The sequence below is a fragment of the Strix aluco genome, chromosome 3 (assembly GCF_031877795.1).
Source record: "Strix aluco isolate bStrAlu1 chromosome 3, bStrAlu1.hap1, whole genome shotgun sequence".
Taxonomy (NCBI): Eukaryota; Metazoa; Chordata; class Aves; order Strigiformes; family Strigidae; genus Strix; species Strix aluco.
The window spans coordinates 62,776,696-62,848,784 of record NC_133933.1 but is presented as its reverse complement, the minus strand read 5'-3'; the positions used below and the strand labels follow the sequence as shown (position 1 = coordinate 62,848,784).

Genomic DNA, 72,089 nt, shown 5'->3' with positions numbered 1-72,089 from the left:
CATCTATTGTAAATTTTAAGATAAACTACATGCCATGGACATGACTTTTTTACTTCTCGTATTATGCATTTTTCAGGTCCTTTAAGATGCTTTTAGAATGTGTATATATTAGCTCCAGTTATAATAACTACACATACTTTTTAGCTAATGCTTTGATCACATTACTTACAATTCCATTTTTTTACCATCAACAAAATGAACAACATTTATACACCTTTACTGCCCTTTGCACATTCTCATTTCTTTCTGAACAGAGAATAACAACAAACATGGATATTGATAATCAAAAGCCATTACAGGCAAGATGTATACCTCATTTCTGGAATCACATTACACCACTATAAGTTAATTTCACATTTTCCCTAGAAAGAAAAACCAACATTAGCCTGGTCCACACAATTGATTCAGTGTCACTCTGTAACAAAATCACAGACATCTTTCTGCAGACTGTATCTGTTTCTGTTCATTCAGGTAGTTAATCCATAGCAGGTCAAGACTGTGTCTTGCTAAGAACATATGAAATGTCCTAACTGTGTGGTAAAGTGGCTCCTCTGTGAGCACAGAGGTCCACGTTTGGCAGGGAGGAGTGTGGTGCAATGGCAGGAAGGGAGACTGGGGCATGGCTTGCAAATTTGTGACTGTGAGGTCCCCCAGCTTTTACAATGCCAGTCAATGAGTGCCTAGGAACAGCAGAACAAAGGTCGCCAATTTGGTTATCTGTGGGGAGGGAGACCTGCTATTCTGCCCTTTTCCTCAGAGAGCGCAGCAGTGCCCACCTTGCTGTTTGGGGAGAAGGGAACTGACTGCAAAAGCTCTGCCTGGAGCACCACTGACACGGCATTGATTTGCACTGACCGTAGCACAGACTATCCTGCTCACAGGGTTGTGCATGTAGCAGTTGTGAACTAATGTTCGGGCTGACTTTGTCTTGTTCGGGCACCTACTTGACAGGATCACTTGGGAGATGGTCCTGAAGGGTATAGCGGTCCAGGAAGGCTGGGCACTCTTTAAGAAGGAAGTGTTAATGGCACAGGAGCAGGCGGTCCCCAGGTGCTGTAAGAGAAGCCGGTGATAGAGAAGATCACCCTGGCTAAACAGGGAGCTTTGGTTGCAACTCAAGGAGAAAAGGAGAGTTTACCACTTTTGGAAGAAGGGGCTTGTCACTCACAATGATTACAAAGACGCTGCGAGGCTATGGAGGGCGGGAATCAGGAGGTCTAAAGCCCAGCTGGAAATTAATCTGGCTTCAGCAATCAAGGACAACAAGAAATGTTTCTATAAGTATGTGAGCAGCAAAAGAAAGACCAGGGAGAGCCTCCATCCCCTGCTAGACGCAGGAGGAAATGTGGTAACAAGTGATGAGGAAAAGGCTGAGGTGCTTAATGCCTTCTTTGCCTCAGTCTTTAATAACAGGACTAGTTGTGATGAGGGAATCCAGCCTCCTCAGCCAGAAGACAGAGACTGGGAGAATGACCCCCCCACGATCCAGAAGGAGATAGTCAGTGACCTACTGCATCACATAGACATACACAAGTGTATGGGACTGGATGGGATACACCCGAGGGTGCTGAAGGAGCTGGCTGGGGGGATCGCCAAGCCACTTTCCATCATTTACCAGCAGTCCTGGCTGACCGAGGAGGTCCCGACAGATTGGAAATTGGCCAGTGTGACCCCCATCTATAAGAAGGGTCGATAGCATGATCCGGGAAATTACAGGCCTGTCAGCTTGACTCCGGTGCCCGGGAAGCTGATGGAGCAGCTCATCCTGAGTCCATCGTACAACACGTGTGGGACAACCAGATGATCAGGCCCAGTCAGCATGGGTTTATGAAAGTCAGGTCCTGCATGACAAACCTGATCTCCTTCTACAACAGGGCGACCTGCTTATTGGATGAGGGAAAGGCTGTGGATGTTGTCTACCTTGACTTTAGTAAGGCCTTTGACACCATTTCCCACAGCATTCTCCTGGTGAAACTGGCTGCTCGTGGCTTGGATGGGCACACGCTTTGCTGGGTAAAAAACTGGCTGGATGGCTGGGCCCAAAGAGTTGTGGTGAATGGAGTTAAATCCGGTTGGCGGCCGGTCACGAGTGGTGTCCCCCAGGGCTCAGTTTTGGGGCCACTCCTGTTTAACATCTTTATTGATGACCTAGACAAGGGGATCGAGTGCACCCTCAGTAAGTTTGCAGATGACACCAAGTTGGGTGGGAGTGTTGATCGGCTCAAGGGTAGGGAGGCTCTGCAGAGAGATCTGGACAGGCTGGAGCGATGGGCTAAGGCCAACGGTAGGAGTTTCAATAAGGCCAAATGCCGAGTGCTGCACTTGGGCCACAACAACCCCCAGCAGCGCTACAGGCTTGGGGAGGAGTGGCTGGAGAGCTGCCAGTCAGAGAGGGACCTGGGGGTGTTGATTGACAGCCGGCTGAACATGAGCCAGCAGTGTGCCCAGGTGGCCAAGAAGGCCAATGGTATGCTGGCTTGTATCAGAAATAGCATGGCCAGCAGGGACAGGGAAGGGATCTTACCCCTGTACTGGGCACTGGTGAGGTCGCACCTCGATTACTGTGTTCAGTTTTGGGCCCCTCACTACAAAAAGGACATTGAATTACTCGAGCGTGTCCAGAGAAGGGCAACGAAGCTCGTGAAGGGTCTGGAGCACATGTTGTATGAGGAGTGGCTGAGGGAACAGGGGCTGTTTAGTTTGGAGAAGAGGAGGCTGAGGGGAGACCTCATCGCCCTCTACAGCTACCTGAAAGGAGGTTGCAGAGAGCTGGGGATGAGTCTCTTTAACCAAGTAACAAGCGATAGAACAAGAGTTAATGGCTTCAAGTTGCGCCGGGGAAGGTTTAGACTGGATATTAGGAAGCATTTCTTTACAGAACGGGTTGTTAGGCGTTGGAATAGGCTGCCCAGGGAGGTGGTGGAGTCCCCATCCCTGGAGGTGTTTAAGAGCAGGGTCGACTTAGTGCTGAGGGATATGGTGTAGTTTGGAACTGTTAATGTTGGGTTGATGGTTGGACTGGATGATCTTCAAGGTCTTTTCCAACCTAGACAATTCTGTGATTCTGTGATTCTGTAATTCTAATCCTTTCAGCTGGCTTTCCCGTCTCTTCTCACTACAGATGTTCCAACTTAACTATACCAACATTTATATTACATCAGTGAGACTTTTTTATTTATACAGAGCCCAGTTTTCTCCACTTGGCCCCAGATGTGTTTGTTCCCATTTCATGAAGGCAGCGCCTAAGTAATCTGTAAGCCAGCACTGTAACTTCCCTGCTCTTTGGCATGTGTTTAAAAGTCACACTACACAGATTTAATGCTGGTGGATGGTAAAGAGATTAAATTTTCAAGTGCCAACTCATCACATCAGGTTGACACAACTCCCACTGTGTTGCTGAATTTACTTGAGTCCCTTATTATGGGTGTGGGGAGAGATGGCTGAGGGGAGTTTAAGAAAAATGGTTTCTTTACCAAGACAGCAAATAAGGAAATACTTGTTTTAAAGTGTAAACTCTCTATTCTGAAAGGTTTGGCATTGTGCCTTGTGTGCTGTCTGCCCTGTCTGAAAATTACATAACTATGAGTGTAAACTATGTATGTGTGTGTATTTGTGGTTTTATTATAAGCAACTCAGAGTGATGCCTGGGAGAGCTGAACACCAGTGGAATCTGTCGGGTGGAAATAATGTTTATGCACTTTCTTGTTGATGACTTAGTAAGCCACAGAAGTACCAGGAGCTCATTAATGTGGCATTCTCAGACTGTGGTTCATGAAGACGGGGAGAATGACGTGCATTTCTGTATACATGCTCCCTTCCCAAAATAACGGCTCATGGGATGGGACCAGCCTTGTAACAGCTCAATTCACCATATTTTGGGGACCACTAGAGGGATTCAACTGGTTTTTCTACTAGAAGCTTAAGGGATAAAAACCCCAACAACCTTACTCTCCATCCTCTGCCTCCCTCTGCTAACAGCTTACTGTTGGGCTGGGGAGAGATGATTAAAATGATGGAGCTCCTCTGGTCCCCATTGGGAATACTGTGCTTAGCCAGAGGACATGATGTAGGGCTTTGACTGAGGAAAGTTGCCTGTCAAGTCTGGGTTCATAACTTGCAGATATCGAAGACAAGTGTGCTAATAGATGCTCCAGCTCCTGCTATATGGTCTGCAGTATTCGTAAACAATGAAATATAATGTATGTATATCCTGATCCTTCATTACTCGTGAAAAAACATTAGAGGAAGCATCAGGGGCCCAGTTCTGCTTTCCAACATGTACGCACCATAACCCCCATTAATCTGAGATGGAGTCACGTGGGTGTATCCTGAGGGGGTGATTGCATCCTACATCAGCTACAAGTGACCGAAAAAGGGAAAATAATCGGCCTGATACTGGTCATTTGGACAATGTGTATTTGATGTGTCAGAGTTGTTCCAACCTTCCAGTTACCAGATGTCCGTAAAAATTCATAGCAGGCTATTAAATTTAGCAGATCCCGTCTTAATTAGATTAGCTTCTACTCAGCATGACAGCAGAGTATTTCACTGATGGAGGATTTATAAAGATTTCTGGTGGGAATTCTTTATGGAAGATGTAGTCTTTTATCCAGTGGGATTTACAAATGTAGAGGGGGGAGGGAGGAGAGGAAGCCCTCATAAGGACACACAAACATTGTCATGGCATGTTAAAACATAAATGGGAGCTTTTATTTTATGGATGTTCCCTTTTTATTTCTCTTTTGCAATACGGATAGGCGGTGTGAGCATTTTTTGTGTCCTTGCATTATCAGGCCCAGCTAACATAATGGCATATGGGTGGTGGAAAACTACAAGCAAATTCTTGTTGTCAAATTCCCTCCTAAAACTAGCACCAAAGGAGTACTCAATGTTCAGTTGCCTGTCAGGTCATGAGTTATTTTTTCACCTACAGGAAACAGACCTGTACAGTTTGTCTTGGGCTGGTTTTATGTGCTACAATCCAGCATCTATCCATCCATTGCCCTTCTTTCTTTAAGGTCACTGCAAAAAAAAAAACAACCCAACAACAAACCCACTTTCTTATTAATTCTGCCTCTGCCCCAATGCCAACGATTTTCTGGTTTTCTCTGCACAGGTTTTTATGGAAGATATATACTGTTAATGGTGACACTGGTGTCAGTAACAGAACGTGAGCAGCAGCAATGCCTGCTCTCTATTCCCAGTGTGTAGATAACTTCATAAAGAAAAAAAGGTGGGTGGAGGGGAGATCTGGATAATTTTTCTTGTCATTTGATTCACCATTGAAAAGGTCATTCCTTGTAAGAAGAGACAGTCTTCCCTCTGAGATATCTGGGGGAGGAGCAGAAATGGCAGAGCCAAAATGGGGGGCACTCCTTGCCACTGTGTGGCTTTTGTGAGGTGGCAGAGCAGCCCTTCTGAGCACAAGGGCGTGCAACGTCCAGAGTATGCATGCTGGCGGCTGATAAAAACAAAAAGGGACCATCCTTTGCTCACGCCGCGGGCTGATAGCATTCACATCATACACCGTTTGTTACTAGGCAACTGATTAAATATACGTGCCGGTCCTTCAAGCAGTGCTTGCAATTAATTAACCAAACCATTTTCATTTTGACTGTCTTCCGCCCTCCCCTCCCCACCACCAACCACCTTCCTAAATGCTGACATCTGACACAAGTGCGAGTGATTTGATGGTCCTCCTGACCTATGGTGTAATAAAATAAAGAATGGACTCTTTGCATAGTGGATGTGGTCTACACCCGGGCAGTGGACACCTCTGAGCATCCCTGCTGGGTCTAGATAGCAGCTGGCACACACAACAGACATTTTGCTTTGCTTTGCCAGGGCCAGTGTAAACTGAACTGTGAAAACTGCAGGGCAAAGTCCAAAAGTTCTCCTGGCAAATCTATTTGATGTGCAGTTGTATTGAAGGATGGAGGATGGGTCTTCTTTCTTGGTTTTAAAACTGTGATTCCTCACCCCTGAAGCACTCATTCTCAAATTTAAAACCACTATGAAGCACATTTGCATGGGTATATATATAGATACATATATATTGTGGTAAATATAAATATTTATATATCTACTAATATAAATGTGAGTGGTGTTAATGTCCAGGTAGGTGTCACTAACTCTAAGTGCACATTCCTCTGTGCTAGCTGTTACACAGAGACCCCAAACCAGGCAGTCCCTGCCCTGCTCAGCTCATAGTCTAAATAGCAATGACAGGCAAAGCGGAAGAAGGGATCTAGACATCGAGGTTGTTCAAGGTCATACAGGGGGTCAGTAGCAGGGCTGGGAAGAGAAAATGGCATTTGTTTTGAGATCAGATGTTATAATAAAAAAACGCAGTGAGTCATCTCACCCCAAATCCTCCCTCTAATTTTGTAATACAGTTGTCATATTAAACTTGTATGAAATAGACTGGAATTACACATGGAAAATGGGTAACTACAAGGATCCTGGAAGATCTGACTGTTCCTATTACACTTGATCAAATGCAACTGTCAGCTGCTTTGGCAGAGATCACCTTTGATGATTAAAAGGAGAGGACTACATTACAAGAGGGTTTGAGCACGAAACCACTTGCTGCAATCTACAATTAAACAGGAGAGGCTATTGTTCTGTTTCTGACTGGGAACAGAGTTACAAATTTATTGGAGTTCACAGGCTTGCTGCAGAGCTTGTCTTTAACAAAATTGTAGCCCCCTTCTGTATCAGAGCTTCCTACCCTGCTCAAAACCTCGAGTGCATTAAAGAAGCAATTTAGGGTTTATTTGAAAGGGGAAAAATAGAATGTCAAGTTGGGTTTCTTTCTTCCTTCCTCCCACTGGCTTTCTGCTGGGGAGGGAGGGATTTGAATCAGCAGATTCTCAATGGCACTGTCGCCTATCGGAGCTGGTATAGAATCACTAGAAATGGGTAAGAAGCAAATAATGAAGCACAGAGTGACTGACAATTTGAGGGTTTTTTTTTAACACGCTGGCCAGCAGCTGATTTGGTGTGAACCGTCTGCGGAGCCACGCTGCTTTACGCTGCCTGTGCCTTTGAGTCAGAACTGGAACGGTGCCTCTGAAAAAAATGCTCTTTGGGTTTGTGACTCTTTTGAATGAGCGGAGGCCATTTTCCACTCCTAATGGGACTAGTATACCTTGGCCTGCTTTGGTTTGACTATGGCCTGTCATTTTTTGGCCTGTAGTCTGGTCTGAATAAAGAAGGGTTTGTGGCTTTTTACCAACCTTGTGTGAGCTGGGCAAATCTGCACCGTGGCAAAAGTAGCCCCCCAGCTGCCATCCTGCCTGCCACATGTGCTCACGGCCCGAGGTGGTGACAACCACGCTGCAGCTAGAGGAGCAGGCACAGGTTGCCCCTTATGAGATATCAGATTAAGTCCCTCTTCTCCGAAGGTGGCTGTCTGCTTTCAGCAGTCCCATTAGAGCCATGCACTCCTCCTCTTTAACTTTCACTGTGGCTTTGCTGACCTTTGAATGAGAAAAACATTAGTAAAGAGCAATTTTATGCCCTCATAAAGAGTTATGTGTTACTAGGCAGTAATGGAAGCACAAACCAACCCGGCGAAAAGATCTCAGCCTCCTGTCGTTGCTTTCTTTAATGGTGCTGCTGCATCATTAATCTACCTTGTGCTTGTTGATGGCTTGAAATCCCACCCAGCAGATGTGAAGATTGTTCACAGTGCCAGTACAGGTACTGCTCCTCAGCCCTGCTAATCCACAGGGTGGAGGGAGAAAGTCAGAGAACACCTGTATTTCTTGCAAGTTTCTGCATGCTGCTCCTTTCCTCTTATCCCTGTAATGATTTATATTTAATTGACTTGTAATTATACCTACTTTTTTTTTCCCTCTAGTTCATCTTGGTTGTTCCATACCCATATATGGTCTGTCACTAGCCTCGATTTTTTTTCCACCACAATGAGGCAATAAATCCAGTGGGGCTGGACAGGAAACCCAGCTTGCCAAGGAGAGACAGGATGAATATATCCTAGAGACAGCCAGAGGTTTGATTGCGTATTGTCCATACAGTGTATTTCAAGGAGTGCCCAGGGCAAGCCTGGAAAAACTTTCATGTCTGCAACAATATTTCTTTCTGGAAAAACAGATTTTTAAAAAAGCCCACTGTGTATTTTTCGCTCTTTTTATGTGTGCGGAATCCATGATATATAGAAGACGACTCGTTTCAAAATTTCAGCTAGGGCCTGTTTTTTAGAGGCAGAAGATAATCACATAGAAATGTCTCCTTTAGAAAATGTGTGTTTGCTGTCACTGCTCTCTTCAGCTGACTCAACGGGGATGTGTGCTTATTCCTCAAGTTGGAGATGACTTCTATGGTCTTACTGCTCCAAACACCTTCATTAAAAACACTGAGAAAGTTTTATTAATACTTTCTTGGACTACCAAGCATGTCTAGGCTCATTCATGTTTATGCTTCACTGCGAACACTGGTGAACTTGCTGATCACACATTCCACCCAGCCTGTAAATGCAGCAGAAATCCTAAGACACTGGGATATTGTATCAAAACTCAGATTAATTCAATAAAATGGTGATAGATAGTACACTAATGACACAGTGACTACTCTGCATGGTCTGTATGAAAATGCACATTCCAGATCCTTTTTTAAGGGATCATTTCTGTAAGGCTTCTGGGGTATTTGTGGTACAGGAAATCCACTCCAGGCCTTGGAAAAATATTACCTTGCAGTAAGAACATGATGCTGTTCAGGCACAACACTATCTTTCTCTGCATGCAATGACACTGGACTGCATCCTAGCACACTGGTGCAAAATCCCCATGCTTGAGAAAGAACTTCTTGTTTCAAACATTAAGGTGAGGTTACCTTTACTGCTGCTAGTGTAAGTGCAGGGAAAACAGAAGCAGAATCTTTGGTGCCCTATTACAGCTGCTTACATTAATGACCACGTCTTTCAAATTAAGCCACTTACTGACACAGGCTAATTTGTGAACATTGGGAAAAGAACTGGATTTTTGGTTGTCAGTATGTGGGCAAATAAAATTCCCAGATACACACAAGCCTGTGAGAACAGCATCACTTAACTGTGCTCTCTTGCACACATACACAGCCATGCTCCTTAAGGGTTTGCCAATCCAGTGTAATGTTGAATTATACAGGCTAACTCTACAAGAATTAGACTGGAATTAGTCTAACAGCAGTAGCAGGATACATTAGCTCACATGGCTGAGTTAGCCTGTCTGGCTACCACTATGATTAGATGGCTTCTGATACCAAAGCTAAGTCATGAGAGCTATCTTGGGTCTTTCAACGTGATATGGTGGACTGTAGCCCTCTCCTCCCCCAGCCCTACACAGCACAGTGCACTTTGCAGACATAGGCTATACATACTTGCATTCAAAATCTGGATTCTTAATGTAATGAACTGGCCCAGCTTCACTGTGGAAGTCAGTGGCATAGCTACGTTGATTTACACTGACAGACTCCCGGCCAAGATGTTTCAGTCTGTCATCTGTATTTACCATGCTCTACCAATCTGGGGGGCTAGTCATATTCTTATACCTTTTAATGATGATTCTGCTGCAGTCATCTCTTTTTGCTTGTTGCAGTTAAGGCCAGCAGGCACTATTATGGTCTTCTAGCTTGGTCTTGCAATGATTTTAGCTTTAAGGAATAATTTTGAGTAGGACTGCAAAAGCAGCAGCAGCTTCCTTCCGCTGCCAGCCGTCAAGGCTCAATCCCTCACTCTGCTTCCCCCATGTTTCAACCTGCAGAGTGTTATGCTAATTTTGCTTGCAGCTTCAAGTCAGCTGAATTTCCGGCTGGCTTCAACTTAAGCTGTTTTCATTTCAAATAAGGTAAATTACCCGCTTCAGTCCAGGGCTCAGTTTCCAAGCTTCCGTTCTGCCGGTTTTCAGGCTTCACTTCCAGCAGCTCTGCATAATCCCTGTGGAAGGCATGTCCTCCGCTCCTTCTGTGCCAGGGACACGCTGCTCTGCTTGGCTGCTCCTGGGGCTGGAATCCTCCTCTTCCTCCTCCGTCTTCTCTTTGGACTTTTGGTCTGAAATCAACAGAAGTTATTTTTCACCTTTATTGAAGAGACTTCTGCTAAAACCAGTTTGCCAATCCCTAGACCCTCCTCCCTGTTTTTCTCCAGACTTTGTAGAACCTCTCACTGCAGAAATGGAAAATGTGCCTGTGACAGTTGTCTTTACTAATGGCTAGCAACAATTACGCAGTACACCTGATGGGGCTGAGAGGTCCCTAGTAGGCCAATGGTTGCCAGCTTGCCCTTCCTGAGGCTTAGGTGGCTTGTGAAAAATTCAGTAGTAACAAGGCTGTGATGGTGTGAAGGTAATCTTAATCCTAGACTGGGATTAAGAAAAACCAGGAGAATCTGTGGAGGAAACCTCAGTGGTTTGCTATGGGACCCAACTGCACATGCAGACTCCTCTAGCCATGGAGAGAGAGGACCATGAGGCGGTCAAGAGCTCTGAGACCTCCAGCCACCACAACTCACTGCAGTGCATTGCCTGTGTGTGTCTCACCAACCACTCCCTTCCTAATACATCAGAGGTCAACCATCTCTGCCATTGTGCCTAAGAAAACTGAGACAGTCTCTCTCTGAAGGGATTACATCCAAAATAATGATCCAGATAGGTGAAGGAAAGAAGGAGAAAATAAAGTACCGAGAGGTGGGTTGACTTACTTGTGGTCACACAGCAGATCAAAGTTGGGATATTAGTCTCCCTCACTACACTGATCCCACTAAGTGCCATGGCCCTATGGAGCAGGTTAGCACATGCTCCAGCTTCAGAAACACCAGGAAGCCAAATATAAACCAAGAAATAACTACCTACAAGAAAACTGCATGAGGCATCATATTATAGCATAAAGGAATAGCATTTCTTTTCTTGCCTCGTAGAAAGCTGACATTTTCGGTGCTGTGCGTTGGCATTTCCTGTGATATTGCCACAGGCACAGGACTCAGATGGATTGCTCAGGAGCACATTAAATACTGCTTCATAGATATAACTTTGGACAGGAATCTGTTCTATGCATGTGGGATGGATAGGCAAAGTGTTGTCCGATACAGAGATTGTTAGAATCAGCAAAATATTACTGAGGTGCCCTGCAGAAATATCTACTCAATATAGGTAACCCAACCCTCATTTCTCTATGATTTACTCAAAAGTATGCATTTTGGTGGTGTTTTACTCCCATTTTACAAGACTTACATTTGGCTTGGTTCGCCTTTCGTATGTGCAGCTCTTAAGTTTAGGAACAAAAGATAACTGCTACTCTGGTGGGATGACCCTGTCCAGCAACCAGGCTCCCACACAGTTGCTTACTCACCTTTGCCCCCACAGTAGGATGGGGGACAGAAGAGGAAAAACAAAAGCAAGAAAACTTGTTTAATTGCTGAAGGAAAGAGAAAAGGAAAACCACAAGCAAGCAATCACTATCTCCCACAAGCCGAACAGCCAGTCTCCGAGCGCTGGCCACCTTGGAAGCCAAAAAATTTCTTCTTCTTTTCTACCCCTGTTTTCATTGCTGAGCATGACACTATATGGCATGCAATATCCCTTTGGCCAATTCAGGTCAGCTGTCATGACTGTGTCCCCTCCAATCTCTGGTTCACCTCTTACCTATTCACTGCAGGAAGTGGGGACAGAGTAGGAAAAAAAGAAAGCTTTGATGCTGTGCCCACACTGTTCAGCAATAGCCAAAATGGTGTGTTATCATCAACACTGTTTCAGACACATATCCAAAGCACAGCACCATGGCTGCTATGAAGAAAGTTAACTCCATCCCAGTCAGAACCAGTACAGGTACCTTGTTTAAGTACCCTGCTTCAGAGGAGGTTGTGTCTCTGAATCAACAGAGGGGATTATATAGGGAATGCAGGATTCATAGGCACCTCCAGAGGATGGTCCCTTGGATGTATGTTTGACACTCTTCTTTCAGTAGAGAGGCATGTCAATAGCTAGCTTTTAGATAGCTGAAGTGAATTGTGATGGCTGTCATTCTTCAGTTACCAACCCCAAGTCTTTCTCCTGTTCTCTCTGTATTGGCTGTTATGCTATACCTATCAATGTGGTTGTTATCTATCCCATAACAGGTTTACCTTTAAATACAGTAACCAAAGATAATTTGAAATCTCCCCTTTTCATAATTCTCCCAGAGATTAGTAACGTATATTTTGACCTAGTAGTGTATATTTTACTGAGTAAGCCTTGACTGTGGATGCTTCCTGGCCATGGACCTACTTTCTCAGATGCAGAGCGCAGCTTCTCTGCCTACTGTTCAAAATGACCAAAAACCTGAGACTGAGCAAAAGCTCTAGCCTGTGATAACTGTCAGCCCCAAATAAATATTGATTTTAAGTGTCAATTCTTAGTAAAGATAGATGTCAAAGCCCAACAAACCCAATTATAGTGCAATAAAATATATTTCATAACTCTAGTTTAAATGTGTGCCAAAGCTTTTATAGTGTAGCATGGAAAGACAGAGAATCCTCCTGGCCTTCTCGGTACAATATATCTAGAAAGATATTTATTAAATTTACCTGATATATATTGCATCAATATAGCCAAGCATGTTGTATTTCTGCCATACTTTACTTCTCTCTTCACTCTTCTGGCTGTTTTTAATGAACTTTTAAGTGCTGCTTTCTTCAGTTTAGCTTCGAAATGGCTGTCCCTATATGTGTGTGAGTCTGTGCCTTTCTGTCTTCACTGTAGCCAGTAACCTTTGAACTAACTGGTCATTTTTAACCTGTTTGGAAGCAAAAATGTCTCAAATACCCTAACTTCCCAGAAGTTTAATCAAACCAGACAGCTATTAGTGGCCCGCTGACAGGAAACACTGTAGTATGAACTCATCTCTTCTAGATAACAGAGAATCCACATGCAGGAGAGCTGCCCTGGATACCTTTGGCTCAGAAAAGACTCTGCTGGAGCTCACGGCTTTCCAGCCCCTGGAGAACCTGAGCATGAGGGGCCGAGCCAGAAGAAACCCAGCCTTGCCGGGTCCTTCAGCAGCCTGTTTCCTTGTTTCTCGTTTGTGCAAGGTGGGCTGAACCTGAACGTAATGGCCAAGGCAAAAATAGATCATGCTGTCTGCTAATATATCAGAGGATTATAGTCTTTTCTTTATTGTTTTTTTAAACTCTTTTTCACAAAGATTGATGCTTTCTTCCTCAACCACCACTGTGTGGTCAGGAGCCAGTTTCCTTGAGTTGTCTGTACTGGTTCCTGATGTTTTTTGGGACGTTTAAAAGAAATTCAAAACCTACCCATGTGCATAAGTAGTTTGTTGTGTTCTTGACACAGCATTCTTCTCTTGTGTGTGTTTAATTTCATCCACTATCTCAGTTTTGTTCATCTTTTCATCCCCTGCAATTTCTCATGCTTCTCCATCTGACCCACCTACCTAATTTTGCATGACACAAACTTTGTCACCTTTGCTCTTCACCATGGTCTTCAAATCATTAACAAATATCCCAACCACATATCTTATTTTCAATCCCTGGGGCACCCTACCTGTAACTCCTTTCCTTGCTGAGATGGACCATTTGTTCCTTCTCTTTGTTCTGCTCTCTCAACTGTGGGTGGTTTTTTTTTTCATCCCTATCCATGCAGGACTTTAACCTTGTGGTTACTAAGTTTCCTTTATAGCCTCTTCTCAGGAACTTTGTCAAAAGCCTTTTGAAAGTCTAAATAAAATATAGCCATTGGTTGTCCTTTATCCACTGTTTTGTTAATTCTTTTAAAGGCCTTTAACAAGTTCGAGGTTTCTTCTAAGACAGAGATCATGCTGGTTTGTCCCTATCATATCACCCTCATCTACTGCTCCTGTTTTATACCAGTCTTTAATAATTTCCCTGTACCAGGAGTGTGTTGCTTAAGAACAGAAAGCAGAGGGAGATACTTGTCTGCGAAGACTTTCCCTAACAGCCTTCTAGCTGGTTGGTTTATGTAGCCTTTAAGCCCTGAGGTAAGGAAACAGGAAAACAGATTAATAGACATAGCAATCTCCCCCAAGATACTTTTAGATAAACACAGCCTTGGGCATTTAGAAAGTCGGATTTATTACACCTTAAAAGAGGTTTCTGAAAACCACGGCTGTTTTATTTTAAAGTATGCAGCCAAAGGCATGCACTTCTTTAATCTTTGCCACTCTTCCCTGATAGACAACCAAAAGCACAGGTCCCAGGGTTTAGAAACAGTTGTGTATAAACTGGAAACAATCTCAGCAAGCTTTTACAACAATGAAGATCTCTTTGGGGGCACTGAAGTAGATTTGAACTGAAGCCAAAACACATTTCCAGTGCACAAGCTGTACAGAAACAGACACAAATGCACAATTGATATTGGTAGGGTAATATAATTGCCAACATTTTCCTGGAAAAATGAGAATGCAGACAGTGATGTTGAAGGTAGGTGGTTTTTTATGCTCAAAATAGCACTGAAGAGCAAACCCAGGCCTCAATGTTTGGCTCACGCTGGAGATCTGGGATCCCAGCTGTGACCCCTGTTGCCTGCAAAGCAGCATTACCAGTGTGCTTGGTTCTCCCCACCGGTTGTCTGCATCCCAAGGTCCCAACACCTGCTCTGTACTGTTGGTGGGTGTACTGTGTGTGCCCAGATCAGGTATCTCAGTGGTAAGTATTTACTTTTGGTGGCTGCTGAAATTTTTAATTCATTTTACCTGAGCTAAAAATCTTTGAAAACATGTTCATCTCTTTTTTTTTTTTTTTTTTCCCCACAAAGCCAGGAACGTGTATTTGTTGATTTGCTCCTGACATGGGAAAGAAAGACTTGTATTCCTTAGCCACTCTCATCTTGGTAATTTTTCTTTGTCCCTGAGTCATCCCATTCACTCCCTCCACCCAGTTCCCAGCAAACAGGTAAGTACTCTAATCTGAACTTCTCTGACTCCTCAAAAGGCTCCTTTCTCTTAGAGTTTGTGGTCTATGGTGTTTTTTACATATTGATGTACCAATGTAAGGGGGTTACTTTGTTACTTGGGAAAAGAAACAGGACTAAGCTCAGGTCTCAATGTTGCCATGTGGGTGCTTTTTTTTTTTTTTTTTTAAATATTGCAATATCCTTGAGAGTGGTCTCAGTTCTGCAAGGAACTGCTGATCCATCTGGACATGATGAGGGCTGCTGAAGAACTATAAAACCAGCACTGTTCATAGTCAGAATTGCTAAAATGAGCACATAGTTCTTGGACTGCAATGTATAGGACTTCCTTTTTGTAAGCTGGTTCCTGCCTCAGATACACCCACCCACACACATAAAGGGTACCCACACATGCAGAAACAAGCTGCTGATATTGTGTCTTAGGGACTGGGGCTAGCACTTTATTTTGTCTTCCCTTTCAGTGTGTCTACACAAGCCTCCCTGGGTAGTCCTTGTCCCCAGCATTTGGATTTGTCTTTTTCTGTGCTGCCTGAAGCAGTTTGCTCACGCTTAGGTGATTTACTAAAGGCTGCATAACTGCTTGGAAATATGCAAGGCTGTTTTTGGCAGTGCTGGTGTAGATATTTCAGTGCCCTGCCTCAGATTGATAGTGTTACTCAGGGAAGAGAAGGCAGCTCTGGAAAATGTTTGAGTTCAAAAGGAAGAAGAATCTCTTTAATCACTCAGGCTCTCAGGAAACCCAAGACCCAGTGGGACAGTCTTCTCATAGTCGAGACTGTCCCAGAAAATCAGTGGCATTTGAAAGCAAGATCACAGCCAAGGAAGGCGCTGCAGTGCCGGAGAGGGTCCCAGCCAGTGAGTGAAACGGCTACTGCCTCTGCTGCAGCCAAAAATTGGCAGGGAGACTTGGGGTTCAGTATTTCAGAAAGAACCACGTATTTAGCAATGCCACCTTTTCTGTTTGAAATATCTGGGAGTGTTTGGATCAGCTAATCATCTTGTAAAGCCAGTTGTGGCTCAAGGATCTATTTCAAGTCTCCTCAGATTATATTCAGGGCCTGATCCTGAAATTTCTTGCTTGTTTTCTTCTCTCTCTCCTCCTCTTTAAATATACATATCCTGACTGACTCCTATGAGATTAATTCTAACAGAGCAACTGCTGGATTAGACCTTAATCCCTTTTCCATCCATTTAAATCATCCTGAATGGTGAGGGATTGCGGTGTGTTCCAATGCTGGCCTAAGACTCATTTTATTCTGGCATCTTTTTGTTGTTTTGCATCTGTTTTGTGTCTTTTTTTTTTTTTTTCTCCTTTGGCAAATTCTCCAGCTTCAATTGCATTTGTAACTTGCAATCTTACCAATATGGTCTGGCAATGATATCTGTCTTGGGGGGATCACTTTTCCCCCCTTTTGCTCTGCAACAGACAGTTGATTCTTATGAAACATCCCTCTCCCATCCACTTGGCTTTGCTCTGCAGTTTTGTGGGGTGTGAACTTTGAAAGAATCATCTCAGATTATTCACATTTATAACTGTTTTCTTTTTTTCAGCGGTGCCCCACCACACCAGTCACTAACTCACTTGTACAACAAAAAGACAGTGCTTCCCAAAAAGCAGAGGGTGGGCTGCGATCTAAGAAGAAAACTACACAGAAAACTCTTTGATATGGGAGTTTTTCTCAAGAGAAGTGGAGGTCACCTCCCGGCCACAAAAAGCGCCGGGTACCAGCCCTTAATCTGGGAAACACCCTTAGCAGAGCGCACCGCCCCGCACAACCAAGCCACTGTGGCGGTGGGGAGGTGCACACACCGACCCACGGCCCGTGCACAGAACAGCCCAGCAGCCCGCTTTCGGCCCACAAGGTCGCGCAGGGCCGTACACCCGGCACCGAGGGCCGCTGTTTGGGCCTGGGGTGGCGCGGGAGGTGGGCGGGCCGGGAAGGGCCGATGGGGGCGAGGCTCCGGGGGCCCGGACGGCGGGAAGGCTCCCCCGGCCGCGGCGGGGGCGGGGCAGCGGTGCCGCGGGGCGGGGAGGGAGCCTCGCCGGTGGCTGTGGGCGCTAACCGGGGCGAAAGGCCCGAGGAACCGGGCGGGGGCGGCGGCGTGGCCCGCTGGGCGTGGTCGGGCCGGGCCGGGCCGCACCGCCCGCCCGCCCGAACGCGGGGTCGTGACGCCCTCTGGTGGGGACGGCGCGCGGCGCGGCGCGGCCCGGCCCTGCGCGGCCCGGCCCGGCCTGGTGGGGCCCGGCCCGGCGGTGGCCGGGGTGCAGGCGAGGTGCGGTGCCGGTCCCCGGCTGGCGGCCGGTGTGGGAAGGGCGCGGTGCAGGCGCAGCTCGAAGCGTTTGTGCTGGTATGGGCAGGGGGAGGGGAGGGGTTCGTGGGTACGGGTAGAGGTTTGGGGCGGCTCGGGGTTCGTGTGTATGGGTCCGCGTCCGGGGGGGGTGTGCCACCGCCTCGCAACCCAGAGATCGTCTCTGCCTGCTGCATTACGGGGCAGAAGTAAATACAGCCCATGCTGTGTTTTAGCCCTGTGGATAAACCAGTGCCCCATCTCTGTGAGCCACCACAGCCTCTTGGGACCCTTTGGGGTGAGGGATGAGGACTGATGTAATTTAGGAGCAAATGACTTGGCCATCCAGGTTCCCAGCTGGTGTCAAGTGGCCCGTGGCTGCACTCAGCAAGAGCACAAGCCCCAGCAGGGCATTCTCCGGGGGTAAGGGATGAGGGCGTGACCTCGGGTCCCCACGGGTCCCCCATGACCCAGCTGGACCAGGCACCAGAAGTCTTATCACAGCATGTTGCTTCATGCACCGCCTCGGGAGGGTCTGCCCAGAGCTTCTCATGCATCCAGACTGGAGTGCAACGTGGCGTGAGAGCAGGATAGGTGCCACCAATATCCCAGAACCCCTGTTAGCAGACAATTTAGTGTCTAAAACTCCCAGATTATACCCGTTGGAGGAGATACCTTCATTTTCTCTGTCCTTTTCTCACACATGCCCTGCCTAAATTTGCTGTGCTTTTGTTTTGTTGTGTCCTGAAGAAGTCTAGTAAAAGCTGAAAGAGTTGAAATGCAGGTTGTTGACCTCAACATTTTAGCTAGTTCAGGTCTGCTTCTTGTGTATTACTGAGTTAGGTTTGGTCATGCTTAAACACAGTTTTGCATTAACTGTGTCAGCAAGAACCACCTATATGCCACTGTTTGGGATAAATACAGCGGATTTCTTTTTTCGGGGCCATAGAAGAGAAATGTCGTTTTGGCCCTTCCAGCCACATGCAGGAGGTGGTAGTTGTGAATTTCAGAGCAGAAAGCCTTTCTAGCTTTCTGAGCTCCTGAAGTAGGGAGGGTGCTCTTTGCTATCTGGCGTCAAACATGTTTTGAAAGTGTTGTTTGCTCATTGTCATTGGTGCCAGCCCAGATCTCTGTTTGCCAGAGCTGGTGGTTTGGCATCACTGATCTAGAGTGAGATCAAACAAGGGGGAATACGGAGCCAGAGCCTCAGTTTATTTACCCTAGTGTGAGTGAATGGAGAGATGCCAGTGTTAAATGTAGGTAAGCAAATACATAATCTGTCACTTGGACTCATTTTGACACTTAGTAAGAATAACTTACAATGCATCCTGTTGGGCTACACTAAAAAAGCAAAGACTTGTGCATCTACTTTATCCATACATTTCTAACTAAAGAGGAGGTTTGTAATCCATTAGCAAAGTAAAACGTGAATGTTGCCTAACTCCATATTCCTGTCACCCAGCATAACTTGCACCTCTATAATTTCCCTTCTGTGGAATGTGTTCTTCCCTTTGGCAGGAATAACAGGTAGTATAGTTCTCTTAAATTGTTTGTAAGTGTCCAGTAGATATTGGACATAACCAAAATAATGTCTTAAAATACATTTTAATACACCAAGTGAACCACTGAACAATATAGAACAGCCTAAGACTATACATGTATTTTCAATATTCTTCTGTTGTGTGTAAGATTTTTGTTGTTGTTGTTACATGCTGACAGTGTGCTTAGTATTTTGGCACAACTTAATTTTTTCTGGGGAAGGTTCACAGAGGGTAAACAAGCAACTCAGTCCATCGGGGGAGCTGGGAGCACTGATCTTTTGTTTCTGATGAGTGTGGTCAAGGCATATGGCATCGTATATTTCACCATTGCTGATTTATATCTGTAGCTGGGCCTCTGTGTTTCACAAACCAAAATAAAATGAGGTAACTGAAGTTGTTCTGTGTTCAAAATTCTGGTTTTGTTAATTTGTATGAAGTAGTAGAATTAGTTTTGGATTTGAAGAAATGTCCTGTACAGTTTGCTGCAGGCAACTGGCAACTGTGTTTGCAAGTAGGCAAACATTACTTAACCCTCAGATAATGCTATGCTTAAATGATTTAAATAGTTTGTTTGATTGTTCATTTTTTCTGCTGGCTTTCACAAATAGTCTATTGAATGAATTTACTACTAGCTATTGAAACAGTAGCATTTAAGTAAATATTACACAGTATTTTCACAAGGCCATTTTCTGTTTCCAGAGCCTAGGCACTGAAGCAGAAACTTGATTCAAAATGTCTCATTTAGCTAATCAAGGAAAAGAAATATCTGATCTCTGTCTGGTATTCTGAGTTTCAGCATTATTTTGACTAATCTTGCAATGAATTACTGTGGACAACGAATAACTCAGACAATATTTTTAAATGAATAACTGAGAAACACAACAATGTCTGCAGATAAAAAAAAATATTAATAAGTTATTCACCATGAACTATCCACCCAGCCATAGCTGTGCAGTAACTCTTGTTCATATGGGGCTTTGGAGAACATTAGCACCTCACTCGTCTTCCATGCCCCTTCTGCACAGCAGCCCTGCAGGATACATGTGGCTTGTTGCGTGTCAGACTGGTGGTTAGGTGGGACATCTACAGTGAATGGTTTTCAAGAGTTTCCTTCTAGGCCAGCAGTTTGTAAACAGCCTTCCAAAATTCTGTGAAAATGGTTCCATTCCCCATTTGCCTCTGGATAATAAATAGCAGGAGTCCTGCACTTCACTATATCTCTTCCTCAGTTGTTCTCCTGAAGGTTGAGTCCAGGGTTAGAAGCCAGTTTCTCCTGGATTTCCTTCATGGCTGAAATTTGTTAACAGGAACTTGATTACTGCAGTGGAAGTAACTTGGGAGGTAATGGCTACTTCTGGCTATTTGCTGAAGTAATCAATTGCACTAATATTGTAGCAGCAATCCCGTGCTTCTACTTGAGGTGTTCCTCCAATTTCAATGGCATTTTCCCCCCTGCAGAATGAAGGATCTGGCAACAAAAGGCATCACATGCTCCAGCTGTTTTATCAGGCTGTGGCTGGGTGACAGTAGCATTGTTACACCTCAGACAGGCTCTGTGGGATATTTACAGCTTTCCTCAACTTCAGAGCTGAATCCTGGCTCCCTGCATATATCCCCAACTCTTTGCTTGATTGGGCTGCCCTGTGCATGACTGTCACGAGTGTGTGGAATACAACTGAGTCAGGTTGTGGCAAGTACCTTTGGCTGTTGAAGGTAGCAAATCACACTTACTATTTTTAGGAGTCATGTTAGTGACCAGAGACCATGGCCAGAAATGGAACCATATTGTTGTGTGAACTATGCAAATATGAAATAAAAAGTCTCATCCAATGACTGTAGGCAACTAGTAGTCAGTTCAAATGAAGGGCAGGGTGGTGATAATCAAGATAATTTTTCATTTTTATGCATGTCTTCCAGTTGGCTAATCCTATGCACCTTTTTGTTCAAAACACCTTTCATTTTCTACTTTATATTCTGTAGATATTGTGTACCATGAGTTGCTACATTTCTGTCTCACCTTCCAGGTGCTGCCAAAGGCAAATGACCTTCATCACCAGCATTTTCCCATGGTGAGCTTTGCCTGGAATTAGAGAAAAGAAAAAACTGAAATGAACAGCTCAGTGTGACCGTGCAGCTTGAGTCACTTGAACCATGTCAGATGGCAAACTATATTCTTAGTGGTCCTTCTGTGCAGCCAGTTTGTCTTCCAAAGAGGACATAAACCCTTTTTCTCAGGTGGGTGCTTCACCTTTCACCAAGAGGTTTGCTTGGCCTCTTTTGCTCCTCTGATGCACTTGTTCCCTCATGTTTTTCATATATTCTCAGTGCCAGCAAAAGTGCTGGATCTCACAGAATGAAGACAGTTAGGCAAACAAGGTAATCACTGAGGCTTTTATCAGTCAGTTCCTCAAAATTAAACTGAGCAACATTTATCCGGGAAAACATAGCATTGCTCTGCCTGGCGAATTTCCATTACTCTTGCATAATGTGGATACATTTGGCATAGACATACCATGAGGTTCAAGTCTCGGGAAAGGATGCCAAGTAGTCACATCTGCTGGCTTGGGTGCCAGAGCAAACACTCCGCATTGCCTGAGTCAGGGCTTATGCTTCTCTTGGAGTTCAAAAGACTAGTGGAGGGAAAATTGTCTGCATAAAGGAATTTCAGCTGAATGTTCATATAGCTCTCAGATTTCTCTGTGCTGCTCTGGGGTCTCAGCATTGATTATCACCCAGATAACTGTTCCCCCAACACCAGGATGGCCCTTTCAAGATCAGTGAGACACTATGCTGGGAAAGCACTAGGCTGATAATTTAATGAGAAAAAGATGGAACTCTTGTGTTATATCACTTGCAAGATCCCACCTATTCTTAAGTCATGGTGCACGCAAATGCTTGCTCAGACATCCAAAGAAGTGAAGTTTCCTCAGAGTCCCAAGAACACTGGCCCAGTGGGAAGAAATGCTGGTGGACTGCTCTCATTCACAGCTGCCTTGTTAAGCTCACGTAGACTCATATCCCAAGGAAAACCACCCATTTTTTTCCTCTTCCTTGGGAACAAGAATCTGAGACAACCATTCAACAATTAAATTCTCCTTCATAACTCCTGGGGATTGGCTTGCCTTATAGATATCAACACATTCCAAGGCTAAGCGGGGGTCTCACATCTCTCCTGACTGCTGTTTAATGTATAAACATAGTTGCACAGTTCAGTGTGATAAACTTGGTGCAGACAGTTGACATTGAGAAAGTAGGTAAATTGTTTTCTTTGCCAGTGGGAGTAAAAGATACCCAGTGGGAGGGTTTAGGAGAAGGTCAATGCAGAAGTGTATTCCTCTCCCATCCCAACAGCAACAACAAAATGTACAGGGTAAGACTGGAGGAAAGGTAAGGCTGGGCCAGTTGTCACAGTCCAAAATTGTAAGTACACAAGATTCCCACAACTACCTCAAGCCACATGTATCAGGGTTTACTTTTAAGTTAGTGAGAGCAGCTGAATTTCTGTAAGCCCTCTGAAAACATAGCTGGCTGTAGGAGAGATACCAGGTACATCACTATCCAACATCACTATAACAGGCCTGCCTTAAGATGCTAATTTTAGGAAAATGAGATAGAGCATGCACCCTACACAAAAGACCACATTACAAGTAGCAACATCACATCGTAGATTTTGAGGGGGAGAGTCAAGGAACATTTGAGCTGTTTTCCCTGCAGGAGGACTTCCCTAGAACATTTTATGGATCTTAAACTGCAGTTTTCCATTCTGCAAGCCTACTTCTGCAATATTTCCTTTATCAGTTAAAGACACTGATGTTTGTGGAGCGTAAGTTTTAGAATCCTAAGCACATATTTATGGGGAACAGCCTGAGATTTGTATGTCTAAGTGTTCCTGGCAAAAATGGCCGAGTAGCCTTGGAACTGAAAATGAACAGTGCCATCTGAGTCAGTCAAACCTATCATAACTACTGCATGAGCTGGATTTAACACTCACAAAGTACATTTTGGAAGTGACGCATGGGGTTTGTATCTCATTCAAAAATAACAATTAATTCATTCAGACATTTGATGGTATATAGTACTAGGAGAAAGCGGAGTCTCCATCCTTGTGTTACATTATTTGCTGCAAGCAATTTATGCAGATGTTATTGTTCTTTTCAAAAGGGAAGTCAGCAAGTGTCTTCTGTGGGATATACTTTATTATGACTCTCTTCAGCAGAGATCAGCACAGATGCCTGATAGAGGCATTTGCCCATTGCTTAATTCAGGCTTTGTCTGAACTAAAGGAGGGGATAGATGTGGTCAGTGCTTAGAGGCAGATGGAGCCCAGTCTTGGTGGTAGAGAGGGGGAACAATGCAGCCAGACAGCTCCTATCGTGGTCAGCTTGACTGTACTTACAGCACTAAGCAGAGCTAATTGAGGAGGCTGTGTTACTTTTCTGAATTTCTGTGCTTATTTCTGAGTAAGCAGATCCATGGATGTTGTCAGGAGACTTCTCTGCTTAGCTGACATCTTGCAAAACTCAAGAATGTGGTCTGGATCTGAATCATTGGGAGTTTCCTCCTGAAGGGAAATACATGCTTTAAAATGCCCTGCTGAAACAGCGTATCAGTGAACAAACTGTTTAAAGAAAAGTTTGTGTATTAGCCCCCAGTAGCCAAGATAAGTTTGCAATGAGCTCAGACCAGGCTGCTCAGGGCTTCATCTGGTTGGGTCTTGAAAACTTCGAAAGATGGAGGCTGCACAACTTCTTCATTTCATGGAGAAATGACACTTGCAATAGTTTAGTTTGCCACCATCAAAGGTAGAAGCTCCGCACACCTTCAGCCAGGCTACTGCCTCTCTGGTACAACATCTCCCTGCCAACTGTGGAGTTTCCTCTTCATTAGTGAGACTGTAGGTTGTCAAGCTGGTTTGTCACAGGAAACAGAGATTCAGTAGAGCAGGGTAGAGATGCAGAGGAAACTGTGGACAGTTTTAGCATCAAAATTTCAAATACTAAAGCTGCACCACTGAAATGTGCTACCACACCTCTGAACAGCTGAGCCTAGTAATCCCACTGCAAGAGAAATGTGATGTCGTCTATTCTATCACTGTCTAGTCTGTGTCATGATTTCAAAAGACTCTAGATGTTATTGTGAGGTATTGTGGTCTGCATTTAGAAACTTGGGAGAACTACAGACTTTTCTGTTCACTGCAATGATTCACTTCACCTTTCCCATGTCCTGCAGAAACCCTGCAAACCCCCATATTTGCAAATCATCTTTAAAACCAAACCATTTTGTTGTAATCCAGCAATAGTGAAAGTGCTTTTGTATTTACTGTGTATCATTGCACTAATTAAGATTTAAGTTATTTTTCATATTTGGAATTACTACATCTACAAGAGGTCTACCAGACAGAAGCCACTTATTTTATCACACGGATAGTTGTGGAGAAAGGGCAAACACAATCCACCTGCAAAGCCCCATTCTCAGAATAATCTTGCAATAAACTACACTGTAAAAGAGCAGCCCTAAAAGCAAAAGCCCCCACAAGGACTGTCCCTCAATCATTTCTCTGCACCAGCCTCCTGAGTATGAAATGCCATCATGGCTGAGCACAGAGAAGTAAGTGATTTATAGCTAAAATGAGGCCTTCAATGGCTAAAGGTCTATACGGGACTGGAGAGTTTGTTTGCTGAGTTACTATGCAAATTTAACAATTAAATCTTCTCTCAGCTCCTGAGGGAATAAGAGGGATTACTAAGGAGAAGGAATTTGACACAATTGAAGAAAAAAAGAGATGAAAATGGAAGGATTTCCTGCAGTTGATCAGTTCTGCCCTGCACAGTAGGCATCACAGCAGTTAGTGAGAGTTACTACAGTGATTTCCAGGAAGATTTGTACAAAGCAGGGGAAATACAATGAGGAAATATAAAACCTCCACCATGTAAGTCAACTTTTATTTGTTTGTCTGTTTGCAAGACTGAATTATGAATTTATCTTCAAGGCCTCGAGTGAACTCCACACTTCTTGCTTCTGCATCCAGCCAACTAAAAATAACTAAATAACCTCAGAAGGGAAAAAAAAAAGCCAACCAAGAAACAACAACTCTCTTTGGTTTGACTGATCTGAGCCTTTCTAATTTTTTTTTTATTTATTTTTTTTTCACTATCGCCACTTCCTAAGCTTGGTAGTTTGAACAAGAGACTTCTGTTTTGACAGCCTGTCTCCTGGGTTCCCCACTGAAAAGGCCAAAGCTCCCAGTGAAGCAGCAGTAGCTGCCTTTAAACAGGAGACGAGCGCTTCTTGCTTTCCTGTACTGCATGCAAATAGAGAGGCTCAGTGCTACCCAGATCTGCCAAGCTTCCCTCTAACGTGCCTTCTGCATGGCAATGGCCAGTACAAGTGATCATCCAGCAATGTGTCTTTGAGTGTGTTAATGTCTCTGACCCTGGTCCACTGATCACCCGCTTCGGCAGGGGACTCGTCATCTGTACAAACAGCATTTACAGAGCCCGCAGCATCCCAGCTGTACGTGACAGGGAGCACTGCTTTATGCTCTGGCTGTTCAGCAGAGCTCGGTGAAGGGCAGCTGCCCCTTCCATGTTTGTAAGTAACACTTCCATGACAACACCTTCAGCTCATTAGTTTTGTTTGTTTCTTTCTAGAATGGCAGTATATTTTCTAGTTTTTCAAGTGCGCTAAAGAATGGGCCATCATATCTGTTACTAAGCTACCCACGGGGTAATTCAGGAAAAGGCTGGAGGTTTTAAAAACAGAGGAGAGATGATCACATGGCAGAAACTATATTTACTCCTCCAACCCCCACCTCACCACCTGATCCTCTGCTGTGGTGCCAGAACCAGAGCCCGATACATACATTTGTAGTCACACATGCATGAAAATGTGTTTAATAAAGTGAGAAACTCTAAACCCCAAATTAACAAAACTTCAGGCAAAGGCAGTCAGATGCTGCCTTCTTCTACCTTTCTGTTTGTTTATTTCTTTGATGAAGGAAAAAGCAATGCTGCCTTTCCCTCTGTCAAGGGGAAACCAAGTAGTCAGTCAACCCCGAAAGAGTTAAAGTGCGGTGGACTCTATGGGAGTGGGGGAGCAGGTGGCTTATCTGGGTGTTTGTGAAGGTGATTTTTGAGTTGACGTGTAATGATTTTTTCCAGGGCCACACAGCAGTTATGGGCTTCCAAGGCATGGGCTACCATCCACATCTCATTTTTGACCTGGCTGTGTCCCCCCAGCCAGGGATCTGAAGCTGTAAAATCCATGCCATTACAATATATCAGCAGCATAGCTTGGGAAAAAAACTCATATCCAGTTGGCACAATGCCCTAGATTTGCACCCTAGAAGCAAAGAAAATATAGAAATATGCAGAATACATGTGAAGTCTCTATTTAGTCATGTCAAAATCCTTCGCTGATTGCTCAACATACATATACACATCTTACTTTCAAAGCTGACTCTAGACTGGGAAGAGAAGGATTGTAACATGTGGTGTAAATGTCTGGACACTGGCTGAATTGATAGGGGAGGCTGATACACTCCCTCATCTGCACTAATGGGGAGAAAAGCCACAAGCAAAGCATCATTTTGCTTTGTTGCTTCCTGTAAAAACTGCTTCAGGTTCAGGTGCACAAGATAACATCACCCACCAGCTTAGGAAATACAGCTAGCTGGCACCACTGAATAATGCTGAGAGTCCTTTTCATAAAAAGCAAAGGATTTTCCTCTCCTTTCAAGCCAACCCTGAAAGTGAAACTATAAAGGGAGGACAGTCACCAAAGAGCTGCTGCTAACAGCTATTAAGAACTATCTATGGGCATGTTCTTGGAAAAAAAATACAAAAAAAGGATCTTATCATGCTATATAAAAGATTATTTTCCTCCCTAAACCCCACAAGATCTGGTTAAATCTCCAAATCTCTATCCAGAGGTTTTTGATAACTTTCACAACACAAATATTTCAAGGCACTGTTGTGTGGAAGATCATGCATGTGCACTGGAATTCCCACATTTATATTCTTATCTAGCCAAACCTGAATGGCCCTTTTTTTCTTCTGCTATAAAGACTGGACCCTAAGTAGAGCATGCAGGCAGAGATGAGGAACAGCAGCACAATTGGTTTTCTATTTTCTTCTTCCCCCACACATACCTACCCACAGAGAATACAGAAAATACAGAAAACTATATTGATGCTATGACCTGTGCACATGAACAGCAGCCAGGCAGATGGAGCAGGCCAGGCATAAGGATCCATCCAACAGACAAATGCAGCAGGATTGGTGCAGGAGTGAAGGAGGACAGAGGTAGCAATGACCTCAGCTGGCCCACAGAGAGCAGAGAGAGAAGGGTGCACAACATGCCGCTCCCTGAAAAGATACTGAGAACAGAAGGGAGAGAGAAAATAGGGAGCCGAGCACAGGTGATTGGCTAAAAAACCACGAAGAAGAGAAAATGTCACCTTCAGGGAGGAGGTGGTTCTGTAAATGCTGATTCAGGTATAGCCTGAACCAGGGCAGGGAGATATTGAAATGAAAAGGCTCCTATTTACTTTAACAAATTGCTGCACAATGACTACCTATTTGGGTCTCTGCCACTTTCTTCCCAGCAGTTTCTCCCTCCTATAACCTGGCTTGTCTTATTTACAGTGGCAATTTGGCTCACAAGCCCTCCCTCCTTCTCTGCCAGCTCAGCTGCCACCCCAGCCAGCTTTCACAGTAGCCACAAATCCTCCACTGCTCCCGCCTTTTGCTGACAGCACTTTCTGGAGTAAGTATGTCTGGTAGCTCAACTTCAAAGACTATGGCACACACCAGGTCACGTTCCCTTTGTGGACTATTCATCAGTGTTCTCCATTTCAGTATCGGAATAAGAAGAAAAGACATAAACTGAGACTGAGGTACGCTAAGGAGTGGAAGAAACCTTCAATGCCTACTTGCTATAAGCCAGAATGCTCCTCCCTTAGTTTTATGAGCATCAGCTTAACTTACAAAATTAAGGAAAGGGAAAAAAAAATTCCACCCTGGAGAAATTTTCTCAATCAAGTTAAGCATTTTTTTCTTGAACAGCAGGGTCTATAAATGGAATGCTGATACAACCTTAACCTTGGCAGCACAAGCACTTGGGCTGTGATAATCAATGTAAAGAACAGTATCAGTGCTTTGAGTGTCAGTAAGAATCCTTGAGAACCTTGCATAGAGTGGTACAAACAGAACAAAAAAGGGGTCACAACTCAACAAAAAGGGCTTAGAAATTTCTCTGCTGAGGTTCAAAGGCTTCTTTCTCTATATTTGATACAAAAACAATACAAAAATAAAATGTCACTTATCCACAGTCTTGAAGCTGAAGTTAAGTCCTATCTGCATGCAGACCTTGACAGCTTCAGACCAGAAGCAAGCAGCCATTGTAGATCTTGAGCACACATGTTACTACATATGTAGAAGCTGTGTGAGAACAGTTGCGATAGGGACAGCCTGTTATTAGGAAGAAGATATGCTGAGTTTCAGGTTCATGTTACCAGGAGACTCGAAAAAGTTGAAACTCAGCCTAACCAGGCTGCCAATGGCCTCTAATGAAAATTTCCATTTGGAAAGGCTTGATGTTGACTTGGCATGACACCAAACAAGCAGCCTGCTGCAAAATTTTACACCAATTGTATTTCTCCTAATTAAACCCTGTCTGACCTCAGCATTAAGAAACAATTTGTTTCAGGATATAACCAGCACACATAAGCAATTACATTCTGTTTGCCCTATTAGCATTATTTGGCTTCTATGCTTTCCAGTGCTCCTACTGTTGCAAATGCTGTCTGGAAGCCAGAGGTATAGAAAGTGTGGAGTGCTCTAACTTTTTTTGTAGGGTAGGGAGGAAAGGGAGGAGAGGAATTGAAGCTGAAACAGAAAATATCATCACCTTTTAGTCAAACCATAGGCACCCAGAAGTAGTGATGAGTTGGTGCCTTCATGTTTATTCAGGGACAATGGAAGACAGAAATAAGGTGCCTTATGCAAACCATTGAGAATATATATATATCAATTTGTTGCTTTTTTTTTTTTTTTAAAGATAACCTAATTATCTGTTATGTCTCTTAGCTTGTTATTTTTCATCCAGTTCTCTAACTCCTGCTTCTTACCAATCAGTTAGAAGTATCAGAAAGGACAGACTTTGGTGTCCTGGCTGTGAAACACTAAAACATAACCTCCCCCTAGCAGGACACAGCATGCACTTGTTGTCTCTGTCTTTCTGACAGCCAGGGGAAAGTGGCTGTGGGAAGACAAGTGATTTCGATGTGGAGGTGAGAGGTGGGACCATGCTGCACCTCCAATGCTGAGTGGCATCTGCAGAGACTTTTCCAGTTCATTAGAAGTCATTCTCACTGGCAGTTCAGTACCCCTCAGGCACAGAAAGAAGAGTTGTTTAATACATATGGGATGTGAGGATATAGAAATCGTCCCTGCATCATGGTTTCTTTACAAGCCAGTGCTCTGGAAGGTCTTTGTCCCCAACAGATGGGGTGGTGTTCATTGGGTAAGGGTCTAGAGTGATGAGGAGGCTGGAGGAAGGGGAGAAAGGAGAAGGGGGTAGCCTGTCTTTTTGCAACATGCTCAGGGTGACTAAAATGTGTTAAGACAGTGGTAGGCTGCAGAGGAAAGAGATGAGTAAAATCAACTGAGATGTGTCTAGCACAGGACAAATCAGCTACAGTTTGGAAATCTCAACATCTTAAGTCCACAATGGGATAGGAGTAATACCTAAATTAGACCTTTCTGTGTTTCTTTGCTATTGTGAGACTGAAGACTTTCTAGTGTTCAGATATTCAAGGAACTGACTGGAAAATAGCAGCAAGATGTGTTTGTGCCAAGGCCATTAACCCTCCATTCTTGCCAACATCAAATTAAATAAACTGAGAAAACAATTTGCATAACACTGTCACAGCGATATACAGTCGAGGCAACCTTTTGGAAAACTGAGCTTGTGAAGAGGTATAGTGGAGTAGACACAGTCAATGACTATGTGGTCAAACCTGTGAGTGATTGAGCTTGACCTCTAGAAACAAGATCTGCAGGTCTATGCACAGTCCTCTCATACAGTTGTGTCAGACTCCTACGGGGCTCATATGGGCCATGAAGAACAGCCTCTCCCTTTGACCCCTGGTGCAAACTGCCAGTAAGTTTTTCTGGTGGTCTTCTAGAGGCTGATGAGATCCAGGAATGTACATAAATATGTGAAACGTTTGAAAGCAACAAGAGAACAGCAAACATAGAGTCTGTGACTGCCGGAGGACATGGGGTCTGCTGGTGTGAAAATGTATAAAGTAATCACTTCTGTTACTGCCTGTACCTGTTCAGGCCTCAAGGAGGGAAAGGAAGGAGGCACTTGCTCCTTACAAGCAGTTGAACCATCTGCTTGAGCAGAACAGCAGAAGCCACTTCCCTGGCTTGCTTTCACTTGAACTAAACACATCCAGGAGACACTCCTATACCAGCTTGGAGTCCCAGCTATTTTTTATGTCCACACAACAAATAGAGCACTAGGATGTGCGATCCAGGATCCAAGATCTGAAACTCTGAGATGAGACACAAGACAGTGTAATGCACATCTGGAGTCTGAAATCTTTATGCTGAACTGGCACAGCTACTTATGGTTGCTTCAGAATTGCTATGGATTAGCAAAAAATGTATATATGGATAATTATCAAAGTATGTTTTAACTTGAGAGATTCTTTCAGCTCTCAATAAAACATTTAAGGCTGAGTAAATACAAATATGCATTTTACACATTGCCTAACTATGCTCATTCTTTTCTATGTATTTGCATATTTAAACAATTGACTGTAAACAATGTGTTGTGCTATCCCACATATAAACCCGAGAGTGCATGTCTAAATCCTATGCTAACTCTTTGAAAACATAAAGCTTAATTTTATTTAAGTACCAACTCAAGTAGTTTAATTTCCTTTCTTGTTTTGATTTTGTTCCTCCATGTAGGTCTCATCAAAAACAAAACAAATACAACCTACCTTAACACCTGCAAAGTTAAGAAAAAACCCTACAAAAAGAGAAGCTCTGTCTTGGAGCTGTCTGTGAGCTGATACAACATGTTCTTTACAGTCCATTGTGTAAATATGAAAATATGTGGAAATGGAGTATATTTAGGCAAGTTTAAAAATGCATAATATTTATTCAACTCTAATAGCTTCTTATTAGGAGTCAATAGAGTCTATCAACTAAATGGGTATTTCAACCATTTTCAATAGACCCATTATTTACTCAATAGACCATAATGATTCTGAAGGAGGCATTAGGGCCTATTATGCAAATCTGTGTGTATTGTAGGTGTATTCAAAAATAGTGAAATTTTGACCCTGGCTGTTCTACAGATCCTGATGCCACGGGTCTTTAAAAGCAAATTGTGTAAACCTAGTTTGAATGAAATAGAAAGGTTAGAAGTAGCACAGTGGAAATAATAATAGATTTTTTTGGTCACACAACTAAACAGAGAATATAAAAAAATTTCAGTTCAACTTGAAGCAGTCTTTTTCTTCAGCAAAATAAAAAAAAAAGGGAAAAAATAATTGTGTCTCAGAAGAAACATTTCCTTTCACACACAGTGTTTTCACTCCTTTTTTATCCAGTAGCTACACAAATAACTTCATTGCATTTTCGGCTGGTTAGAGCATTCTCCCAGGAGACCTGCAGTGGATAACCTGCCTGACACTGGATGTGAGAGGGAGAGGTTTGAACATGAATTTGGACCTTTGCTAAGATGGCAATGCCAGTCACCCAGCACTCCTGTTGGTCAGACCTCCAATTTCTTTCCAGCTGTATTGCTCACAAATTGTTTGAGGCTGACTGAGAACAAATTTAAAAAAAAAAATTACTGCAGAAAAAAAACCTATAAAAATGGCCCATCTGTACTGGCATGGGGAAATCATAATAGCACTTGGTAGGTGACCTGATTCAGAACTAATAGGTATTAATGAAGATGCTTCATCTGAGTTCAGTGGGTTTTAGCTCTGTGTTCCTTGTTGCATGCCAGATACAAAGAGATTTCTTTAGGGAGACTTATAACCATCCTAGAGGAGACATATAACTAAAAAAGGTACTTCTGACTCACATAAAACCACATGAAACTCTCTCAAGTTCAGATGAATGTGATGAAACAGGTGTCTTCATTCTTATAAAATACTGAAAAAACAAAGATTTCTGAAAGAAAAAAGAAAATAGTCTCGTACCTAACAATTTAACATACAGCAGTGAACATCCAGACTAACTCAAGGACCAGAAGTAATATCATAAAAGATCGGATAAAATATTTTGCACATGTGCCTATTTTGCAGATGTGGATCTATAGCTTGTACAAAGTCTCCAGGTATTGGGTGGATACTGCTGGTCAGTGCTTTTGGCTCTCCACTGTGACTTTGCAAAATAGAAAATAACATAAACAGGACATTAAAGAAAAAACAAATTGACTTTGCTTTAACTTGCAGTGTACTGGGATGTTATTTTGATTTGAAGGGCTCATTTTTCTCTCCTTTTTTTTTTAATGTTGAAATATTCAAATCCAAACAAATCACCAAATGACTGGGTCTGCTTGTGTCAGAAACAGGCACATAAAACGCCTGCAGAAAACCAGTGAGCTGTATGCAGCAACAACAATGACTAAGTTACATTCTTCATCTGTGTATAAGTATGTCTAACCAGTGTTTTTAAGAAAGAGCACAGTCCCTGGTAAGGCAGGGTTTGTGGAAAGAAGCAATATTTTGTATGAAATTGCACTGTTTGGAATCACATGCACAGAACTAATGGACATACATTCACAGTTGTGTACAGCTGGTGTATTTGGAGAAAACCAGATGGACTTCTGGGCACTCAGACCCTTCATCATGTTCTGTTCATCAGAAATTAATTTGCAATTACAACCTGCAGGATGACCAAGATTATATGAGTGTGTTATATCTGTCTCTGAAAACCATACAAGGTGAGTTAGCTGCACAGCCATTTACAGCTTTCTTAGTTTTAGTAGTGGCAGCAAGTAGGTCTTCTTCCCAGAATAAGGTTGCTAGTGAACATCAGCTGAGGTCTCCACAAGCTGGGAGCTGCCACTGAGAGCAACATGAGCCAAACAGATGTCCCGTGACAGTGTAGCTGGGCAGTTATTGCTGGCCTGGAGCGTACAGGAGTGAATGTGAGGTAAGAATGGACAGTGCATAAGGATCAACCAGGAATGAGGGTAAAGATTTGAGTATCTTGACTATCTAGACAAAAGAACCCTAATCCTGCTATGCTTATCTATATTTGTGCTTTACAGTCTCATACCAACAACTAAAACTTCCTTTTTCTTTCCTTATTTTTTTTTTTCAGTCTTTGTGGGAAAGAATTATTGAAATGAGTTTCGGGGCAGATGAATACCCTGAAGGTGCTTTGGCCCATTACTTTCTTTTAGACCATTTACCTTTAACACTCACTTGAGCTACTGTTCGACAAAGTTAATAGCTGCAAATTCTTCAGGGATGGTTTGTTAAATCATGTCCAAGAAAATAAATATATGAATGAACAATCTCAGGAGAAAGTCCTGACATTTAAAAAAAAAGTGTAAATGAGTCTCAGAAGTATTAAGCCAAGAAATAGGCAAAGTACATTAGCAAAAGTGAGATATGTTTGCAGCAATTAGAGGAGGAGATAAAGTCTTCTCCAGGGGACTGCATCTGAGTTCTTGAAAGCTCAACCAAAAGCACGTTGTGTACTGCATCCTGGCATCTAACAGGACAGACCTGAATGTGTTCTGCTCGTAACTTCCCTCCCACTCTCCCAGCATTTCAGTGTGCTGTGGCTGCCACTGAATCGATGGACTTTGATATGAGGAAGCCAGAGCATAGCTTTGAACTCCACTGAACCCAATTATATCTGGTCATTTTGGAGGTGGTGCGACTCTGAGCTAGGAGGCAGAGAGTTCATGACAGACTCAAGTGCTGCAGCTGCAGCAACAAATTTGTCCCATGCTGTGGTATTGCAGGTTTTATGCTCCAGAAAAGAACTGGAAATCTGAACTAAGTTCTGCACTAATTAATAGAAAGCCATTTTGGCAACTGGTGTCTGGTATGTCCTGGGGTTAATACCTTTTAATTGTCATGACACAAGTGGTAAGTTTTATCTCTGAGAGTTACTGGAGGTGTGTAGGGTTTTAAAATAATTTGCTGAAATGGGGGGAAGTCAGCTTTTTTCCCACTACCAGTATAGAGCACATCTCTTGTCTTTGACAATAACACTTGCCGTTTAATGCTTGAGAGAGGGTGAGCATAGCAGGGACCTTAATTTCCTAGAGGTACAGGGAATACCACATCAAAATGATATTAGATAGCAGACTTAGTTTTGCCCATGGCTTGTGTAATTAAAGCCTAGCCTGGTGACAGGGTACTACATATAGAGAGAAAGACACCCTTGGGCAGAGGACTGCTGAAGTCTTATGCATCGCTAAAGTCCTATTTAAGTCTTTTTTACTTGGCTTTATTAAAACCAATTTCATTCCTCAGCCCTGAAAATGCACCTGTGAAATGTTTCTGTAGGCCTTCCCCAGTATTGACAGCTTTCAAATGCTCATTGCTGCTTCTTTTCTCACAGGGGCAAAGCCAGTGAATCAGTCCTGATCTCCACCACATTAAACAAGAGCAGCTTCCACTTGGTTCTCATGGCTGCCAGTGATTTCCCTCAAGAAAAAAGGAGAGGACCAAGAAGACCTTCCTTTCCAGCTTTTTTTCAGGTGGAAAACCCAAGAAACTGTGCACCTTCCACATGCACATACATGCATATTTCAGTCCTCTTTCCTGTTAATAGCCTTTCCAATCTAGACTATATTTCAATTACAGGTAAACCTTTGCTTTGGATACAGAAGAGATCTTCTGAGACCTGCTTTTGCTTTGTGGTCAAATAACTGGAGTTGGCATTACCCAAATCTCTGCTAAACCCATATTTTTATTGTGCTTGTAGTTGCTGTATAAGATGTTTGAGCTCTTTTTATTGCCCCTTTTGATTGTTGGAATATTTTTCACTCTTTCTAAATATAATTTTAAATGCAAGAGAAATCTTCTTGGGATGGACTCTGATCAATGACCATTAGAACTTAAACCCATTGATTTGTTATAATGCATGGGTTTGTGGTTTTGATTATTCCTCTTACTCCTTATGAAAAGCTGCCATGAAACCATAGTGAAGAATGAACTTTTCCATGTTAAAATTGTGTTGAAAAATCTGTGGTAAGAATGGTGAAATTCCTAGTTTCTAATCATTCTCTTGATCTTGAGAGGATCATTTTTCAGGTAGTCAGACTGAAAGTGGGAAGGGACTGATTTAAAAAGCATATTATGAGAAGACACTCCAAAATTTTAAAGCTGCAAAGCTAAGCCAAACTCTTGGTTATTATTAGCTGATACAAAGTTAGTGAAAAGTATTTGTAACAGAATTAAGAGAAAATAGTTTTCCCCCCCCCAATCTCAAAACATAGAAGTGGGAAACCACTGCCTCCCAAATAATAGCAGCAGTCATAAAGGCCTCATCTAAGGACTGTGTCTTGTTTGACTTTTAAGTAAACATGAAAGATACCAAATTCTTAATTCTAAATAGCGTTTAAGGTAGAGAGAGTAGCAAACAGAAAACACAACTCAAAAAGTCCCATTATTTTACCTCCAGAATTGCCAGTAAACATGTTCTGAGTGCTCTTCAGATACTAAGGACAATTCTTCTGCCTTAACATCACATCACTAAAAATTAGATCTGTTATTTCTAATAACTCTCTTAAACATTGTTCTTTTAAAGACATTCCATACATAAACAAATGGTGGTATTCATCTAAGAAAAGTGTACAATGGCCAGAAACAAAAGCCAGCTACTAACAATGTGAAACTGAACTTTGTTTGTGTTTCATCTCTCTCAGGTTACATACATATTTAAAGGTTCCTAAGACCAAGGCCTCAGGTCTTTTTGCCTGAACAAATATCTGCAATGTTACAAAGGTAAGGAGGATTTTGAAGCTGTGAAGGTATTTGATATCTTCTGATATAAGAAAGTTAATTTAATTGTTTAAATCAAAGCAAAATGCAAACCTCAACAGAGTATTAATAACCTCAGCCTCAACAGAAAGGCATTTGATTATGTAGAGTGGGATTTTTTCTGAAAATCATAGAGAAACCTCACTCCAGAGTAATGTCAGACGCTGAATTTTTCCCTCTGTGGTGATAACGTTCAGTGCAGCAACAGATTAACTTTCAGTGAGGAGGAAACAGATCTGGTTGCTTTTGTTGGCATTATTATGCTCAAGCTGCAGACACTCTGGTATACTCAGTAAGATTCTGAAAGGGAATTGAATTTTCCATTCTTTTTTTTTAATATACAGGATCAGCCTCAAACATTTGAGCACATTATACTTGTACTGCCCTGTGGGTCTGGAAAAGACACATATGGTCGCCAAGAATTCCATGTAGTTCCAGAATGCTGTTGAGCGTGACGTTTTCTGATGAAGATCATCTATGATTTTTTTCATCCGTCTGTTTCTGCTGTCCAGTTGATAAAACCAATTACAGCTCATTCAGTTTCCTGCCCACTATAGCTAGACACAGTCATAGGACAAAACTCCCATAGAGTGTAAATGCTCTGATCAGCATATTAAGGGTATCATGTCAGAATGGTTAGCACCAAGAATTCCCACTGAGAACAATGAGAAAGGATGTTTGCTCATTTAATTGTCTTCTCTGATGACTGAACAGGTTATGAAGTCCCAAGGACTTATGAAAACATAAGCTTCAGGTTCTAGCCTGGAAGCATTTATTGTGAGGGATCTTGTTTCCTTCCATGTGGTCATGTGAGAAAGCCTGTTTCCCATCTATAAGGTGTAACACTAACTTCACTAATCTCTCATCTTTCTTCTCAGTCTGTGCCTAGACTCACAACACTGTATCTTTCATTTGCAATAGGTAAAAAAGAAAAATATTGTAGGTAGTCTTCTTCAGTTCATTACTGCAAATATAACAATTCTATTGCAAAATTGATGACTCTTCTCAGTGTGTTGTCCTAATCACTTTCTCTTCAAATTCATCAAAATACATTACCTATAATTATTGCTTGCCAATGACTGGTCAAAGGGCTGCTGTGGTCTTGTTTCTTTTAAACAAACTGTTTTCTTCTTCTTTTTCAAGAAGGAGTAAGGAGAAGGTAGCTGTTGCCTCTCTCCCTCTGCCAGGGGTTGTGTCTCTCACTGGGTACTGGAGCTTCAGCACTGTGATCAGGAGCTGTCGGTGGTGGTGATTTCTTTCCCATGGCACCTTTCATGCTCTTCAGTGGCTTTTTTGTAGCAGCAGAGTGGTTTCACAGCTGACTTCAGGTGTGCTGTTTGAATACCACTTTTCCAACACTGTGGTTCAAATGAGTTCATACATTCCTGACACTTGCACACAAGCACGCTGGAAATGTATTATTTAAAGCCTTCCTTCCTTGGTGTTTCAGAAATAAAGGTGTAAACTTTCTTTAGAGGTCTGAGAAAAAAAATATTTCCTTTGCTCTTGTAGGAAGAAGTGAAAGGCCAGCCTTTGAGCCGTGTGTACCCCCAGAGGGCCCTTGTGCCAGGAGAGGTGAGAATTACTGGAGATAATATTGTCATCTCCCTCTCTGCATCTGAGGATGGTGAAGCCACCGAGGCATGCTGTGCTGACACCTTGCCGCTACAGTTGCTAGAGGGACGGTGTGACATTACCAGAGCAACCATGCATTCCGCATCACACTTTCTGCTGGGCTGGGGAGGTAGGAGCTGCTTTAAAATTTTTATCATGTCTCTTCAAGATTTAGGATGCTTCTGTGCCTTCTACTATTGCCTGATTTACCAGTTGCTTGTGGTGGAGAGCAAACAAGGAAGCTGAAAAGCACACCATGTGGTAAACATATTTTGAAGGGCATTGTGAAGATTCAGCGTAAAGACCATGAGGAGAGCTGGCTAGATCTTGTTTGGATTTTCATCAAATGTCCTTTTTCCTTCTCCCAGAAATACTTCACCAAGGAGTGCCCATTTGAAGGAAGGTGTGAAGAAGAGCCCTTTTGAGGGCCAAGACTCCTTGTCTCTCAAGGGTGTAAAAATCTGCAATTTTCCAAGCCAGAGTCTGGAGGGTTTTTTATTCTGCAAGTCAAGAATTTTGCAAAATATGAGTCTGTGAAGCCTCTCAAAAGATGGGCTTTTCACTCCATTACAGAATGAAAACAAGTTTGAAAGCTTATGAACTGGAATTGCTGGTCTCCAGATAGCAGTACATGATGAGCATTTCCCTTACAAAAAAACGGGTAAATACTCCAGAATATTGCAATAGCAATCCCAAGTAGAGCCGTAAAACCAATGTACAGTGGATGTGTTGAAGCAGAATGGTGACAAACTGCAGTAGTTTAATAGAAGCATCTGTGCGTGTGGCCATGTGGAGTACAGATCCAGTCAGTGTGTCACACACAAGTGGCACCTCTTGTTGGAGCCATGTCTCTGTAAAGCAATAGAAAAGAGCTGAGCTTGTTGAAGCATGGGATGTAAGAACATCTGCCCTTCAAAATGACAGTAATGCATCAGGTAAATGGAGGTGAGCTTGAGCTGCATGCTGCATCTGACATAATTAAAGGTGATGGAAAAGTACTGCTGTTGTAATGGGGAGATATGGTTTAATATATCTATCACAAAGAATGACTTTGTAAGAAGAGTGGAGCAGGAAATAAAGATGCACCAGATTTGTACCAGCAACAGGACTTCCCAGTACGCATTCTGCAGCATTCATCAGACACTTACTTGGTAGCACCTGCTGTTATCTCTGGGCATGTTTGAAATGTTAAGCTACACTTCCATGGACTATGTCAGGTCACACACATCTTGTTGCAAGGGACAAATCATGTGCAGTGGCTTACCCCTCTAACTTCTGTTCTTAGATGAAATCTTTGGGTAACTGTCAGGACAGTATGAGAAGTGACAGACAAACCTTAGATCAGGTCAGGGGACAAGGGTGTCCCCTGTTGTATGAGGACAAGACCCTGACCTTGTCCTCATACAACAGCCTCCTCCCCAGACTCTATAAGAAAATGGTTTTAATAAAACAAGACCTGTATCAAAATCTTAAATGGAATATGCAAAATAAGAATAATAAAACAGGAGTGATGCAAGTAACAGAGTTTCATGAGGAGAATGTGAAGCATGCAAAAGAAAAAAAAAAAAGAAATCAGGCCAGGCGAATGACTGCACAGATTGCAATTTAGATAGAATAAATGCACTAAGACCAGCAAGAAACCCATTTAAATATTCAAGCTGAGAAAGAACCAAGGCATGCACCAGAGTTTTAGTTGCCTCAGTCATTAACCAAGCACAGATTTTAAAGATGTTCAATAAATGGAATTGACAGGTCTTCACAACACAGTTAATATGGGAATGAAATGACAAATCAGAGTAAAAGGTTACACCCAATTGCTGTGCTGCAGCAGAAGAAATTTTATGTGGTGATCTTATTTCAGGAAAAAGAAAGAAAAAATAAATAAATGGGAAGGAGGCAAGTTAAGAGACAGAGCCTGAATAAATCTTATGCCTTATTCTTGTTATTAGAAATAAAAAATTAGCAAACATCGACTGGGAGACGTCACTGAAGCAATGCAAGACATGAGGAAAAGGATCCTTGAAAGAATAGAGAGACAACATCAGCTGACTGGAGATTTTAATGTAAAATATAGCAGATCCACTATGAACACAGAGACATTCCCAGCTCCCAGGTGGAATGCTTGGTCTGGTGCCATGGCTGAAGTGCTATGGGACAAGCAAACCTGGACACCTCTCCCAGGAGGGAAGGACTTGATATTTACCCAGACAAAGCCTGCAGTGAATCAGCTCTGCTGTTGGCATCTTCTGTATCCTTCTCAAGCTAAAAATTGCTGAAGACGGCTTGCTGAGTGGCCTCTGGTCCTCCCCACTTCCCCACGCTGCAGATGCGGGTAAGCCTGTGATGTCCTTCAGACTTCCTGGGGAATTATTGGGTCCCTTCTGGTGGAGGGCCAGTGCCACAAAGAACTATGGTGTATCAGAGCTTAGGCAATGGCACGGGCAACTCATTGCTACAAACACAGGGGTTCTTGGCTGAAGCCTGTTAGTGAGAGTGCAGGAGTCTTATAGGAAGACTTGGCCGTATGCTGCAGAGAGGGAGCAGCCAGCCAGCAGGGCTTGGACGTTGAGCCCTCTAGGGTGGCAGATCTGGGAATTCCTGAAGGAGAATAACAGTCTTTACTGATGCTTTTGCTTTTATTGCATTCAGGAAAATGGGCCTTGGGTGAAATTTTTCCTCCCTTTTTGGGGGGGTAAGTAAACAAGATTATTTTAAGATTATGCCAAGAGTACAATTGACTTACGCTGCTGATTTCTTATGCTAATAGAAACAACTCTGCAAGGCTTTGAAATTTTGGCTAATCATTCAGCCAAAATTGCTACTCTATTTTAATAATAAAGACATCTATTGATGATTTTGTTCTGGATTCACTAATCCAATCACAAATGCCTTTTCTCTGTAGTTTCTTTGTACTCATATTTCTTACTCTTTTTTATTTTAATATAAAAATAATTGGAAAAGCCTCAATAAATAGATTACAGGAACAGAGAGGATTTCCATTACCATGCAAGTTCTTCCCCTTTCAGCATTTGCATGATGATCATTTAATAGCAGAACACAATTAGGGCAACTAGGGAAAAGTGTATGGCTCTGGGTTACGTGATACTGCCTTCATTTGCCAATACTGTGAGTGCACAAACAGACCCACAAAGCTGATTTCACTTGAAAATCCAGATTGGACACTGGTGCAGATGTTACATTGAGACCTTTTGTGAATAGAAATGCATGTCTTAGAACTGTTCCAGGCTCTTTTTCTCCTCAAAATGGAAAGATGAACTGAGGTCAGCTGTTTCTTTTTTTTTTTTTTTTTTCCTAGTAATTTTACAGACATGATTATTTTTAATCCAGTTTTCTGGGAAGAACTAGTTCATTCTCAGCAATTTAAAAGTTCCCTGCTTCTTTTCCTTCCAAAACTGCTGTGCTGCTTTCTGCGCATAGCTCTCTGCTCTCACCTCTCCTGGTGCTGTGGTCACTACCTTCTCCTGTCAGGTTTCAGCTGCTGAAGCCTTATGGATACATTCTCCTGATCCTTTCAGCTCAGTAGAGGGGGAGATTGCACTTGAAAAGACAAAGAGCTGACCAAAAAATGTGTAGGTCCAACTCTTAGTGATCAGATACAGTGGACATCTGCCAGGCAATTGAGGATGTGATAGTAATGGTCTGGAAACAACAGAAATGGGTTGTTTCTGCTATGGCTGCCCCACTTCGTCTCTCCTCCCATCTCCCTTCCAAATTATAATCCATACATCTACCATGGCCCTGCTGCACACAAGGTGTATCCCTGTGTTCCCACCACCTCCAACCTCCCTTCCAGGCACCAGGTGCGAAACACTGCTTTTGGATTTAGAGAGCTCAAGACACATCAGGAGATCTGGTCTTTTCCAGGTAAGGGACAGACCAGCTGTGCTGTGGATGTAGAAAAGTAAAGATCACTACACCCTTGTCACATCCAGCAGGAAAGTGCAGACACAGGGAACTGTAGGGATGTCATTTTCTCTTTGCTTATATCTAATTTTTTCACACTGTTGAAACACTTTTTCAGGGGAATACTATTTTGCAAGAATTTAGTCTCATGAGCTGTATTTCTCAACTGGGCAAATTTTTTCTATATTCATGTGATAAGATTATTTATAAGGACTATAACAAGTACTATTCATTTCACAGATTATGACTGCGGCCTCCACACAATGGATAGTGTTGGGGTGGGAAAAATAATTCAGTCAGAAAGCTCAAGAACTAATCTGTCATATTTACAGGGAACAACTTATTAAAGAGGTTTCTGGGAGGCTAAAGTTAACATTTTTGTGTGCAGATGATCTGAAGTGGTGGTGGCAGTGGTGAGAATGAGGTAGGACATGAGAAAAAAACTTAGCTTTTCTTCGCTTTGTTTTTGTGATAGTTTTGTTCAGTGTGGGACTTCACTTTTTACCAAAGATATTTGTGGTTTTGTGGGATGTATTTTCATACAGGTAATATCCTAGTCATAAAAGTATTGGGTTGCCAAAGAACTTGTATTCTAGCAGTCTTCCCTTTTCTCATGCCTGTAGGGGAAGGTGAGCTCTGCTTTATGAAGGGGTGATTTTCAACTTCCTGGAAAGCTGTCCCACATCCTCCAGTGTTGTTTAAAGGTGAATACAGCTAGTGGAACAAAGGTGTGTTGCTTGTCCTCCATTATTCTGGAAAGCAACCCTGCTCAGTACTCTTTAGGGACCAGAGACTCCTTGTGGTTCTGCTTCTGTCCTTCTCTGCAGTGTGGCAGAGAGCAGAGGCAGGGGTGCAGTGGGGGCACCAGTTGAGTCAGAGGTTTCCCCCTTTCACTGCTGAGCTCCCAGGGGAGCATGTGATTGCCCACACACTTGTGTGCAAAGGAGGCAGCAGAGTTACCTGGTGGGACTGGAGTGGTGATTCCCCACTCTGCCATGTCCCACAGCTCCCAGGCTCCCCAGCTCCTGCCTGCTGCAGGGCATCGGGCAGGGCAGGTGAGGGATGATCTTTTCTCCTCAGACAGCATGTGCAGAGGTCGATGACAGTAGCTTCATGCTTATTATTTTTTGCCTATAGCTGCTATGGATAATATTAAAAAGGAAAAGGTGACTCATAATAACTTGTTGTTGCTTTCCCTCGTTGTCTTTTTTAGGGTGTATCGATGTGTGTGCCAGTTTTATCAATTAAATAGCAACCACTTCAAGTACATTTACCGTCTGCCTTTGAAATGCCAGCCCCATACTGTACTTACCAATTAAGCATGAGCAGATTAATGGGATGCATTGTTCTCTTGGGTTAACTCCACCATATTGTCATTAGGTGGATACGCCCTCATGAATCCCAGTCTTCTTTCTGTGAAAGGAAAAGAAAGTGCATGCTCAAAAAGTAGGGCAATTTCTACCAAGCAGAATCAGCTGAGAGGAAAAAAAGAAAAGAGAGTCTTCTCCCTCCCACTTTGTTTTTCAGTTGTTGTTTAATTGTTTCTTTGACCCAGTGGTTTAGTGATTTCACATCTATTTAATTAACAGAGAAATGGATAGAGCGCACTGAAAAACAAGAAAGGAAGATCAGATAGACAAATGGTCTCTGTAAGTTCACAGTTCTTAAAACAGATGTTCACCTCCGCTGGCTATGGTATATCATTATCTCCAGGAACCCTGAAGAGAAAGCAAAATCCTTCATTACTTGTAGGAAAAATAGAGCAGGCTTACAGGACTAAAGAGATACACTAGCCCATTCCATCAAATCACATCTTGATGCTGTTGTGCTACTCACAGGTCAAGAAGTGTGTGTGTCTGGGGGAGAGTGAGACTACAGATAAACATTTCAGATGTTTGTGGAATGAAAGACTATGAAGATATGATGAAGAGGCAGTGTCTAAAGCAGAAGCAATCAAATGGGTGTGAGGTTGGGACAATTCCTCCTTTATTTGGTGCAATGGCAAGGTGGCAATTATCTCTTGGACTTCTTACTTTCTTTTTGGACAGGATCAGCTTATTCTTGGAGTGGGGCTGCCTGTTCCCTGCTTGGCTATTCTTTATAGTTGCCGGAGCATCCTGATTCAAAGGTTAGGTAGTGTGTACAGTGGAAAAGCACATTGCCCCTTGCTTTCTTTTCTCTATTCTTACTGTACATTGCAGACATAAATAGGTAAAATGTCAATCCAGTGCTAAGCAGTCTTCATCCCTCCTACCCAGAAAAATCAATAATTATGGGAATTCCTCCTCTTCTAGAGAGATAAACAAAAACGCAGGAGAATTTTGCCTGTGCAGTCACATCTCCATGCACAAATGAATGTGCAAATGCCTGCACAAACCCACCTGTGCAGAATGGCCACTCTGCTTAACTCCCTAAGCCTTGCATCTGGCTTCCCCACCTGTGGGGCAAGAAATTCTATGTTCTGCTCTGTAAGCAGTTGTGATGGCAACCATGAAAGAGTCCCTTGGAAATGTGGCCTGAACAGTTTGATTACTAGTGCCCCAGATTTAGTTTGTCTTGTGATTATGCTTTATCACTCTTACTGTCTCCACTAACTTTTAATCACAGTTGAGTATTTCCAATCTGGCTGACATTTCTGACTTCGAGTGTATTAAAGGAGTGTTCAGATTCCCAGATAATAAAAGTGTGAGGATTTGCTAGGCAGGAGGCACTAGAGGGACCCTCTGTTTCCCCTCTGGCTCCCACCCTCCCCCCTTGCATCAGAGCCCTGGTAGCGGAAAAGAGATGTTGAAATCAATATAAGAATAAATTGCCACGTGGTCCTTATTGTGGAGGCAAGGTTTCTACAGAAAATCCTTGTAATCAGAAAAGAGGGAAGATGAGATTAAACTGATTAAACTGAGAAAGTCAAAAAAGGACAACTTGAAAGATTAGCTTGAGGATGACTGAAAAGCATAATCCTCCATGCATGTTAAGTAGAACAGTCCCTCTCTGTTATCAACCCCTTCATCTGGTGACCTTCTGTTGCATTAGCACAGAGCTACTTGATCCAAGGCAAATAGTGAAAATTGAAAAGCCAGAATGCCAGTGATTACAACAGGTATCAATATTACTGCAGTGATGGTTTGTTATCATTAGGGAGCCCCATCAGAGCTCATTCTGGAAGCAAAAGGAACAGAAAATAACAAGGCATTACACTTGTGGCAGGCAATAGAAAAAAAGACCTGATGTTACAATGGAAAAACCTTTTTCATCTGCTTCCACCTCTAAAATTACAGTGGCAGAACAGGAAAAGAGATGGGGGGAAGCAGTACGAGAAGCTCATCTGTGTTCTTGTGTCAGGGAACAATTGAGCCTCAGTGGGTCGCATGCAGTCGGCGTGTGTTACCCTTTTCTTCTGGAGTGAGAGAAAACAAAAGGCCTGTGTCAGTTTTACTGGTTCAATGATTTTTTTGCCTCACACACCCAACTTTATGGCAAATCTGTTCCTGTGCAGTCCCAGCAGCAGCAGCAAGGCTGGCTCCTCTGCAGCCCGGCCAGCAGCTTTACAGCCCTGTGTTGCAGGGCTACATGTCCGAGCTCAGCACTATAAGGTTCATGGGCAGCATTTAGTCTCTTCTGCTTCGGAGATGCAGGAAGATCTGGAAGAAAAAAGCAAGTCTGCTCTAGCTGAGGGTTGTTGAGTCCAGATACATCACATCTCCAGTCTTAACTAATAAAGTAGGACTCTTCCTGATAAGACTCACATTTAGTGCTTTGGAAATGCACTTAGCACCACATTGGCATAAAACCCCCCCATTTTTAGAGGGCAGTTTCATTGTCTTTTAAGTTGGCAGAGGCCACAAAAGCTAGGAGATAGAGAGTAGCACAGGCTTGTGACTGTGTACTTCACCAGTTACATTTGCTATGAGTAATGCTTCACATTTGTGCTTGTTTTGTCCTTTTCTCTGTTTCCCCCTCCAAAGTCTGTCTTTTTTTTCCCCACTGTTGCCCAAAAATGCAGTATACTCAGGCACTCTTTTCTCTGTCAAAAGCATAAAAGTCTGCTGTGGTATTCATCTCTTGTAATGTTGCTGATGTAAAAGAAGAAGCATGACTCTGAGTCATTTAAATGTTTTGACTGAATCCTAGATTTGTCACTGAGTTGCTGTTTCATTTTGTTCAACCTGCTGCAACTAAGTGCTTCTGTTTCCCCTGCTGCCTTTTGTTGGTCTCTCTCAGTTAAGCAGTGTGTTCTGTGGAGGTCAGAATTGTTTCTTACTGGGCATTTGGCAAGGGCTTACAGGAATGCAGCTCCAGTTGGAAATCGATAAAAATACTGTGCTCAACTCCTATTAATTGAAATAGAAAAATAATATATATTTTAATAATTTTTCATAATTTTTAAAAATACAAAGTACCATTTCACATTGAAAGATCACAAAGCATTATTGTGACAGCCTGAAACATTTTGAAAAATCTGGGGGGAAGAAAGGCCCTGCTACTAGTGAAATTCAATCCAGCTCCAGGATCTGTAGGATAGACCCATTTCTGGCAAGGCTCTTTACTATTCATTTGAAAGATCTTATCTGCATGTAGCCCTAATGTCAGTAAGGGGAACTGATTGCTATAGTCTTACCTTGCCTTTCTTTAGCAGAGAAGAAAGGATCCCACGACACTTTTGCTCACAGAAAGCTTTTGGCCTTCTGTCAGCAGATGGGGTCAAACCTAATCTAGGCAGAAAGAAGCAGTACTGTTGCCTTGGGAGAGCTCCTACTTCTACCATGCCTGAATTTGTCCTCAGTTGCTTAAGTCTCAATGAAAAGAGGTTTTCAGTTCAGGAGGTAAAGGGATTCATTAGATCTCATTCCCAGAAATGTCTACCTGATTGAAAAAGAGTCCCCTCAGGGGTAATGCTCATAAGCAGGGGAAGGCTGAGGGGCTGAAAAATGACCCATTTTGAAGTTTATCTAATTAGCTTCAAATGTATAAGTTGGGTGTTTTGCTAGATGGATTAACGTAATTATCTTAGTGCACCTATTCATGCTAGGAATGTCAGAAAACGAGAGAACAGAGAGGCTCAGAAAAAAAATCACAGCAGCTCAGCTTGTTGACTGCCCTGACACACGAGTAATGTGCTGCAGATGAAAGAGAGAAGGCTGGAAAAGCACAAGGTGAGAGGAACTGCTCCAAAGACAAAATATTGACAGATGACCTACAAATAAACTGAGAGGGATCCACCTTGGCCCAAACTGCCTACACAAAAGTACTACAGAAAAATCATCCCATGTGCTTGCAGTCACTGCATAAAGGCAGAATCCTTCTTCATACACCAGCAATTAGATCTGAGGGGTTCATTGTAAGCTCTATATCTTTAGTTTTGCCTCTGTCACTGAGCCATATTTAAAATGAGTGAAAGGATTTTTCTTTATCTTGAAAGTGTTTTTTCTGATGGATAATGGATTACTATTGTATTGTTTGGTTACAGTTTTTTCTGATCTGTTGATAAATTAGAACCCACACATCTCCTGAGATCAGTTATAAAGTCCCCTGAAAGACAGTAGACAGCTATGAAAAAGCTTTTCCCAAGAAAGACTTACAGTTAAAAAAGGAAAAAATAAAAAAAAGAAAGAAGGAAAAAGAAGAAGGAAGAAAGAAAAAATAGAAATGAGGACAACTTCTTTATTCCTAAGCTTGTTTTTGTATGGGGTTGTTGTCTAGGTACGCATCTGCTATGAAATATATCAGGAGATTGGAAAAAACCAGCATTGCCAAGTAAACCTGAGAGCAATTGATGATCCCTCCAACCATTTCTTTTTAAACAGTGAGCGCTCCAATTGTGCAGTTTGTTCCACTCACAGAAATCATATTGCTAAACTGGGACTAATGGCCAGACTGCCTCAGTGTCCGTGCATCACGCAAAATCCAGTGGCATCTGGAGTTACTCACGCACCTTGTCGAATGCTTTCTTTGCTCCTAACTCACACTGTCTCCATGCCCCCATTCTGTAGGATTAGCTGAGTTTCCAGCTAATGGCATTTCTAAGTGTATCAAGTGTGCAATGTTAATTTCCCCAGCATCTCATTGACTTTTTAGTCAATATTGCTGTGATCGTTTCAGAACAACTCTCCTGTTTGAAGTATTGTAAATGAGTTTAATCACTGGAATGACCTGGTTTCCAGCAGGGTTGGGCACTGTTGATAACAGTGCAGTCACCAGGTGATCAACACCCCCTCTGCCCAGTGCTTCACTGGGGCTTTGAGTCATGCCTGCAGATTTTAACTCCAAGATTAAAACACCCTTGAGGATGTTCAAAATTGGCAAAATTTTTCCAAAAATGTATTTTTTAGTTGGAAAAGCATTTTTCACCAAAATCTAAATTTTTCATGTGAAAACTGAAACTTATGATTGTTTTTCATGAAAAAGCATCTAAGGTTTAAGCACCAGCTAATGATCTGGTTATTGGTTTGTGAAATTTATCTGATTTAATTCAACGTATCACTTATAATAGAGCAAGTCACCTTTATCATTGCAGCTTCCTCTTGTGTTTCCATAATGAAAGGATCAAAATCAGGACACAGTATTTTTGTTTTAATAAAATTGAATGGTTGTGATTTACCTGAAATCATGATTCTTCTTTTTCTTGTAATGTTATGTCAGAAAAACCTTATTTTTCCATTTGGAATTTGGAATGAAAACAAACCCCAGAATGTGGCAATTTCAGATAGTTTGAAATGTCCAAATGCCAACCAGCTTTATCCGCCTGCTTGTGTTAAAGTCATTTTACAGGTAGATCAACTTTCTCCCTTTGTTGATTTTTTCCTGCTGCTTAAAAGGCAAACATTTGTCCTTGAGTCACAGCAGAGGGCAATCAAATGGGTTGGAGACCAGCATTATGTCCCTAGCTTTTGTCTTTGACAGAGCAGAGAAGGTAGAGGGAGATGTGTTCAGACGTTTGTGACATGTGGTGGCTGGTGAACTTTCAACTTCACAGCCACGTTCCTTCCTCATATGTGCTCCTTTGCTGTCAGTTCCTCTCGGCATCCCGGAAAAGTGACTACTGGCACCCTCCACCTGGAGAAGGTGGGCTCGTCCTGGCTACAACAGAGGGACATTTGTTCTGAAGAAGTGGATTGGTATAAACATTTTTGTGTGCACACCAATGAGAGAACTCCAAGAGACCTCAAGAGCCAAAAGGAGAAGAAAGTAGGTAGGAATTAAGCGGCTGGAAAGATACAAAGAAATCCCGACCCTACAATTATGTGTGCATTTTAAGCCTGTGAGAAATTTCTGGGCGCGGCATGAAAAAGAATTAGAAGGTTCACACCAAATAGCAGGCTGCTTGCACTGCCAGCTCATGGCTTAAGGCCAGACTCCCACCCAGCTGCCATTGCCATTATGCCCTACAGGATACTTTAACTGTTATACAACTGGATGGATTTTAGCACTTTCCTGGTTAAATCCTCTTTGCTTTTCCAAAGGTTCTGGTTCAGAATGCGGTCTTGATTTTGGAAGTGAATGAGAACTGTCATTTTTAGGGAGCTTTCAGACTGCCTGCTTGGTGCCATCTATTTAAGACATCATAGAAATCCTTTTAGCGTCTGCCTATTTGAACAAGAATGTGGCATTTTAAGAGCCTTGCTTGTTGGTGCACTACGTTTACGGTTGAGACATAAGCTCTTTGACTAAACACTAACAAATGTAGCCTGTAGCAATAAACAGGACATATAAAAAAAGGTAACTGCTGAGGAAGCGGCATTGAGCCAAGGGTAAGGTGCAGAGTTCATGTTCTATGGAAGCTGGTGAGGAAGAGCTACGTTTGACAACAACTACATGCTTTTTAGGACATGCATGCACAGACAGGGTATATTTGGCATGTCCTGATGTTCTTCTTGATGCATAGACAACTCACAGAAATCAGGACATCTCTTCATTACATTTGTTATTTCTTATTATTGTTTAGCACTGTGTACCCTCTGAGGGCTGACCTTCATAATCACAGAAGCTGAATTCATATAGATTTTTGCTTGACTTGCTGGAGATAGATCACAAAAGATTTGCCTTTATCATCAATCCAGTCCTCTGCTAGTGCTGCCATTCATAGCCTTTCATACCTCTTAACTATTGTCCCTGCTATGCCAGCAGGAAACTTTTCTCATTTATTGCATATATCTCCTCATGTCTAGGCAATTTCTCTTTCAGCTGACACTTTCCCCAGGCTACACAGGTCTGTGTTTCTCCTCTTTCCATCCATCTGCAGATGGAGTGCCTGTTTGCTCCCAGCCTTCTGAACAGACACTTGAATCTGAGTTTTTCACATTTCAGGTGAATGTCAGAAGGATGATACTGTTAGACGTCTCAGCTGAGGCTATCTTTGATTTAGCAGTTGAAACTCTTAAACTTGAATTGTTAAACATACAAACATTTAAAGAAACTAGCTTTATAGTCCCATGGTTAATGAAGTCATGTGAGACACAGGAGAACCAGACTTAAGCCCCACTGTTCTGCTTAACATTTAGTTACTTGTAAAGAAAATCTCTTCTATATAGCAGAGCTCTGGTGATTAGGCACTGTGAAAGAGTGGCATGGGAGGGTCTGGGCTTCCCAAGGCTTCTCCAAGTGAGTCCAGTGACACTGTTGTGGGAAACCATATGTCTCTGCATCAATTGCTCCCTGTGTACAGTTTCCTAGAAATATGCTGTTATAGCAGCTGCATTTCTCAGGGCCCCATGGATCACAAATGCCCTCAGCAGAGCAATGCTTGACTCAGGGGAAGAGGTAATACAGCTGTAAAGCCCAGAGTCCTATATTCTTCAGAAAATGTCTTTCACTTTTCCAGTTCTCGGATATTTCCTCGGTGTTTTCAATGTGGTTGGTATGGTAAGATGGAGGCACATGAATTTGTCTACCACAGGAAAAGAAGATGCTTATTTGGAGGAAAAGTTATTTGTTTGGACACAAGGAAGACTCTCTGGGTTTTATGTATTAAGAAAGGTTTTCCTGTTCTGTACTCTATATTGAGCTGGTTCATTGGTTCAATGTTGCTGCAGAGCTGCTTTGCCTCTGCCAGTGTGGAATCTCCAGGCCACCAGAGAGAAGGTATGAACAGTTTATTGCAGTGTCTTTCCACAAAACTGTGTCTTTTCTATGGCTTTTTTTCTTAAAAAAGATAAAAATCCAACTCTGTCAACAGCTTGTGCTTACTTTTTCACCTGTTCTGTGCTTTTTATTCCTGATATATGATTGACAGACAAAACCTTATAAGTAAAAGCCAGTGGAAAAAAAAAAACTTTAAAAACATACACTGTATGATAAAATTGTCCCTCTTCCATTTGATTTCACCAAGCATTACATTTTCCCAGGTTTTTCACTTCTTTCCCTGTTTGTAAAATCAAATGGGTCAGCCTTTCACAGTCTGTCAGGTGGTCAAGAGGATCAGCAGTACCTGGTCTCTCAGGTCAACCCAAAACATGGAAAAGTAAATAAGAATGAGACATTTGGAATTATTATTCCATTTGGGATAATACAGACATTGGCTGTATTACATCATCAAAATCCCATGTAGCAAATGGAAATAGCACAGGCTTAGTTCAATGACATCAAAAACCTGTTTGAGCCTAGCTGTAATGCCACTTCTCTCTCCTGCTTCCTAGTCCTCCTCAAGACTCATCCTTGCCCTGATGTCTGTCAGGCAATTACAGAAGGCTAGACTGAGGATCAGAGGGTGGCCACTTTTTTAACTTCCAGCATTAACATGTGAAGACCTGAGCAGGTGTCCACTCTAAATAGGGTTGGGGAGAGCATGAGAAAGATGGTGCTCAGGGCAGATGCCTTGTCTCCAAAAGCAAGTCCTTGTGCTCTGTCCCTGGTGGTACAAGCTTGCTTCCCAGCAAGGAGCAGCCTGTGGGGGAATGCTGCCTCCTTCTTCACTCCAGCCTTTACCATCGTGACTCAAGAGGCAGCAGGTAGGGGAGGAAACACAGGGGCAGTGGTGGCCAGCCTTATGAATTGGGCTCTGCACCCAGCTGCCCCTCAAAGCCCACTTCAAGGGGGTATGAGTGAGGTGCAGATGCTCTCCTCCCCAACCATTCCACCCCCTTGACAGGCTTGGAGCTCTGTACTGTGGCATTACCCACCACAGACAGCTGCTGCAGGCAGTGAAATGACCTGTATTGTCTACAGCAGAACGTGTGAGGACCAGGCAGGCCCTTGCTGTCCCTGAGAACATGGGCTGGTGGTGACTGGTGGTGACCAGGGCTGGCACCCCAGGACCTGGGTGCACCTCCTCACCTGCTGTTTACCCCCCATAACAGGAACAACCAATCTGACTTTTCAAGGTCTTTCCCCAAGTCTCACCTCTTCTACTCCCTCCTGTACCTCTTTCTTATTTTGGGACCAGCCTACTTTTGGTCCCGTTGGCTTTGCCTATGCTTCTGAGAAGCCTTGTGTCAGCTGTCTGTGTCACAAAGCTGCAGGTGGATGCACTGATGCCAGCAGGAGCTGTGCCAGTCCCTTCCTAATGCAGCACAAGAGCAGTAGTACTGATGCTGTGGAAGTTGGTATTGTTGTCAGTCACTCCTTGTTTAACTCGGTTTGAAATGAGCTCCGTAAAACTGAAGAATGGCCTAATAGTTAACTGCAATTTGGCTGAATGTCAGGTAGTGCCTTTGGGTCTGTAGAAATTTGCAGTGATTAAACCACCTTCTTAAGGAACCTCTTTTGCTGAGCATTTTGAATCTGTGCTTTTAATGTCACTTTGGTATAGAGTATGATGAGTGCAGGGCACAAGATGAAGTCAGTGTTGTTCTTTGAAATCTATATACATGCAAAATATTAAACGATGAACTATTGACTCCTAGATCCATGACATGTCTAACAAAGGTGGGGCATGCAAGATACTTATTTCCGTAATTGATGAGAACAATTCCAAAATAACACACAGACAACCACATTTACGAAACAAAGTAAATTGTACTTACTGCTTCTTAATGTCTGCACTCATTAGGAGTTGAGGATTAATGACCCTTTGCCACTAAAACCCCCCCAAATATTAAACAGTTGGAGCCTTGGAGGGAATGCAAACAGTAATTGTTGATCTTTGGGCTGGCAGGCTTTCCCTCCTAGTCTCTCTGTTTGCTGGCCTCAGTAATGGCTTGCAGCCTGGAAACAAATTTTGCCTGGTCATTCCCAAACTCCAAGATATGTGGGATCTTCTGCATTTTTTAAGGAATACATGATTTGAAGCACTCTACAGGCCCCTTAGCTGTTGTGTCATGCACCCCCACACTTTGCAGCTACAGAGACAACATGAAGTGCCTGGCAGAACTGGTGCTGATTCACCATCCCTTTTAAAAGATCTCAATAAAATTACCCAGATAGATGATATCAATAAAAATTAAAGGCCTCAGTAAAATTTTTTTGCAGACCTCTGTAAAATTTACCTAATGGCTCTAGGCTGGACCTTCATCTGTTGTAATATAAAATAGTTCATTGGAGTGGCTGAAGATGTGTTCTGATGCTGTAAAACTGCATTCTTCACACCAAAAGTTGCCACAGTAGTTTTTATCCCCTTACAGTACAAGTAAGTCCTTGTAGTTGTTACTCTAAATAAAGTTGCAACTTTACACAAAGTGCTGGCAAAACATATAAAGATCAGAAGGTATTTCCAGATGTTTACAAATGAGTAAGTGCAAGATTAATCAGGTTGCTGCTGTTGTTGTTACGGATGTGTGCAAATGTGACCAGGAACCCTAGTTATGGAATGGATGCTGTTGTGTTAGCTGCCATTCAATGTCAGAACAAAAAGATGATTTGAAGACTCTTTTGGACAGAGACCAAGTTTTACATTATCTGTTCTGGAGAAATGCGTGACTGTAAATAAAGGCAAGTCATCAAATACACTATTTGCCCACAGCTACTGTGTATGCCTTGCATGCTGCAGACTGGATAAGTGTGCGACATTCGCTGTCAGCACAGGTCTGCCTAGATTGAAAGGAGTTCTGTCGAGTGCATATGTAGCCAGAGAGAACCTTTTGTTTGTACAAGAAGATTACTGACACTAATTAAACATTTTCTTTATTTGGAAAACAGACAATTCATGACTACCTACATGCCCCCAGATTTACACAAATAGTTGATTACAAACCTCTTATGTTCTGGAAGACTGAGAGGGAATTCCTATTTTAGGCATGCTGAAATGACAGAGGTAGGCAATTCAAGTAATGGCCTGTTAGTCAGTTATTAGATATTGCTCTTCAGCAAAATTGCTAATGATGATGGTCTTTCCATGCTACCTTTAAAAGAGTGCACAGTATATTCTGAAGAGAGATTATCTTTGCTACAGAAGGCCACTAGCTTGAATACTGTCCAAATCAACCAATTATCTGTGACAATCAACCAACTCTGCCAGGCCACACAGAGATTAGTTGCTATATAAAGTTCCCTGCTTTAAATTAAATGGCTAATGGTACAAACGTGAAATTACTCAGGAGATGAGACTTCATTTTTAGAGGAAGGATAAACTTTTAGTAGAGGTGGACCAGCTCCTGGGGGTATAAGAACCATTGTTCTGGGTAAGTATCTTCGTCATCCTTTAAAAGCAGTTCATAAAAACTGTCCAAGCATAGCTAATCTAAAATTCTTCAACCGACATCGTGGTGGCCAGGTATAACTAGATGCTAATCTGTTCCTAACTGCTGAGCTTTTCAGTCTGAACAGGCAGAGGCTTGTCCATCAGAAAACCATGAAGTTGGTCATCCCAGCTACTGGAGAAATCCCTACTGGTTTGATGGCTTTTTTCATTAGTGCAAACACTGATACAAGCACGTGCGCAAACAGAATGGCTGTCAGTCATCAGTATGGTTGTAAGTACCACTAAAGCTTCCCACATAATTTTGGGGATTCACAAAGTATCTCAGGAATGAACATTCCACGTCTGGGTCCCATTTACAGGATACAGATTCAAGTACTTTTTGTGCATTAATAAAACATATATTGTATTATCTTTCTTCCTTCACCTGATTGTATTGAGACAGTCTCATATTTTGTTAGTACTTCTAGCACATTGATAAAAAATTTCTTTAAGAGAAATGGAAATCTTTATATTGAAAAGTAGTGTCTTGACTGATGTCTATAGAATGTGCTTCTGCTAAATTACTGCATTTACATTACAGATGAGAATTTATGGTATAAAACCTGATTATTGTGTTTTTATTTAAAAATATAAAATGACATAGATACATAGAATGGTTTGGGTTGGAAGGGACCTTAAAGGTCATGTAGTTCCAACCCACTTGCCATGGGCAGGGACATCTTCCACTAGACCAGGTTGCTCAAAGCCCTATCCAACCTGGCCACTTCCAAGGAGGGGACATCCACAACTTCTCCGGGCAACCCGTTCCAGTGTCTCACCAACCTCACAGTAAAGAATTTCTTCCTTACATCTATTCTAAATCTATCCTCTTTCAGTTTAAAACCCTTACCCCTTGTCCTATCACTACACTCCCTGATAAAGAGTCCCTCCCCATCTTTCCTGTAGTCCCCCTTTAAGTACTGGAGGGCCACTATAAGATCTTCCTGGAGCCTTCTCTTCTCCAGGCCAAACAGCCCCAACTCTCTCAGCCTGTCCTCGTAGGAGAGGTGCTCCAGCTCCCCTATCATCTTCATGGCCTCCTCTGGACCTGCTCAAGCGGATCCATGTCCTTATGTTGGGGGCTCCAGAGCTGGACATAGTACTGCAGGTGGGGTCTCAGGAGATCAGAGGGTAGAATCACCTCCCTCGACCTGCTAGACACAATTCTTCTGATGCAGCCCAGGATACGGTTGGCTTTCTGGTCTGCGTGCACACATTGATGGCTCATAGTCAGTTTTTCAACCACTAATACCCCGAGGTCCTTCTCCGCAGGGCTGCTCTCAATCCACTCATCGCCCAGACTGTATTTGTCCTTGGCCCTGACCTATGTGAAGGACCTTGCATTTGGCCTTGTTGAACTTTGTAAGGTTTGCACTGGCCCACCTCTCAGGCCTGTCAAGGTCCGTCTGGATGACATCCCTTCCCCCCAGTGTGTCGACCGCACCACACAGCTCGGTGTGGTCAGCAAACTTGCTGAGGGTGCACTCAACTCCACTGTCCATGTTGCCAACAAAGATTTTAAACAATGATGGTCCCAGTCCTGAACTCTGAGGAATGCCACTCATCACTGCTCTCCACTTGGACATCAAGCTGTTGACTGCAACTCTTTGAGTGCGACCATCCAGCCAATTCCTTATCTACCAAGTGGTCCATCTGGCAAATCCATGTCTCTCCAATTGAGAGACAAGGATGTCATGTGGGACAGCGTCAAATGCTTTGCACAAGTCCAGGCAGATGATGTCAGTAGTTCTTTTCTTATTCACCAGCACTGTAACTCCATTGCAGTAGGCCACCAAATTTGCAGGCACAATTTGCCCTTAGTGAAGCCGTGTTCGCTGTCACCAATCATCTCCTTATTTTCCATGTGCCCTAGTACAGTTTCCAGGATGATCTGTGCCCGGCAAGAGGTGAGACTGACTGGCCTGTAGTCCTCCAAGTCTTCCTATTTTCCCTTCTTAAGAATGGGGGTTATGTTTCTCCTTTTCCAGTCAGTGGGAACTTCACTGGACTGGCACAAATTCTCAAATATGATGGATAGTGGCTTAGCCACTTCATCTGCCAGTTGCTTCAGGACCTGTGGATGCATCTCGTCAGTTCTGATGGACTTGTGCATCTTCAGGTTCCTTAGATGTTCTCGAACCTGATCTACAGTGGGTGGTCCTTCATTCTCCCAGCCCCTGTCTTTGCCTTCTGTGACTTGGCTTGTGTGGCTGGAGCACTTGCTGGTGAACACCAAAGCAAGAAAGCTGTTGGGTACTTCAGCCTTCTCCATATCCCAGGTAACCAAGTCTCCCATTTCTTTCCAGAAAGAGCCCACATTTTCCCTAGTCTTCCTTTTATCACTGATGTACCTGTAGAAGCTTTTCTTGTTGCCCTTGATGTCCCTGGCCAGATTTAATTCTATCAGGGCTTTGGCTTTCCTAACCTGATCCCTGGCTGCTTGGACAGTTTCTCTGTATCCCTCCCAGGCTACCTGTCTTTTCTTCCACCATCTGTAGGCTTCCTCTTTGTGTTTGAGTTTGTCCAGGAGCTCCTTGTTCATCCATGCAGGCCTCCTGGTGTTTTTGACTGACTTCCTCTTTGTCGGGATGCATCACTCCTGAGCCTAGGGGAGGTGATCCTTGAATATTAACCAGCTTTCTTGGGCCCCTCTTCCCTCCAGGGCTTTATTCCATGGTACTGTACCAAGCAGATCCCTGAAGAGGCCAAAGTCTGCTCTCCTGAAATCCAGGGTAGTGAGCTTGCTGTGCACCGTCCTTGGAGCCCTAAGGGTCTTGAACTCCACCATTTCATGGTCAGTGCAGCCAAGGCTGCCTTTGAGTTTCACGTTCCTCACCAGCCCCTCCCTGTTGGTGAAAACAAGGTCCAGCATAGCACCTCTCCTTCTTGGCTCCTCTATCACTCAGAGAAGGAATTTATCATCAACACAATCCAGGAACCTCCTGGATTGTTTATGCCCTGCTGTGTTGTCCCTCCAACAGATAGCAGGGTAGTGGAAGCTCCCCGTGAGGACCAGGGCTTGTGAATGTGAGGCTGTTCCTATCTATCTATCGAGGGTCTTCCTGGTCGGGTGGCCTGTAGCAGACCTCCACTATAACATTGTCTGTCCCTGCCCTCCCTTTAATCCTGACCCATAAGCTCTCAGTCAGCTCCTCATCCATCCCCAGGCAGAGCTCCATCCACTCCAGCTGGTCTCTGACATAGAGGACAACCCCCTGCTCCTCATCTCCCCTGTCTGTTCCTAAAGATCCTGTATCCATCTATTCCGACACTCCAGTCGTAGGATCCATCCCACCACGTCTCCACGATGCCAGTAAGATTGTAGCCCTGCAGGCATGTGCACGTCTCTGACTTCTCTTGTTTATTCCCCCTGATACATGCATTTGCATAGAGTCATTTAAGTTGGGCCACTGATGAAGCTGACTTACTGTCTGGAATTCCTTTGTGCTGCTCTTCAGGTGCTCTCCTGCTGCCCCATGATCCCTCTCCAGACTCTGGGCATCTATTGCTGGCACTGGCATCAAGCTGGTAGGAGTGGGATGCATTGAGGTTCCCCTCTCCTGACAACTTTAGTTTAAAACCAGCTTGGCAAGCCTAGATGCTCTTGCCCTTCTCTGTCAGATGGATCCCATCAGCCCCCAGTAGACCAGGTTTCTCAAAGTAAGTCCCATGGTCTAAGTAGCCAAACCTCTGGCTGTGGCACCAGTCCCGTAATCAATTGTTGATTCACCAGATTCAACTGGCCCTTTCAAACACCTTCTCTTTAACCAGGAGGATTGATGAAAAAAAGACCTGCACTTCAGAGTCCCTTACTACCTAGGGCTCTGTAATCCTTCTTGATACTCCTCAGACTGCTCCTGGCTGTATCACTGGTGCCCACATGAGGCAACAGGAGCAGATAGTAGTCAGTGGACCGTACGAGGCTCGGTAGTCTCTCAGTGACATCCCTGATATGAGCCCCCACTAAGCAGCACCCCTCTCTAGACAGCGCATCAGGTCACCAGACGGGTGCCTCCATAGCTCTCAGAAGAGAGTTGCCTACTACAATCACCCGTCACCTTCTCTTAGTTGCACTGGTGGTTATACAGGGAACAGACTGGCTTGCCTTACTCAGATTCAGTGTTTCTCCTGATGTGACAGGTCTTTCCTCTTCAGTCTGCAGAGTGGTGAAGTGGTTCTGCAAGGGCACCTGAGGCTTCAGGGAAAGTCTATTCTTCCTGCAGGTCCTTGCCATTGCAAGCTTCTATTCTTCTGCATTACAGTTCCCCCTCTCTTCCATGTGTGTTGGTGGGGGAGTTTTTGGCTGTTTGGCTGTGGATCCACTGCAGAATGCACTTGGAACCATCTATCCAACTTCTTCTCACCCTTCCTGATGCTACAGAGCCTTCTCAACACCTCCTGCAGCTCAGCACCTGCTGCAGGAGGTCCTCTGCCTGGGCATAACTTTTGCAGGCAGGTCTGCTGCCTGTCCCTGCCCCAGGAGAAAGGTCCAGGTACTTCCTGCAGCCTGAGGTCTACACTGCAGCCTCTCCTTTCAGCAGCTCCATCTCTGAGGAGGCATCAGACACTGCTGGGTGCAGATCCCCCAGGTGGAGCTGCAGCCTTTGCTCTCAGACGAGTGCCAGCCATAACTGCCTTGGGGGTCAGGTAGCTTGAGTGCCCTTGGCCTGTGCAGATTGTCACAGAATGGTGCCCCGTTGCTGGGTTATATGGACTTCAAGCCTCTGCACTCGGCCAATGGAATGTCCCTCCTTTGAAGAGGTGCCCTCTCTGAGCACCCTCCCATGCCAACTGCTGTGACACACCCTGGCTGATGTGCCACACCGTTTGCCCATCCTTATCCACATTTCCTGGCAAGCAATATTCAGACATTATTTTATCAGACCCTCCCGGCAGAAAAGTTTTCTGAAATTCCAGGCACTGGCACTGCATGTACTTTTAGTATGGAAATCAAAAATTATAAAAATCTCTTTGTGCTGCTGTTTAAACAAAGGTGTTTCCAAACAAGCCAAAGAAGGATGTATGGGTGGATATGGTGTTGTTTCATAATAAATTTGAATAATGTATGGTGGACTGAGTATGTTCAACTAAACCATAGACAGAGAAAACAAAACAACTAAGAAGAAGGAAAAATGGATCAAAAAAAGCTATAGTCCTGTTAATATTTCAGGGTTACTACAAGATAAGAGTACAAACACTACATCTGAAGAGGTTTGTCCACTAAGCAATGTGTTTTGGACAAACAGGTCAAAAGCTCAGGAACTGGGAATGACAAATGTTTTGGACAGCCACTTGAGTTGTTGACCTCTGTTTTAAGAGAGATTTTTGGGTAGCAGAGGAAACTGGGGTGCCAAAGCAGGATGAGCATGCTGGGAGGTAAGTGTTGTGGGACAGGTAGGTGTGGTGGGACAGAAGCTTGTCCTGTTGGGCAACAGAAGCTGTAGGGCTGACACCTGATGACACATTCAGAACCGAGATGAAGGACAGAAGCACATTTAGCCCTGCACACATCATGAAAAACTAAACTACTGATCAAACACATGAGCTTTAACTATGCTTGCTGGAAACCTTTATCCCCTCTCCCTGAAAACAAAGCACCACATGCAGCTCCAGGCAAAAGGAATACTTGTGCTCTGTGTGAAACTAGAGAAATGCCGATTTGTGACAGTCATACAATGAAAGGAATTTTGATTCATTCCGTCTTTAAAAAAGTTTCAAAAATAATTCAGTGGACAGGCAGAAAGGTTACCATGAAGAAACATGCCCCTCAGTCAGCTGGTGCATGGCTCCATAAACCCTTTGCCCTAAACCTCTTCCTCATCCTGTGCCCAGTCACCAGCAAGGCAATGAGTTTTGCCAAGGCAATGAAACGGGATTAAATAACAGGGCTAAGCCCTCATTGAATGTAAATGGGAGTAATTCCATGGCTTTCACTGGAGCTGGCTAAGGATCTTGCCCTTATTTTTCAAGATGCTTCTAAGTATTGGATATAAACAACCTGCCACCATGGATACACTTTGTTTTAGAGTGGATTTTTCACTGCTCCAACGTACCTATTAATTGCAGTAATGTTTTGCTGCACTCCTTTGGATTAAAATGCTATTTCTAAGTGTCAGTTAATGGGTTTTAGTGAAAGCAATTTATTAAACATTATGTACTCAGTTTAAATCTAACAGGGTAACTAAACATTAAAGTAACAGGGGGGAAAATCTATATTGCTCTAATTTGTATTGTATGTTCTTTTCACCAAGTATAATTGCTATTGACTGCCTAAAGCAGCATTCTCCAAATCATGAATAACCAGAAAAAAGAAAAATTACAATTGTATGTAAAAAGCAGTGTCATGGCTTACTAACATAAACGTGGGATCAAGAGCCAAGAGTTATGCAATTTGATGCTCTGCTTTCATACTTTTTTCTCCCACTCTTAGATAAGGACATTAATGACTATCCAGCTCCCAGTGGTGTGAGGAGATGGTGAGCATAATAGATGCAGCACATGTTATTGGTAATGCAAACCACTATAGGGGAGCTAAAACCAGACTGAACAAGTGTCTATAATTATACAAAGGACAAGGTGGTGTCATGTCACAGAGTGGCACATTTTTTCTCAGTGCTAGAGGATAAACTCTGTTTTCTTGAACTCAGCGTTGTCTCCCTCCTCAATGCACAGCAGGTTAGATTACCATAGCCGTAAGAGAGTGGTGTTCACATTATTTTGTGTGAGTAAGGGAGGAGCTGATTCCAAGGTATCACTGCTATTAAGAAGACTTCCAAGAAACAAATAAAGGCAAAAATCATACCTCCTTCAAATCCACAGGATTTTTTCTTTATTAAATAAAAAATATCTCCAGAGTTATGACTAGTATGAATGCCATTATTCTCTGTAATATTCCACCTAGTATTTGATATCCATCAAGAATTTGACTTGTGAGAGGAAAAACTGTCATCAAGAGGGTCCTCTTGATGCTTTGCCCATCCTACTGAGTGTGGTGGTTTAGTCCCTGCCGGGGTCTGAGACCACTCGGCCGCTGCCCCTCCCCCACAAAGGGAGTGAAATACAAAGCCCCAAGACTGAAATAAGGAAAGGTTTAATACAACAGTGCAATAGCAACACAACAAACAACAACAATAACAATAACAGTAATAGTGATAGCAACGAACAGAGCAAAATAGCTACCAAATACAGCAGTGAGAAGCACGATGTACAAAACCACGAGTGCACCGCTCCCACGACCTGCCAGGATGTGACGTCCGTCCACATGGTATCTGAATAACCCGGCTAGAGCTCCCCCCCACACTGCTGGGGAAACTTAACCCTATCCTGGTTAAACCAGGACACTGAGTTAACCAAAACTTCATTATAGCCCTATGTCTATCCAGCATAGCCCTGCATAAATAATGTCCTGGAGATTCAGAAAACTCACAGCAGCCTGTAAAGATGGACGTCAAAGCTGGGGACCCTCATGCTCTCACGCTCAAGGGTTATCTGCAACATTTTTATGAAATCCTACTGACCAATTATGATGCACTCCCTTGTCTTCACTACCATGATCCAAAGAACTGCTCTCCATTCTGACTGTTATTCACGGCAGCTGAATGCACGCCTACGAAAGAAAACATTGTTAGGAGGGGAGGTATGAGCTACTGTATAGCAGCCTTTTATTCACAAAAATGTAGACTTTAATATTTAGCTCATGTCTGCCTGTTAACTTTTGCTTTCTAAACACTAAAACCTGATATTGCTTTTAATTTTCTATAGCAAGAAAAATCCAAAGAAGAGTTATCATTCTTTATATGTTTAACTACTTGCTTTAAAAGTTGAAATGTTCATGCACTAAGTGTTGAAGCTTATGTGGTATGCAATGCATTTGTTTTGTGATATATGTTTTGCAACCTGCCTGCTCCTTCACCTGCACCCTGTCTGCAGGTCGATTCCCCCCTGACAGGTGCAGATTTATAGGGGATAAAAGGAGAACTTCATTTTCCTCACCCTCAGCCCTTGACTCACAATTCCCTTTCATGGCACACGTTTTCCCAGAGCAATGCTGCAGATTATTTCTGAGTCCCCATGCTGCATTTCAAAGACAGACAGAGAGGGAGAAGTTGGGACACTCAGAGAGTTTGGGTCTTGTCCCCACTGCTAGCCCCGCTCCTTTGTGCACAGCCACCATGTGGAGGGGACATAAAACCATGTCTCTCTTTCAGCTGATATCTGGGAGATATCCACTCCAGCTTCAGGTCCTACTTCTAATTTGTATTACTCCTTAGCAACCAGAAAGTTGCCAGTTCTCTCCTAAAAGTCAAATTAACTTTTGAAGTAGGTTATTTTTTTGGTAGCCTGTGTGGATTCCATTTGCTGAAAATTACAGTGGTCTAAGATTCAAAATAAGGTGATTTTGGAAAATGTAGTGCACATCTTCTCCCAGGTTAATGTCAATGTTTTTTCACACATTTTTGTGGAAACCACTTGAGCTAAATAACCTATACAATCTCAGGCCTATCTTTTACCTTCAATACCTGTGCCTGGCCAGTTTCTCAGGGTGGGTTTTACATCCGACTTTTCCACTGAACTCAATGACAAATGTTCTACCAGCCTGCGCCAGCAAAAGGACAGCGACAGAGAGCTGTAGGGTAATACTATCTCATATTAGCACAGACGTTTCTGCATGAACTTGTCACCTTCTGAAGTAGAAACAGAAAGTTCAAGGCAGCTGTAGAGGCTTAAGTTGTTTTGTGGCACTGGAGCTGGTAGATCTGAAAGCATAGCAACTCCTTGGGGCAGGACCATGTCCATTTTGTTTAGTATGTTATCAAGCTTGGCATTCTGTAAGTAAATAAATATAACGACAATGCTACGGTTCATTAATGTCTGCATACGGAGCCTTTGGCTGGCTGCATTATGCGTGTCAGTGCAGAGGGTGTAGAAACTCCTCTTAAGGAGCTGTGGCCAACAAAGATTGTTCAGCCAGCGGTGTGACAGGGGTGTGCAGTATTGATTCTTACAGTGCTGTTTACACTTTGCTAGCAGAGAAAGCAAACTAAAATGCCTTTAGACAGCAAATGTGGGACCATCCGTGTTTATTGCTTTGCCTGTATTGCAAAAAGTGTTCTTCAGTAACTTCATATTCAAATAGAATTAATATAAATTTCTTAAGGTATAAGCATGCATGCATGCATTCAAAATAGCAAGAATTAAGATTGTCAAATGCATTGATTGGAAAAAGATTCTTTGCTACAAAACTACACTGTATAGAGAGTCAAATAACAGGTAATAATAGAAGCACTTGGTGTATATTTTATAGGTATTTCTAGTTAATTATGGGTATTTTCCCTTATTACCTAAACATTTAGATTTAGCTGGCCTGCTTTTACCACTTTGCATCTCCTTCTATACAGGAGAGCCTCTGTTGAATGTCGGATGATGGGATTATCAGCACCATTTTACTTTCATTCCACCTTCTCTCAAAGCAGCAATGAGGATGGAGGAGTTAGTTTGCTACTTGACAAATGTTGCAGGTGGGAACAAATTTGGAAAAGGTCTCTGGATCTGAAATCTATGTGTCAGAGTCAACTTTGTTAGTTAATTTCAGCAGTGCTTTTAAGCTGCTGATGCCAGGAGCTGGGACAATCCATAGAGGAGAGAATCACTCAGTCCTTTCTGCTGTGGCTTTTATATTCTTTCACCAGGCAGCAGTTACTGGCAGGTGTTGGAGACAGGATATTAAGTTAAACGAACCTCTGGTCTGACCCCATAGGGCAGTTCTTTCAGTTTTATTTAGAGCCATATCTCATAGTGGAAGAGTCCATAGCCCGATCCATTACCCAGTTAAAAGAACATGTTGCAACTCACTTAAAAGCAAATGCAGTCTTAAATTACACATACAGCAGCTAAAAGTAGCCTCAGCTAAAATTAAAGGGCGTGCTTTCCCAGAGGGGCAGCCAGCTCTGGTCGCCCAGAATGAGTCTTTTCCTGTGTGGGAGATTCTTTTTTAAGGCCGTATCTACTTATGCCAAATTGCTTCCTGCCTCAGAGGCTGTGCTAATGCAGGTGAAAAGGGAAAGGTGAAGTATTACACACTGCTATTACACACTATTTAAACAAATATCCTTTTTTGGACCTATGGAGGTTTGCTGTTTTTTTTTTTCTTTTTAAAGACTGAGCAGGCTTTTGGCAGAAGGATAATAAGGACTCCAGAAGGAATTCAACATGATGCTTTTTTATCATGCTGCCAGGGTTTCATGGGAAAGCCAGGATTGTGGAAAATGCTTTCAGTTGTGGTTCACAATAACACCTATCAACTGCTTGCATGTGGGGCTCCAGTGAGGAGCTACGCAAGTGCTTTGTGCCAGTCATAGAAAGCAGAGGTAACTTAAAGGGAAGATTGCTACACCTGCAAGAAAATGCTTAGGTAGGAGGCAGCCACCTGGACTAATGATTATTTTTGTAACAGATATTCTGAGGGAAAAGGGTTTGTTAGGTCATTTGCAGGGTCTAGGGGGAGGGAGGGAGGGAGAGGAGAGGAGAGGAGAGGAGAGGAGAGGAGAGGAGAGGAGAGGAGAGGAGGGCAAGAGTTAGTTGAAAGCTGGACAGCATTTTTATGATCAGAGGTCTGAATTCAAATGCCTGCCTTTGGACAGGTATTAGGTACCTTTGTTGGATCTGTTCCTAAAACTGCAAGATAATCATTAGAAAGGTTTTGATGTGGGGAGGCCAACCTGAGATACAGAAAGTGTTTCCAAGGTTAACATGACTCTGCAGGACTAAATTAGCAATAATGTGACCCAAAGGAGAATGCATAGCACAGATCTGCCTGTCTCCCTCCTGAGAGTTAATCACACATTTTGTTTCATTTTTCTATACAGTAACTTCAGAGCCTCATTCCGTACTCAGTTCTCACTTCAGCTCTTGGGTGTATTTTGTTTCTGTTGTTCTCATTGTGCTGGCTAAATAATGCAGGAAGACTAATAAATTCAAATAACATTTCTGATTGGTTTAACATCAGTTTAACTATCTAGAATAATTTAGTGTTATTGGATACTTTATATGATGCGTCCATGATGTTTAGACTAGAAAACAATAAAATGCACTCAATTGATTAAGCTCTTTGCAGGAGTCTAAGAATTAGCATACTGTCGAATGGCAAATAATTTATAATTACCAAGAAGAGCTGATAAAAGGGTTCAGTGCTATTGACTGCCTGAGTTGATAACCTTGATCAGCAAGCTTCATTAAAAGTCCTAGCTTGAACGTAACTCTGTAAAAGGCATGAGATGACTTTAACACGTTGTCTCTTGAATGGGACGCTGCTGTTTTAACAGACAGTCCCTAAGTGCTGCCTTTGGAGACCAGCACATGCTTCAGATTGAGGGGCATATTGCTAGGCTGACTGGCAACAGGTTCCCAAGTGGAAGGTTTTCCTGCAAGTAAAATCTCTGCTTTGAAATGAAGACGTGCCGGATATTTATAAAGCAACTTACTGCAAGGTGGTGGCCTGTACTTCATTAACTACACATGTCAGAGTAGGAAGATGAGTTCTGCAGTGGTATTTGCTATACTCCAAAGACTGTAGTCAGAGATACACTCTGGTTCCTTTCACACATTTCTCTGAAGTGACAGCTGGTTAAGCCAAATTTAAGGTTAGAGATAACATGTAGAAATGTGCGAATTAGTAGATCACAGCTTTTGAGGTGGACCTGTGGTCACTCGATCTTTACTGAGCTGGAGGAAGGTGAATAAGTGGGGCTTTCATGGAGTGGGGAGGGTACTGCATGAAAATTGAAAGACACTGACGTGCCTGGAGGGCTGAGAGCTCTGCCATTTAAATGGACTCTTCTGAAGCACATTCCCCATTCCCATGGCTCAGTTATGGCTGGCAAGTTCTCATTTAGTTTAGAACTGTCCCCGTCCGTGACTGATGACATTGAAACAAACTTCTGGTTGTTCTCTTGTTCCACTGGTGTGGGTGTGGACACACCAGCTTTCTGCTTCAGCTCACACCTTCACTCTAGTGAGCAGAAAGGTCTAGTTAAGTGTTTCACACAAGAGCAGAGTAAGTAGAGCCTGTGGCTGTTGTTGGCATGTAGCAGATTTGTGACAGCCACAGATCTGGCATTTCAAGTCAAAATACAACAAACTGATATGTTTTCATGCAAAGAACAGAATAAAGATGATGAAGGAGGACAAGTTGCTGGAAAGTTGAGGAGTGTAGTAAATGCATCCTTTCTTTGCCTGTGCTTTTGTGGGTTTTTTTTTGGAGTGGCATGGATAGATATTACTACTTTAGGAGGCTAGAAAAACTTGTATTCTTACCATCTGTTGTTGAAATGTTGAGATATTCAGTTTCAAAATGGACCTTTCGAATGTGTCATCCCTTCTGCCCTTGTTCTGACACAGCAGAACAATTGGTTTGAATGCTTGCCTCTAGCCATGCTCTCTTCAATCATCTACTCAAGGTTTCTTGCAGTCAGATCAAAGAGATGGAGCTTTGCAGAATACCTTTTATGGTTTTGAAGACACTTCTTAGGAGCACTGTGCTCAGCTGACATTTATATCTGGGCACTCAGCAGACACTAATAGGAATGGGAATTGCTGGCACTCTATGCAAAGAAAAGGCTGTCTTCCACATATTTTCACTGTATTTGCTAGGTGTCATATTAGAAAGGTTGAAGCTGTGAGGATGAATTATCTATCAAAACACTGCAGCAAATCATGTAGCAGCAAAACGGCTTTGCTAAGAAACAGAACAATTCTCATTTTCAAAAAAAAAAAAAATTCTCATTGCTTTTAAGACTGGAATGCAATAGTTTGAATGCATCTTATGTGTCATAACGGCTCAGCTTGGAAGAGTGAGCAGAGAATCTAGTTATATTTCATTCTAAGATCACAAAACTTTGCATGTTTCTGCTAATTAAAAAATGCTTCAGATAATACACTCCAAACTCACATTGCTACAAGTGAGAAGTTTGAGGTAAACTTGGAACTTTGAAAGTTTCAAATCCCCTTAGAGCTTGGGGTTTTGAATTTATCTAATTGTGTAGTGCAGTATGTGTCTAATTCATACAAACAGTTCAGACATATGCAGCAATTCCTTAAAATATTTTCAAAGTAATGATGACTAGCTTGTCACAGCAAAGTCTATGACAATAATATGCACTGGTATACATAATATACTACTAACAGTATTAGTACAAACTAATACTGTTTTGATTGGATTCAAATACCTAAACTCATGTTATCTGACTGAGTTTGAAACAGAGAAGGTAGGAGTTCACAGGAAGAAGCTATCTAACAATTAACATTCTTCCTGTTCTTGGAATGCCTGTTTGGATTTTATTTGCTCTTGCAGTTTATTTGAAGAATATCTCTGTGGATAGCTTCCAACTATTTGACATTTGCAATTGTAGGTTTCATTCTCATTGGTCATATCAGTGATATCATGTATTCTATTTCCCAGATGAAATGAACTAACAAATTTTATCTGAGATCCTTGGGATGAAATTCATCTGAGCTAGTCATTCTAGGCTCCCTTTCTACACAGATATAGACACTTCCAGAATATGAAACATGACCTTCTAAAACAGATCTCTAAAATACATCAGGTGATTCACATCTAGCAGAGTCTGCTTTTCTCCTTTATCTACAAAGGAATCACAGGGTGACTAGCTTGGATGTTCATGTCCACATTGTGGAAGTCTGAGGCTAGCTGAGAGGAATCCCACTCTTGATAGGTACAAATGTGATTAAATTCATACTAGAGAGTGCTGTAAAATTATTTTGTCAGAAACTTTATTGTTCTTATCACAGATTCACAGAATCATCTAGGTTGGAAAAGGCCTTGAAGATCATCTAGTCCGACCATTAACCTAACACTGACCGTTCTCAAATACGCCATATCCCTAAGTGCTATGTCGACTTCTTAAAAGCTGAACATGATGGAAATGTGAACTGGTGGATAGTAGAGGAACAGCTCTCTAGTGATGGGTGATAGCCTAGCACTCAGCAGGACTGAGTTCAAGTAAAGTTGTAGATTTCTTCTCTGACCTCACGCAAGTCATATGGAGACAGTTTCCCTGAAAAGAAGAAGTGTTTAACAGAGCTTGTCTGTCTCACAAGAATTTTGTTGTAATTAATACAATGGAGGCTGTGAGGGGACATGTTTATCTAACTTTCTATTTAGATGACTCAGAGCAGATTAGTTTTTAAAATTAGCAGATGTTTATGGAGTTAGAAAAATTTGTTTTACAAGGAAAAATGAGATAGTCCATCTTTGTGGGGAACTTTTCACTGCCTGAGTTTAAAAGACCAATCCATATCAGGAGAATATTTTACCCCAACTATTCATGTGACAAAAAGAACTTAGTGTCAAAGTTGATATGGGGAATAGGGAAGAAGTGGCAGCTGGTGTAAGATTTTTCTTTCTAAATCACATGATAAATTAGGCTCACACATGTGTGCTGTGGAAACACATGACCATAGAGGATCTCTGACTCAGAAAGAATTCATGAAACCACATGTCTGAGAGACACCTTATGTGCCATCTCATAATGGAGGGAAGAAAAGTGGTCTATCCTTTGGAAAAATTAGCATCCACTGCTGCCTTTCACTTAAGATGGAAACCTCCCCTGATCACCATGATCTTTCAAAGGTAATCGAGGCCGGCCTCACAATGACACTGGCCAGCTACCTGAGCACTTGTGGGTGCCTCCCATCAGGTCCCAGGGACTTGTGTATGTCTGGTTTGTTTAAGTGTTCCCTACTTACTTCACAAAGAGTAAGTTTTCCTTGCTCCAGACCTTCCTCCTGATTTCTGGTGCCTGGGATACTGAAGGCTGGTCTTTCCAGTAAAAATAAAGGTGCAGAAGTAATGGTGACCTTGGTCTTCTCCATAGCTTTTTGTAAATGTCCTCATTCCCTTTCAACAGCAGGCCCACATTCTCCTTAGTCTTCCTTTTCCCGCTGTTGTACCTGTAGCAGCTCTTGGTGCCCTTCATGTCCTTTGCCAGATTGAGTTCCCAGTGGGCTTTGGTTTTCCTAACCTCATTGCTGCACACTTGGACAGTGTCTTTGTTCCTCCTGGGTTGCCTGACCCCTGTTTTCCATCTCTTGCATGCTTCTATTTTATGTTGGAGTTTTTTCAGGAGCAGTTTATTCATCTATGCAACCCTCCTACCACCTTTGATTCACAAGGCAGTATGGACAATTCTAGATCTTGGAGAAGGTGATCCTTGAAAATCAGCTCTGCTGTCTCCCTCTTCTCTCTAGGACTGTTCCCATGGGATGCTTCCAGCAGGTCCCTGAACAAAGTCCTCTCTTCTGAAGCCCATAGTTATGATCCTGTCATTTACCTTGTTCTCTCCTGCTAGCATTCTGAACTCTACCCTGTCTCATTTTATGAACTTATGATGCTGTGGTGCATCATTCTTTTTCATCTTTTTATACAAATTTAACTGGAGCATATTTTCTAATCCAAGACTGACCTCCACCTCCTACTCCCACTGCTCCATTGGGACTGTATGCGAATTTACCCTTCAGTAACACTGGAGTAGTTCTACAGGATCAAACAACTTAGAATAAATCTGGTCTGAGGTAAGAATCATGCCCCTCAGTCCTTGTGGCAGGACTGGCACTGGCTTCTATTACACAGTCTTCTGAAGGATTGTCTGAAATTGTTTTGTGCCTGGACTACCTTTATTTTATTAAAGTAATGAAAGAATACATCTTTAACAACTCCTCAACGCCCTTTATATTAACAAAGCATGCATTATTTCATCTCTGTCTAATTAATATCCTGTTTAATAGGTATCTCACTTCATGTTAGGTTCCTGTATTCTTAAGAATTTTTACTAATTTAATTGAGAGCAGTCTCAAATTAATTGTATAATTAATCTTGTCAAATTAGGTAACATTCATACAGCACCTTATTAAAGAAACTCGAATATTTTAAATTACCATGCTATTAGGCATTAATAAAGAAGTTCTTCCTCTGTATTGTTCTGCTTTATATCACAAAGAAGGTAATTGCAATATAAATTGCAATATAAAAGCTAAGTTCTATAGTACATTAATAATTAGATACACATTATTCCCCATTAAAGCTTTTTCTCTTATTAATTCAATCATAGAGTGTATAAGCCTTTTTTAAAGCAGGAATAATAAAACCCCCAAAATACTAGGAATGAACTATTGTGCTGATGCCTGAACAATGGGATGGCTAGAACCCGAGCTGTAGCTTGACTGATGTCTTAGAGAAGCAGGTTTCTGAGAAACCTAGTGCTGTGCTGCAAACCACTTAAAGACACATGTAGCTGTGGAAAGCTTTCTTTGCATCTCATGTTTGGGAATAAGTGCATGTCAATTTCTTGACTGAAAGTGAAGAGGTGTGTTCCCTGATATGCTCCTGAGGATTACAGAGCACAGCAGCCTCCTTGCAGCGCCTGAAAGATTTGCCCCCAGAGACCTCTGGAGGTGACCATAAGGCTGATGTACAGGACTGGGGAATCGGAAGTGGCGGCTGTGATGTGGGAGAGGAGAGCGGGCGGGCTGAGGAGAAGGGAATGGATAATGAGAAGCACTATCAATTTTTTATGAGTATATGAAAATTGTACTCAAGGTCAGAAAGCCCAAATACTATATTATATCTGTGGGTGCCAAAGAGATTTTCATTTATATAATATATTGGTCTAGTATTTTAAATCCTTAGTCTTAGTGCCTGTAGTTGTGTATACCAAAAGTGCCCATTAGATTAAATACTTTAGGCACAAGAAATCATCCATGCATGAATGCTGAACGAGTAAAACAGCATTTCACATAGGGACATATGCTTGGGTATAATGTGTGGGATACAATAAATTGCAATGTCAGCCATACATGTAGAACAGCCTGTTCTGATAAATTCAAAGTTACTGCTGAGAGGGAAAACCATAAACTAGCAGTGTGAAAGCTGCTCTCACCAGACAGCAAACATTATTGGCATCTTGCAGGTGCGTCATGTGAGAGTTCACGATGTCATCTATGTAAACACGTTCTACCACAGGGCAGTGGATTACCTGCCTTGGGCAGCCACCCATGCAAGGTAGGGACAGAAAATGCAACTTCTTTCCCTCACTTCCTCTTGCACTCTTTCCCCCCCGCCCTTCACCAGGTAAATTCACCTCTGCATTACCTGGAAGTGCACTTTTTGGTGGTACCTTTGAAACAACTCTGTCAGATCGGGCTCTAGCTCCCTTAAGCAGAGCTTTGTGAATAACAGGTCATGTATGTATGTATGTATGTATTTATTTATACAATTGCAATGTGTTTTAAAATAAACCAGAACATTGTATCTATGACATTTAAAGTAAAGGGGGGGGGGGGCAGGGGGGGGAGAGGGATGAGACATTGAACTGAAACATTGCAGTCAGCCTGACACCAAGTGTTCCCATGTGCTATTTGAGGCTAGACCTTTCTCATGGTCTTTTTATTTAGCTCTCTTTTTCTACAGAAAAATCCTATTTCAGAACAGAAATCCAGATTTGTTTTGAAATCTTACCAAAAAAACCCTCCTTCATTTTTCTTGGCTGAGACTAATCACCAAATGTGATCAACATTTGGAAATAGGACTTATCTTCCTCTTCTGCCCCAAATCTGCTGTCGCTTCTTCTTGGTCTCTCTCTGTTTTTCTTTTCTTCTTTTTTTTTTTTTTTTTTTTTGTTGTTTTGTGAGTAAGCTGGCATTGAGCACATTCACCCAGGTCTGCCCTTGGAATCCCATTATCCCAGTGGCCAGCCTACTAGACTGATTAGATATGATGTAGCTGTCCTCTGGAGTAGGGATCCATGCTGATACTTCAAGATTATTTCTCAAAAATAGGTTGTTTGCAAGATGCAATATCAAAGAATCTTTTTCCCACTTATGTTTTGAGGACAGAAGTTTCCTAGATTTGTTCTTGTGTGATAGAGATTGTGATAAAGCACCTAGTCGGTGCAGACAATGAGCAACAGTCCAAAAGGCCGTTAAAGCCTAAGAGAGTAGGCAAACCTGCAAGATGCAAAGTTGGGAAAGCCTTCAAGTTCTCTTTTCCCAACAAGTGTGTTAGATAAGACAAGCTGCTGCAGAACACTGATAAAAACTACAAGAAGAATTCCTCTGAATAATAGGACTTCATAGCTCAG

At 42.7% G+C, this 72,089-nt stretch overlaps 2 long non-coding RNA genes across 2 annotated transcripts; both read left to right on the top strand.

Moving 5' to 3' along the window:
• The first annotated feature begins 35,670 nt into the window (after positions 1-35,670).
• On the top strand, positions 35,671-38,049 carry LOC141921029 (uncharacterized). The gene is made up of 3 exons (XR_012622528.1): positions 35,671-35,753; positions 37,302-37,533; positions 37,772-38,049. It is a non-coding gene; the product is annotated as an uncharacterized LOC141921029 (long non-coding RNA).
• Positions 38,050-38,070: 21 nt separating this feature from the next.
• LOC141921028 (uncharacterized) lies at positions 38,071-40,277 on the top strand. Its single transcript, XR_012622527.1, has 2 exons — positions 38,071-38,338; positions 39,353-40,277. It is a non-coding gene; the product is annotated as an uncharacterized LOC141921028 (long non-coding RNA).
• The last annotated feature ends 31,812 nt before the right edge of the window (positions 40,278-72,089 follow it).